This window comes from Staurois parvus, unplaced genomic scaffold (assembly GCF_062004578.1).
Source record: "Staurois parvus isolate SC_StPar_1 unplaced genomic scaffold, SC_StPar_1.0 ptg000096l, whole genome shotgun sequence".
Taxonomy (NCBI): Eukaryota; Metazoa; Chordata; class Amphibia; order Anura; family Ranidae; genus Staurois; species Staurois parvus.
In genome coordinates this window covers 6,039,219-6,111,307 of record NW_028317892.1, presented here as the reverse complement: position 1 = coordinate 6,111,307, position 72,089 = coordinate 6,039,219, and the positions used below count along the sequence as shown (strand labels likewise).

General features: G+C 42.2%; 1 protein-coding gene across 1 annotated transcript; it reads right to left on the bottom strand.

Annotated features, from left to right (window-relative positions):
- Positions 1-14,377: 14,377 nt before the first annotated feature.
- On the bottom strand, positions 14,378-26,483 carry TINCR (TINCR ubiquitin domain containing). The gene is made up of 2 exons (XM_089670868.1): positions 26,162-26,483; positions 14,378-20,104 (listed from the first exon to the last, which is right to left on the bottom strand). The coding sequence occupies exons 1-2, from the start codon at positions 26,422-26,424 to the stop codon at positions 20,101-20,103; spliced, it is 267 nt and encodes an 88-aa protein (XP_089526994.1). The 5' UTR covers positions 26,425-26,483; the 3' UTR covers positions 14,378-20,100.
- Between the last annotated feature and the right edge of the window lie 45,606 nt (positions 26,484-72,089).

The window sequence follows — 72,089 nt, the reverse complement described above, 5'->3', positions numbered from 1 at the left end:
TATAATACACTGTTGCCCCCCCTGGAGGTCAGTCATAGTTGGTAGTCGGGTGCAAATTAAAACCTCTGCCCCTCCTCCTCCCTCTTTTGGAACTTGTACTTCAGCCTTCTGGTATATGACTTATGAAGAGGAGGGCAGGCTCCGGGGCATTGGGCAGTGTTACTATTAACATACGCCTCTCCCATACTATTGGACCATCATGTCTTGCTCTCCACCCCCTCCAGTGCTCCCTTGCATCATGCTGGGCACTATGGAGTTCGATCGGCAGATAAATGCAGAGCTGAGTGGGGAGGCGGTGCGGGAGTTCCTGAGGCACAGGCACGGCAAGTTGGACATCACACATAGACCTGGCAGTAGGACCTGGATAGGAGAGGTGGTGGGACGACGGCATATAGAGGAACCAATGCCCTCTATTTTCCTCCTGCAGCTGCTGAAAGCCTGCAGTGGCTGCAGAAGGAAAATGAAGGGCATCGACTCCTCTATATGCCACTGCCCCCAACGCCGCACCTATCCAGGTTTACAGGGGGGGGGGGATCGCATGAGCGTCCTGTGGCATGGGGCCTGGGTCTCATTTGCGACCCCTGCAACCTCTATAGTTACATCCCTGGATATGAGACTAACATGCCAAAAAAAAAAACAAAAAGAACAGGTGATCATTCATCTGATATTCTGATCATGTGTACAAGGCTTAACAATGTAACTATAACAGAAAAAAAAATGGCATACCAAAATTTTAGAATCCTTTTTTAGAAAGTAAGTTATATTTGAATTAGTAAAATCAGTTCAATGTCATATGATAAGGTTTCAGGAGCAGTTCAATGAAATGTCATCACCATAAATATATATTGCATACATGACAATATTATTGCATGTTCTTAGTCCAATGTAATTCATAAGAAAAAACAACATCAATAATCTAAAATATCACAAAAAAAGAAATAGTAAACATATATAAAAACCTTGCAAACATATCTATAAAAAAAGCTTGAATATAATATACAGTATATAAAAATATATTACATATCAACTTCAACACTGATCAAGATTTAAACATAGGTAACCATTTATATGCAAGTGGTCACCATTCCTAATAACACATCCAAAAGGATTAAATTCTCCTTATTAAACTAAAACACCAACAACTTCATGGATAGTCGTAGGGGTTGTCTTACCTGGCCTGGGTTTGATCGTGGCTCGGTCAGTCAAACGGCGGCTGCCTGTCAACCCAGAAGGAAGACCGAGTAAAGAAGGAAGCCTCAGGGAGCCATGACAGCGCTCCGCTGTCCTCTCTTCCTGGCCTCACAGGAGACTGAGAGTATCGGTAGCCACTGCATCCTACTGATGTCAGTCAAATCCTGTAAGGAAGGAGCAAGGGGCTGTGTCTATGTCTATGGACACACACAGCCTGGCTTGGGAGTGCACATGCATGGGCACAGCAGTTGGCTTGCTATAGGGGCAGCCACAAGTAGATGGAGTGCTGGCGGGGGGGTTCCAGAAGAGGAGATAAGGGACCACTTGCTGCAAAATCATTGCATAGAGCAAGAAAGTATAAATTTTTTTTAAATTTTAAATAAAATTAAATTTTAAATTAAAAAAATCATATTTTAGAATCACTTTAAGGCTAGATGTAATACAGTTATAAACTGAGCACACTATTTGATGCTTTGATTGTTTTTTTTTTTTTGTATGCTACTTCTGGTTACCAGCACGATAGCTTTGTCTCCTACTTTAATTTAAATGTGGCATTCTTTCAGTAGATTTTCAGTTGATTTGTCCTAACACCTACTGCAATATACTGTATATGCTTCATAAGCATGACAGCAGTGGGTGTAAGCTTCTGTATCTGTATTCTATATTTGCCTACCCTTATAACTTAAAGTGGAACTTCACTCTCTCAATCAACATTGACTAGTTTTAATCTCTATGCTGCTAGATAGATAGCAGCATAAGGATTAAGATAGGAAGGTGTATTATATTTACTTGTTTTACATTTCTTCAGATACTTCCTGATTTCCATGCCTAGGCAAATGATGTAATATATCAAGAGTCTTCAGGAGAGGAAGAGGGGTTTTCTCAGCTAAGCACACCCTCCTATCTGCATGCCTGAGCTAAGGGCAGATGGATTCCAGGAAGTATATGCAACCTGAATCATCTTCTGTTACTCAAAATGGCCACAGCCAGAAATGCTAAAGGTGTGTTTTTCAAAGTGGTTTCTCAAAAAAATAAAGCATGAAAACATGGATTGATGGGGGAGTTTGCTTTTAATATTGAAAATTAATTCAGTAGCATTTTTGGTTTATGGTGCTCCGATGCAGTGTAGTTCTACTTTAACCTTTCCATTCAGTCATACTAAATAATGAAAAATGTAAAAAATGTCTTGCTTTTTTATATGAAATATTGTATTTTAATATATGTGGTTTTCTGTCCAGCCAGCAGGTTGAGCTTTTGTGTCCTTTATACATGCATGAATACAGGTGTGTTATTTGTGCCTTTTGTTGTGTTATTTGAACTAGAACAAGTAATCAAGCAGTGCTTTATTCCTTATCAAACCTCTGAGTCTTAGGTTTCCTTCAGACAAAGTAAGCTCCTCTGCAGTCTTTTAGCTAACCCAGAGTGCTTTGGGTATCATATATGCCTATTATTATTATTACCACCACCATGAACGCTTGCAGTCTTTGGTGACCCAAAATCTTGATTCCGTCATATCGCTTTCTGTTTTTCTTTGCAAGGTTAAAGGCTAACTCCACATTTTGCATCTGTATGTAGGGTATAACATGTAACATGGTACAAATGTGACCAGCCCCACTCCCAAACCACCCTTCCTGTGTTCCCCCCTGGTTCTTGTCCTCCACAGCTACTGTCACACTTGAATTCAGCATGGCTGTGCCGGCTACCACCCTCACAGCCTCGTTATTTGTTCACCAGGATATGTGATTGAATAAACTACAAGTCTTGTATGCCATTGTGCTAGGCATAACTGTAGTTCGTATGCAATGCTGTATGTCAGTGGCAGCGAAAGAGTTAAAGCATATCTAAAAGCAAGAACAAAAATGTAATATATTGCTACTAATTCTTAGATTTGGTAGCTGCATTTGTTTTCTTTTATTAAGTTTTTTTCTTTATTCTCCCAAGGTGATCCTGCAAATAACAAATTTTCTGTCTTAAGGTGACAACCGTTACAAATTGTGCGGCATCTATGGAGGAGAAGCTAGGTTCCCTAGGGCAAGACCACAAGACATCTCCCTCTCTTTTTTCATAATTAAAGCGGAATTCCAGTCAAACTGTAAAAAAATAAAAGTAAGCAGCTACAAAAACTGTAAAAAAACAGCCATTCACCTGTCTCTTGCTCCCACAGTGTCCTCCCCACACTGGACCCCGACTCCATGGACACCACCGCTGATCATACAGGACTAGACAGCACCAGACTTCTTAAGACAGGAGTGAACTGCTTTATTTTAACACAAACACAAGATATATACACAGGGCGGGGAAATACAACCAGGAACAGGAAACACATCAGCAGGCCGACCCATCAGAGGGAAGGGCTGCCGGAAACACCCCCCACCAAACCAAGACACGCAATAGAACAAAGGGATACACCATGTGGCAGGAACACATACATCCCATAATAGTTTGCTGGCAAGCAAGACACAATAGAACAATGGGATGCAGCACCTGGCAGTGAACAATGAACAACCCCCACACCAATACACAATATCGGGACAGACCACCCTGTACCCCTAATAGGCACAGGGTGGGTTACACAAATGAGGAACAATAGGGGTCCCCCCACCCCCAAAAGTCACTCCCATCACAATCTCCCTCTCTTTTTTCTTCATTATAGCGGATTTCCAGTCAAACTGTAAAAAAATAAAAGTAAGCAGCTACAAAAACCTGTAAAAAAAGAGCCATTCACCTGTCCCTTGCTCAAACAGTGTCCTCCCTGCAGCCTGTTTCACTGGCCATCCTGTGTTCCTAGTGCAGGCATCTTCAGTGTTAGCACCAGGCTATGACAGGTTGCAGCTTTGCAGCCAGGTGTCCCCTGCGCATGCGCAAGTAGCGCTGCACTTTCTGAATGGTCCCGTAGTATTCTGGGACCTGTCACGTGTCCCACAAGACTACAGGCAAAGAGGGGTCAGGACAACTTCCACTTCTGATCGCCTAGATGATTGCAGCGGAAGTGGGAGCGGGTACCTGTCAATTTAGGGTACCCGCTCCCTAAAGGTGCCAATCCTTAATGCGGAGCAGGGGACCAGTCCGTAAAGCAGAACTCCCCTTTTAACATAGGGGAGGTGGTTTGCAGTCAAGAAACATAGCTGGGAACAATGTAACAGGAAAGAGTGCAGCAGAGGCAGAAAGCACAGGAATCGATCGCTTACTTGATTTCTGGCAAGATCAACGGGGGCTCTTAGGGAAATTATAGGTATGTACTTATCAAACAGATATGCTTTCAACTGTATATTTAACAGACCAAATGGGAGCAAAAAAGAGATGTTAGGGTTAGAATTTACATACATTTTAAAGAGACATTGTCACCTTGGCTACATAGGACAAAGTTGTAATGCCTCGCCAAAGGAGTTCCCCAAATTCCATATTTTTACCTTACCAGCATTCCTTCTTGGCTGTTTGCTCTCCTGTAGCCAGCGAGACTTTCTGGCACTTGTGACCTGCTGCCCCGTAACTGTGCCCAGGCCTGACAGCCAATTGCTATGCCAAAGCAATATAACATGCTTGGGGGAATGACATCACTTAATTCTCAGGTAGCAGATAATGCCACTTTCGTCACTAATTGCGAAAGAGTAAGTTACTACAGGAGAACACAGGTAAGGTAAGTATATGGGTGATCAAAGGATGCCTTTTTCAGAGATATTATCCCTTTGTACAACATCGGCAAGGTGACAACATCTCATATAGAATAACACCCAGTCATTGCTACTGTATTGTACACTGGCAAAAAACTATCACTGACAGGTGAAAGGCAGGTCAGCCTGTATAAAATCTAAACAGCAAACTATTTATAATATATATTTGTATTATGTTTCATAAAAACAACCGTATAGATCCTGTATTTCCCATAAATGCTACACACAGTATATCTCAAATGTCAATAGCAAGTATTAAGAATAAAACAAATCTTGTATCTTCTCTACTTTTTCAATATTTTCTTTATTGTGAACATACTACTTGTATGCTAGAAGTCAAGAGGCATGATAGAATATCTCTACCAATAATGCCTGGCAGTTAAATGCATGTTATTGAGTAAACCTCCCACACCAACGCACACGTCTGTTCTCTTGCAAGAGGGAGTTATAAAGGCAGTGTTTAGAGTGCCATCTGTTTCAATGACAGGGAAATAAACTACCAAAGTCTTATGCAATATGTTGTTTTTTGACGGGGAAAGCAATTGTTTCTATTTTGCTGTCATGTTTTTTTTTCTTGAGTAATTAAAACTGTTTTTTTTTTTTGGCAAAACAAGTCATTTTTGTCAAGTGATATTAACCTCTATGTAAATGTGTGTTGCCAGTCTGGGGAAACGTTATCTTGTTAGTACTGTTACTCATTTAGCTAACATTTAAGCATGTTATCTTTACCAGCAACTTTACTATAATTAGTATCTTAAACTTGAAAAATATATGGAAATTGACTTAAAAGAATAGAAACTTTTTACACAATTTCAGGGCTCTTTTTCACAGATCAAAAGCCCTTCTGCAAAAACAAAATGTTCTTAAATGTTTTTTTACTTATTAATAGTCATCCTTTATAGTAAAACTATTTAATAAGTTTCTATTAAATAAGGAAATTGCGGTATACAGAATACAGTAATCTAAAGCACTTAATCATCCTTCATTGTTCTAATTGTACTAAAATGTAAAAAATAAAATTTGAGTGGCTGCTATAGTTACTGTAAAAGCTTGCTCATAGCATTTCTAGGCACAGGGAGCATTGTGCAAAGAACCAATAAAAGCCCTTGTGTTTTATACAGTATATTCAGACACAAAAGTGAACTGCCAGCATTGCAGCTTAAATATTGGGTTTCATGAGTGAAGAGTTGTTTCATAGAATGTATGTAATTTATCACTACGCCACATGTGTGTAATAGTCTACCTTGGCATCTTGTCACTGTATTGAAAGGCTGTGGATTAACACTTTCAGCTAAAGGTAGAGGGGCTCTTGCTGGTAGGATCTCCAGGTAAAAAAACTTTGCAACATATTCAGAAAAAATTTCTAAATCTGAAAATATGTCAAACTTACTGGAAAATGGATTTTGGGTTTCCATAGACTTTAGCACACTTTGTACAACCGTTTATGTATTGTTTTTAGTTTGAGCCTATAAGAGTAAAAGGATAGCTAAATATTTAGTCTGGTTGAAAGAAGACATAAGTCCATCCAGTATGATAATGTACTGGTACATTCAGGTATATGTAAGTACACAATTAGCTTTTTATAACTATAGGATATAGGATGCATAGGATATAAGTCATGAACATCATAACTGCTGCATAGTCATTTGTTCAGATAGCTAATGTTATATATGAATGACCCAGGAAGGTCCATGATGGGGGGAAAAGGCACTATTTTGAGAAAGGGTTTTTTTTACCATCATCATATGTACAGTGAAGGAAATAAGTATTTGATCCCCTGCTGATTATGAATGTTTGCCCACTCACAAAAAATGATCAGTCTAAAAATCGAATGGTAGGTGTATTGTAACACTGAGAGACAGAATAGCAACAAAAAATTCAAAAGAAATGCATGTCTAACAAATTATGCACTGATTTGCATGTTCATGAGGGAAATAAGTACCGTATTTTCCAGCGTATAAGACGACTGGGCGTATAAGATGACCCCCTACTTTTCCTGTTAAAATGTAGTGTTTGGGCTATACTCGCCGTATAAGACTACCCCTCTTCCAATGCACACCAGTGGTAAGAATCGTGCCCCATCATTGGTGTCAGTGGGAGGAATAGTGTCCCATCATTGGTGTCAGTGGGAGGAATAGTGTCCCATCATTGGTATTAGTGGGAGGAATAGTGCCCCATCATTGGTGTCAGAGCGACGAATCGTGCCCCATCATTGGTGTCAGTGGGAGGAATAGCACCCCATCATTGGTGTCAGTGGGAGGAATCGTGTCCCATCATTGGTGTCAGTGGGAGGAATCGTGTCCCATCATTGGTGTCAGTGGGAGGAATCGTGTCCCATCATTGGTGTCAGTGGGAGGAATCGTGTCCCATCATTGGTGTCAGTGGGAGGAATCGTGCCCCATCATTGGTGTCAGTGGGAGGAATAGCACCCCATCATTGGTGTCAGTGGGAGGAATAGCACCCCATCATTGGTGTCAGTGGGAGGAATAGCGCCCCATCATTGGTGTCAGTGGGAGGAATCGTGTCCCATCATTGGTGTCAGTGGGAGGAATCGTGCCCCATCATTGGTGTCAGTGGGAAGAATAGCACCCCATCATTGGTGTCAGTGGGAGGAATAGCGCCCCATCATTGGTGTCAGTGGGAGGAATCGTGTCCCATCATTGGTATCAGTCTGCAGGAATAGTGCCCCATCATTAGTATCAGTGGGGGGAATAGTGCCCCATCTTTGGTGTCAGTGGGAAGAATCGTGCCCCATCATTGGTGTCAGTGGGAGGAATAGTGTCCCAACATTGGTGTCAGTGGGAGGAATAGTGTCCCAACATTGGTGTCAGTGGGAGTAAAAGTATCCCATCATTGGTGTCAGTGGGGGGTGGAATAGTGCCCCATCATTGGTGTCAGTGGGGGGGGAAGGAATAGTGCCCCATCATTGGTGTCAGTGGGGGGGAGGAAAAGTGCCCCATCGTTGGTGTCAGTGGGGGGGAGGAAAAGTGCCCCATCGTTGGTGTCAGTGGGAGGAATAATGCCCCATCATTGGTATCAGTGACACCAATGATGGGGCACTATTCCTCCCCCTGACACCAATGACACTTGCTGACCCCTGTTGCAGTATGGTGCTGCTGCAGCCAGCATATGTGGTTGCAGCAGCACCTCTGTACGGCACACTTACCGGCCGCTCCTTTACTCAATTTTCGCGGGGCCGCTCGGCTCTGCCTCCTCACCGGTGATTGGCCACCTGTGTGCCTTTCCTGAGCTACAGTTCTGGTGGCCAATCACCAGTGAGGAGGCGGAGCTGAGCAGCCGCGCGAACGTCCAGTGAACTGAATGAAGGAGCAGCCGCCCACCCCTGTATTCAGTGTTCCTTCCGTTGGAAGAAGGGGGGGCTGACGTTTGGCAACTCGAACTTTCAGCTCCCTCCACAGATTTTCAATCGGATTAAGGTCCCTTTGATGCGGTGCAGTTGTCCTGACCCCTTAGCAGAAAAACACCCCATAACAGAATGTTTCTGCCACCATGTTTGACAGTTGGGATTATGTTCTTGGGTTCATAGGCCGCATTCCTCCTCCTCCATACACGGCGAGTTGAGTTGATGCCAAAGAGCTCAATTTTGGTCTCATCTGACCACAACACTTTCAAGCAGTCCTCCTCTGCATCATTCAGATGTTCAGTGGCAAACTTCAGACGGGCCTGGACATGTGCTTCCTTGAGCAGAGGGACCTTGCGGGCACTGCAGGATTTCAATCCTTGTCGGCGTAGTGTGATACCAATTGTTTTCTTGGTGACTGTGGTCCAAGCTGCCTGGAGATCATTGACAAGATCCTCACTGTTCTAATGATCATTGACACTCCACAAGGTGAGATCTTACATGGTGCACCAGACCTAGGGAGACTGACAGTTGTTTTGTGTTTCTTCCATTTGCGAATGATTGCACCGTTATCACCTTCTCCCCAAGCTGCTTGGCGATAGTTTGGTAGCCCAGTCCAGCCTCGTGTAGGTCTACAATCTTGTCCCTGACATCCTTGGACAGCTCTTTGGTCTTTTCCATGGTGGAGAGTTTGGAATCTGGTTGTTTGATTGCTCCTGTGGACAGGTGTCTTTTATACAGGTAACAAAATTAGATTAGCAGCACTCCCTTTAAGAGACTGCTTCTAATCTCAGCTTGTTACCTGTATGAAAGCCAGAAATCCTGCCAAATAATAGGGGATCAAATACTTATTTCCCTCATGAACATGCAAATCAGTGCATAATTTGTTAGACATGGATTTCTTTTGAATTTTTTGTTGCTATTCCATCTCTCAGTGTTACAATACACCTACCATTCAATTTTTAGACTGATCATTTCTTTGAGCGTGGACAAACATTCAAAATCAGCAGGGGATCAAATACTTATTTCCTTCACTGTAAGTGAAACTGTCAATAAACTGCTCCAGCTGTCAACAGATGCGATGCAACCGCAACATAATCACTGCCTCTGCCCCCAGCAGTCTCTTCCAGTTAATGACTTTCGTATCCTCACAGTAACATATTTCCAGCCACCTTAACCTTTATACCTTTTGTAAGGCTGTCCCAGATCAAGGCAAGGATACATGGGCAGGGATGGCAATACAGGCTGTGTATAAATATTGGCAGATGGGATGGATGTTGTAAAAGGAGGCCTCCATCCTCATTGGCCTTTTTTTCTGTGAGTCTTTCCCCACTAGCAGAGAGGAAGCATACAATCCATGGCCATAGGCTGCCCAACATTTTCCAGAGCAGAGCCTTGAAATTCAGAGCAGCACACACCATTGCCCACCCCACTGTCTCCAGTAACAACTTTTCTATCCCAACTTTTTGCTGGAGCATAAAAAACAAATGTCCCCAAATTCACCACATACCCAATGTCTGTATGCCAGCTTGGCACATCAATTGCTTCCATACCAGCTAGTGAAAACAGCCCCTTCCTCTAGTTCATGACCTGGGCATCCCCATTACCATTTTCCCACCAGCCAACCCTGGCCTGATCAAGCAAGCGAGGCAAGGACAACAAGTAAAATGATTACAAGTGATCACATTATGGACTACTGGGGGGCCAAGGATGAACCACTAGCTGGAGGTAGCCTAATATGCACTTGGGGTACTAGCAAAACTCCATGGAGCTTTGACTGGCTATACCCACAGTACATGCAGTGCACTATAAATGACCCCCTCACCTCAGACAGCTCAGCTTGGCTATACAGGTGTACCTCGGTTTACGAATTTAATGTGTTCTGTGGGACTTTTCATATTGCGAAAAATTTGTAAACCAAAACGCAGTTTCCCATAGGAATGTACTGCAAACCAATTGATCCATTCCGGAGGTCAGAAACAAGTTAAAAAAAAAAGTCTTTTATCTGTTCAAAACTCTTTATAAAGTGCACTTTAAAGGCATAAATATTGTACAGGGGCATGATTAAAAATAAATTTGTAAATGCATTGAAAACCAATTAATTCGTACCAGAGGTCAGAAAAAAGTTGTATATGTTCAAAACTCTCAGTGAAAACCAATTAATCCATTTTTATTGCGCAAAAATCCTTTTAAAGAGATGAACAGTCACAAGTAGGAGGCTAATCTGGTTTCCCACCAGACTGCTTCTACTCTTATGAACCCAGGGAGTGCAGCTGTCATGATGTGAGGTCAGGTTCAGAGACCAGTAGCTATAGCAGCGGACCAAACAACAGGATAGGTAAACAAGCAGGTCACCCTGGGAAATGACGCAGGCTCACCTGAGGTGCGGGGTCTAAGCACTAACCGGTATTCATCAGAGCTACTGATGGTGGAAATGGATTTTGCTGAGTGTTAGTACCAGGTCGCAGTTCTCATGATCGCTCCACCAGGAAGTGAGCAAGCCAGAATCCAGTAATTGATATGGCAGCTAGGGATCTAGCAGAAGCATAGTCAGTAAACAAGCCAGGGGTCGGTAACAAGCGGTAGCAGGTTGGGATGAGGCAGAATCGTAGTCAAGGAACAAGCAAAAGGTTGGTAGCGAAGGTATGGCGGGCAACAGGAGAGACAAGTGAGATACTGGCTGGAGAAGGCACAATAATCTGGCAAGCAGAAAGTGCAGAGACATGGCTTAAATCAGGAAGTTCGCGGGAGGAGCAAGGAGTTCAAGGTTCATCAGAAAACAAGGGGAAGGGATGGCCAGCAGCAGGAGAGACAAGCGAGATACTGGCTGGAGAAGGCACAATAATCTAGCAAGCAGGAAGTGCAGAGACATGGCTTAAATCAGGAAGTTCGCGGGAGGAGCAAAGAGTTCAAGGTTCATCAGAAAACAAGGCACAAGGCAGGATTGTCCAATAGATCAGGCAGAGTGTTGTCCAGCATCCCATGTAGCTCAGTGAGAAGGGTTACTGCCTGACACAGTAGAGGTCCTAGGTTCAAGTCCAGGCCCTGACAGCAGGTGTGCTTACTCAGATCCTCTCCTGTACCACTTGTGGGTTGGTGGCTGCAGCTGGGCTACTCCTTCCCTGTCCTACAGGTGTTTATCTCTCTGGGGGCTGGTGAGTTCCAAGCCTTCTCCCTTTTCAGCCCTAGCCCTGCAGGTGGGCTGCATCCCACTGGGCCTCCTAGCAGCCACCTTCCTCTCTCCTTCTTCCACCCGACTCTCACTGGAGAGGTTCACTCAAATTCAAGGGCTCTTCTGACCCCTTGCCAAGCCTCCTGTTGGGGATTGGTCAGAGTCCCTTGAATATGCAGATCAGTCACTTTTTACATCCGCCGACTGCTTCTTTCTCCAAAGTTCTAAGCAGGGGGAAGTCTCAGAAGGCTGAGTCTGCAGAGCCTTCCAGCTCCTGACTGAAATTTTACCCTTCTGACTGTTACACCTGGGCTGCTATTCAGCCCCTGTCTAATCATTAGGATCTAGCTCCCCCTAGATGTCTAGGAGGACGCTACAGTTTGAACCTACAATCATGTGCAAAAATTGTGCAATCTGTATCGAACAACAGCCTTGAGCCAACTGTGCAAACACTGCAAAATGTGAAAATAATGCAAATGTGTGCAAACAAAAAAGATGTGCAAATAAAAGATGTGAAAATACATTATATACTGTGCAAATTAATAATTGCTCTGTGCAAGTCCTAGATTTCTTGAATTGTATTAAATTTTTATCCATAGTTCCGGATGTCACCTTTACAACTGTGCTTCAAACTCCTCCACCAAGAAGCCAGAACACTCATCAGATTATTATTATTATACAGGATTTATAAAGCGCCAACATTTTGCACAGCGCTTTACAAAATGAAGGTAGACACTACAGTTACAATACAATTTGGTAGAAGAGGAAACAGAGGGCCCTGCTCATTAGAGCTTACAATCTAGGAGGAAGGGTTGAGTGATACAAAAGGTAATAGCTGTGGGAGAGATCAGCTGATGGAGGAAATAAATTGAAGTTTACTAGGTAGAATCAGGATAGGCTTCTTTAAAGAGAAAGGTTATCAGGGATCGTCTAAAAGTGGATAGATTAGGAGATAGCCGGACAGATTGGGGTAGGGATTTCCATAGGATGGGAGAAGCTCAGGAGAAGTCCTGGAGGCGAGCATGGGAGGAAGTGATAATATCCTTAGACCCCTTTAAAGTACGGGTCTTATAGCGCTTTTTCACCATCTACATTTCGTGGACACACTAATTGTTCTGCCTTCCGAGGACATTATGTTGTCCTCTCTGCAATATTGAATATGGCCACTAGATGGAGCCCAGAATAAATTTACTGGTTTGCAGAAGCTGGAGACTGTTTAACTTTAATAAGAGCTTCCATCATCCCTCATTCTGAGAAAAGATAACAGGTGCATCCTGAGAGTTCAGACTCCATCTTAAAACTGAGAAAGAGGAAACCAGTCATTATCCTTGCAGTACATGTCGATGGGCTAAATCTACATTCCCTACAGGCAGCATCTCTGGTGAGCATGGACTTATTGCCATCTACAGCCTAGTTATTTCATTATGTTTTTGTATGTTTCATACACTGATTGTATGTATTTCTCATCTGGTTTTCCAATAGTTTTACCAACCCTCTTTTGTTAATAAAACTGCAGAATAGGAGGGTTTAACTGTAAGTTGAGTCACACACGGGGAAATGTGTAGTGAGGACAGAACAATAATAAAATTGATTTAGCATGATATAACGTATTTGGAATATATGCGTGGAATACTGTTTTTCATGTTTTAATTCAAATTAGCTTCTTAGTGATCTGAAGGAATACTTGATGCAGTGAATGACATGATAATTTGCTTTCTTGGAGTGCTTGGCACATAATCACTTATGTGTACAAGCCGTTAATAAACACAATTCTCTGATCTTGGGTCTCATTTGTATAATATTTGTATTTTTTTTTATTTAAACAATTGACCTTGATTTACCATAATGTGTACTGTATACTGCAAGATCTCACCATGCCATGTAGTTGAAAATAAATTCTTGCACGTGTGCAATTATTAATTTATTCTTTTCAGGTGAGGGATGCTATTAACTATGTACAGTAAAATGCTTAAAATGCCACTAAATTACAGGCTTGTATGGCTGCTGATGATTTCCCCCACCTAGTTAATAATTTGCTTGACTGAAGAGAATAATTGATATCTATGTTATAATAACATGTTATGACGTGGAATAGGGTTTTAAAAAATCAAATGGTGGCTGGGTATACAAGCCCTTACCAGCATCAGCCTGGGTTCACACTGATGTGGTGCGGAATTCGCGGTTTCTGTGCGAACTCCGCACCGCATCACAATTGCACCCTCTTCATGTGAACCACTGCGGGTGTGTATGTTAAGTTAGCAACACCCCGAAATCGGTCCGCAAAACGCAGTGCGATGTGCAGAATCAGATTGCATAGATGTGAATACCCCTGCGTTCCGATTCTAGTACGGACCAAAAAAGGGCCCTGCACCTTTTTGGTGCTCATGCGGTGCGATTTGAGCCATACAAAATGTATGCCTCAAATCGCACCGCACAGAATTCGCATGTGATTTGCACAGGAATGTGGTGCTGTTCCTGTGTGAATCACATACGATATACCGCACCACATATATGTGAACCTACGCTCAAGATGTAATAGTGAAAGCCACCATATGTCATCATTGTTGATACTCCACAAGTAACAGTTTAATTTGTTTATTAATGTATAGTATATTACTCAATACACAATATACAGTGCAACTGTAAAAATAAAGGTTGCTTTGGGATATTTGCGCAACTCTGGCAACAACAGGCTGATAGTTCATCAACAAACTGATCTTAGTGCTCAGTTATAACCAGTTGTGTTCTGAAAGGTCCTTGAAAAACAGAAGATTGGAAAACTCAAGCCAATATTATTTCGTTATTGAATTTGTGGAGAACAGGAACCAGGCTCCTTGGCATTAAAACTAACATTTTATTCATGTGCAAAGTATCATGCTACATTGTTCAAGGTAAAACATTATCCTTTTCTTTGCAAAAAAATGAAGAGGGAGGGACCCCCTAGGACTTGGGACTTTGAAGGCTTAAATAGTACCAAAAATATGAAAAAAGTAAAAAATTTTATTTGTGAAAAATTGTTATGACACATAGACATACAATACAATACATCACACAGAGTCATTGTACAGCACTGAAACCAGAATATGAATTTACACAATAAGGATACCCAGTATGACTATGTTTGACTGGCCATAGAGGATATGAATTATGGTATCATCACGGTGGATGCTGAGACCAGAAACAAAGGACAGTCCTTTAAGGTGGATTCTTCCAACCAATACCTATGACTGGTCCCCAAATACTGGATGGGATTTATCCTGGAGCCTGGAGAGTAACAGTCTGCTGATCACCTGATTTGCTGACAATCCTCTGAGTTACCTTTCAGATCCAGATGACCAGGAGTGGTTTAATTTACTCAAATGCATGAATTATTGCACTTTCTGGTTAGTGCAATATACATTCGTTTACCAGCCACTGGAGTCACGGAATTCACTCTATGATGTTTATTGGACTTTGAATTTATTAATATATATATTATATTTGTGTCACTTCTACACTTTATACGTCAAATCAAGATGTTATTTTCACCATCAGATACAGTGCTCCACTGTGCATGTTTTTACATTTATTGCATCATATATATATATGTTGATATATTTATTTATTCATTATCTGTCTAGCGCTGCATTTTGCAATTATTGTGTATTATCCCGTTTTGCTCTTTTTTATGTATTATGTATATTTTCTTCAATTGTAGACATGAATGCTTCCTATTTTCATGCCGCCCAGACTGGGGGTTCGGCAGTTTTGAACTTGTATGGTGGTCCTCTCTTGGCCCGATCCCCGGCACGCTGGGGCTGCACCACCATTGCTCACTGGTGGTTGTGGCTCTGTTTTTGGCTGTCTGGGTTACAGCGGCTTGGACATGTCCTGCCTCTGTGCCTGGCGGCCTGTTTGGCATGTCAGCGGTCCGCTGATGCTTGATGTCTTTCCGCAACTGGGCGGGGCAATGCTGCGCACTGACGTTCTGGGGGGAGGTTCCTAGCGACGTCCATGCTGATGCAGCATGGGTCCAACGTCCTCTAACGCCATCCATGCTGGATATCATCACTGCTCTAATTAGGCTCCTATATTACAGGGAGCTTTCTCGTGTCCTCTAATAATCCTCCTTCTCTGTGAGCTGACATATACGGTTTTGACACGCTGCAGGTTCCTTCCTGCATATATTGGGGAGCAGTATTTTTATGGGTCTTGGTAAGCTACTCTGCAGTTATTTTTGGGTAGCCCTTTTTGTGCATTAAAGTGCTTTTCTGGTTTTGTCCAAGAGCTGTCAGTTGGACATTTGTATTTACATACTATTTATTAATCTCTTTAAGGACAGCACTATCGAGTGGTTTATATCTGTCCTTGTGAGCCAGTGTACACGGTTTCTTGCAATGCTGCAGCTTGGTCCTGCATATATGAGAGAGCACTATACCCAGGCCTCTTTGGTAAGCCTCTTTGCTTCCTCCTTTTGAGCACCCCTCTTTTTAGGCCCTACTGGGCTTGCTGTGAAATTATTATGTGGTCCTATATATTTATATAGTCCTCTCTTTTCCATTACAATAATATTGATGGGATGAATGACGGAATTGGACATATTTGTCTTTTAAGCCCTATACTATATTTACTGTGGTAATATAAAGAGGAAATGCAATAAGATTTTTTAAGTTATTTAGATTTTTTTAAATTATTTTTACACTTTCCCTTTCATTTTTTTTTTTTATCACTTTTAATGCTATCACAGGGAATGCAAATATCCCGTATAACTTCAATGGATGTTGTCATATATTCTTTTTTGAGAATTTTGGGGTCTGTCAGACTCTAGATATCTCCTCTGCCCTTACATTATCTAATCTCACCAAGATCAGTGTGATCATATGCTTTCCCAATTTACAAATGGCGCTGTTTATATCCTGCGAAACAGCTGTAGGTATCATCCTGGTATAACCATTCAAAGTCCAGTGATGTACCAGTACGTCGCTGGACCTTGTTGGGTGTATATGCTATTTTTTTTTTTTTTGTATGCAGCCTGTGGGCTGAATGAAAAAAAGAGAAGAAATCTCTGCCAGAATAAGTGTGTGGTATGCCCACCATTAGAATATACCACCCTGCATCCACCCACTTCTAATGGTGGGCACACATTAGGTCACACTTTACCACATGCGCCAGTTCCAAGATTGTACAAATGTCTAAATAGTGGCACGTTTTAATAAAAATTGTCCACGTACAAGTGGTACCCCATATGGAAAGAGGATGACACCAAGTCCCAATCTATCTTGCCACTGCTCCCCATGTAGTCTGGACATCCGGGGGGCTCCACGTGACTATCTTTTCCCTCAAAAATCCGAAACTTATAAGTATAGCCTGTTGCCCTCTCACAGGTCTTCTGCATCTTGATCCCATATCTGGCACGCTTGCTGGGGAGAAATTGTTTGAATGCAAGGTGGCCAAAAAATTAATGAGGGACTCATCAATGCAGATGTTTTGCTGGGAAGTAAAGACATCTGCAAATTTTTGGTTAAGGTGATTTATGAGGGGCTGAATTTTGTGGAGCCGGTCAAATTCAGGGTCACCTCAAGGACGACAGAGTGTATTGTTGTTGAAATGCATAAAACACATTATACGCTCATATCTATGCCTGGCCATGGCAGCAGAGAACACGGGTATATGATGAGTAGGGTCTGTGGACCAATACAACCACAATTAATTTTTTTTAGTAATGCCCGTGTTGAGGGTAAGGTCCAAAAAAATTTAAACTTGGAAACCGTAATGAGTTTCCATGTAAATGGTCTGGCAAGGTTTTAATTTGGGTTGGTGGTGACACATTGTTGTGCATATAAATTGCTTTGATCCACAATCGACGCATACAGATCTTCCATGAAAAACAGCTACAAAAAATCAAGGGGAGTAGTTAAATTTGCTGTTTCCACCTGAATTCCGGGTTGGGCAGTGAATGGGGGAAGTACGGGTGCTGCAGAATTTGTGGACTGCCAATCGTGATTTCCAACACATCTGGAAGAATACTAGGGGCTCTACAGGCCTGTGTGCGAATTTTTGGTGGTTGCGGGACAATGCTTGTGCTCGCCACCGCACCAGCTTGTACTACACTTATTATTATTATTATACAGGATTTATATAGTTTATACAGTTTGCTCAGCGCTTTACAATATAAACTTATGGGACTCGCCACATCACCAAGTGATACTGCAGTGCTGTTATGTGAAAGACCTGGATATACTAGGCCGTTGGTGCTTGCCAGTTCACCAAAAGGTAGAGCACTAGTACTGGCACTCTGCTACATATGAGAGTCATCAAAATTTACCGGCAAGTGCAAGCAGAGATCAGGCCTGATTCTGCGAACACTGCGGTTTTGTGTGCTATGTATCAAGTGACAGTGATCTACTGACACTGCACTTGCTGGGGGAGAAGGGGAGGGGTAAGCGTAGGGGCTAAACGCAGGTGCTGGCAGGTGACGGGGCTGATCTCGCTAACGCTGCGTTTTTGGGGACACTATACTAATGTGAACGCTGGTATAGTGCTGATCTGATCAAAGACATTGATCCGCTCAGACACTATACTAGCAATGGAGGTTTATTGTGTATGAGCATGTTCCTGGCAATCAAGGGGTTAAATGTGATGACTGGTGTACTGATGGGCAATCTGACGCTATCTGGGAGGGGCGTGAAAACCATGGGAGCGTGAATCACGTATATATACGTGATTTTGCTCACCCGTGCTGCCCTGTAGCAATATTTCTGCTATAGGGCAGTCAGGAAACGGTTACATAAGCAGTTTGTGTTATGGTGCTGCATTACTTTAACTGACAATTGTGCGATCATGCAATGCTGCACCAAAATGAAATTTATGTCCTTTTTTCCACACAAATTGAGCTTTCTTTTGGTGGTATTTGATCACCTGTGTGTTTTTATTTTTTGCACTATAAAAAAAGACCGACAATTTTGAGAAAAAAAACTATATTTTGGACTTTTTACTATAAGACATGTCCAGTAAAAAAATGTAAAAATCAAATTTTGTCATGAATTTTGGCCAAAATGTATTCTGTTCCATGTCTTTGGTAAACAAAAATCCCAATACGTGTAAATTAATTGGTTTACATGAAAGTTATAGCGTTTACAAATGGCGGTATAGATACCGGCTCATGGCGGCGATCAGCGACTTATAGCGGGACTGCGGCGGACATTCTGACACTGGGGGGGTCTGACTTGGGGTCACTGACATCCCCAGTGACACCAATACAGTGATCAGTGCAAAAAAAGAGCACTGACACTGTACTAATGACACTGGGGAGGAAGGGTTTAACTTTAGAAGGCAATCAAAGGGTTAACTATGTGAGGGGAGTGTATTACTAGGGGGCGGGGTGCTTCACTCTAAGCACACTGATCCGGAAGGCTAAGCTCAGCAATCCGGATCAGTGTGCTCAAACTGACAAGGAGGAGAGCTCCATTGAAAACAATGCAGCCGTCCTCTCTGTCAGTGTTTGTCAGTATTTGCCGGCAATCGCCAGGCTCCGGCTTAGGGGGTCCCTCCTTCTTCATTTAAGTGTTATTTTGGGGATGGCGGCTTACAATCAGGAATTTTCCCTCTTTTTCTTTCTATGCAAAAAGGCCATTAATGTTATGGACACTGAGCCCTCTTCCTGTTTCTACATTGACTAAATTATTACCAGGGAATTGCTTTGAGTGCCCTTTGATTCTCTTTTCAAGTAATTAGTTATTTCTAGCCATCTGATGTGTTCTGTGAGTTTTATACCGGGTTGTATAGAATGTTGGTTGAGATGAAACTGTCTAGTCAAGTTTCTAGACACAGTGGGGTTTATTTACTAAAGCTGGAGAGAGCAATATTAGATGTACTTCTGCATAGACGCCAATCAACCTCCCGGTTTTATTGCCAAAGTTTAACTGAACAAGCTGAGGTTAGATGCTGATTGGCTAACAAGCATAGGTGCACCAGATTCTGAGTGAACCAGTTTTAGTAAATCTACCCCAGTATGCCTAATCTGCAGAACATAGGGGGTCATGAATTCTGAAATATTCGAAAGATGGAAGGATTGTTTAATCATTCACTATCTTTAATATAATTTACTTTTTACAAATACAGTTGAGAGATGGACAGTACATTTAAATAAAATGCATCTATTTACAATAATAAAATGCAAATTTCCATACTGTTGGGATTTAAAGTACAGATCTATAGGAATATTGATGTATTCAATTACCATTGTAGACAGTAGCAGTTACTGCTTTGCTATGCATAAGACACAAGAGAATTCCATTGAGCACCTTTCAGCTTATGCGCAAGTCCCTTTCCAGCATCTTACTTGTTGGTGATCCTACAGCTGATACGATGAATAATGATTACACAGTAAGTGCTGGCTTCAGGAACTTGGTGATATCGGATTGCTGAAAAAAAGGCATGCTCATATACAGGATGAGCATGTTAACAATGAACTCTTTCTGTTTTGTATAAACACAGATCCAGATACAGTCACAGTTTTGTATAAAAGTTTCACTACACATAAGGTGGCCATATATTGTGGCCATAGCAATGTTCCTTTTTAATGCAGCTCTTAAATGTTCTGCAAAGCTTAAAAATTGGAATTAAGGACACCACCTTTATTGCTGCAATTCTGTGATTCTAAGATGCATTCTCTCCAGAGAAATGGCACGTGCAATCTTCTGTCAAATTCATCTGTATTACCTTTGCTACCTGTATATAGAATAAAATAAAAAAGGGAAAATAAGCACACTTTTTTTTTCTTTTACTGTAAATTCATATACCAGCAGAGCAAAATTGGTCTGGTAATTCATACAGCTGGCCATGTTGATAACCTGTACACCTTTCAAAACCCAGGAGTGTCCAGAATAAGGCTTGTTCTTCAACACCTCTGGAGCTACAGTAGCTGTGGGAATTTATGGTTTTTGATTAACTTAGTTAAATTGCAAGCAATTAAATTGCTACCTACATACCTGGTGAACTAGAGAAAAGAAACATTGGTGTCATTACATGTTTACCATGGGTAATAGGCTAGTAAAAAATTGAGTTGTAACTAAAAAAATATTTCACATAAACACTACTCCCAAAATGACAGGAAAGGCATACCAAAACACTGTCAAACAAGGTGAATGTATAGTGGGAAAGGGCATAAACACTTGGATAAAGATTTTAAAGTAAAGATGTGCTAGTAAAAGAGAAGTAGGGAAGCAACATATAGTTGGGACATGAGGACTCTGAAAAAACAGAGAAGTGGAGAAAAAAAAAAAACAGAGACAAGGAGGTAGAAGGAGTTTATTACCAGTAGATGGCATAGTGTTAGGAAATCTGCTATATGGATAAGGCAAGATACCCTAAGGTATGCCAAAGTACTTTTACTGGAATCTAGGGACCAGGGTGGTTTTTAATAGAACTCTATAAATAGTATAATATAATCTACACCTACAGCCTCATTCACATGGGCGCTGTGGCCTTTACAGTATGAATCGGCTTTTTGATCTGTAGGCCACATTCACATGGGGGCTGTGGCCTCTACAGCTGTTTGTTTAATTGGTTGGATCCACCAGGAGCTGTGTGGAAACAGCTTATGTAACTGTGTAGGGATGCAGTGGCTGTATGGACACAGTCATTCATCCTATTTTCACAGGCGTGAAGGAGCATGAAGCACACTGCCTGCATTCAGTACCTCTCACTCACCACTGTCAAATTCAGAAGAGCGGCTGTATCCATGCATTCACTGCATACCCATAGAGTTACATAGGAGGCCTACATGCAGCTCCTGGCAGCTCCAGCCGCATAAACAGATGGCCAAATGGCCAATTCACACTATATGCCCACAATGCCCTTGTGAATGAGAACTAAAGATTACCAAGTGATAGTAGAAGTATTTTGTTCCTTTTAATGCTGGAATATGGGCTTTAGCAGTGTTGACTCTGTGTATAAGCTTTCTTGATTCAGAAGTTTCAGATTCATAATAAACCTCAGCTCTAAAGGTTGGTTGTCTGACTGTGACAGGTTAAATGTTCAGTAGAATACCCCTATCCTGTTTATGATGCCTACAGTGGTTTGGTACTTCAAAAGTCTGTAATGTTCCAATGCCACAATAAAAGTCTGGTTACAATATGCTTGACAATATCTTGATATAGCTCACTTGGCTTTTCTGTGGCATTGAAGCAGTAAAGGATTCTTTCTAGCAACTTGACCAGCAGCTCATTTTTGTTCATGTATTATCATATTGTGCTCCTTCAAAAGAACTATACTGTCTTTTTTCAAAGCAGCTTGTATTTCTCCAGAGATTACTAGTGTGTTTTTCTTTGTATCCCGAACAATTCTTGTATCCTGAACAATTCTTCTGGGAGTTGTGGCTGCAATCTTTCTTGGTCTACCTGTACTTGGCTTGGTATCAAGAGATCCCAGAATTTTCCACTTCTTAATAAGTGATTAAACAGCACTGACTGGCGTATTCAAGGCTTTGAATATCTTTTTATACAATTTTAGATAATTAAAAAGTCCCATTACCTTGTTACGCAGGTCTTTTGACAGTTATTTTTGGATCCCCACGGCTTAGTATCTAGCCTGCTAAGTGCACCCACATGAAAGCTAACAAACTCATTGACTATTTATACACAGATACTAATTGCAATTTAAAAAGCCTCAGATGTGGGAAATGAACTTTTAATTGCCATTTTAACTTGTGCGTGTCGCCTTGTGTGTCTGCACCAAGACCAAATTTTCCAGGGTTTGTAAACTTTTGATCAGGGCCATTTGGGTGATTTCTATCATTATGTTTTATAAAGGAGCCAAAGAATGATATGATAATACATGGCAATATATGATCACTATCATTAAATAAAACACATTTTTTTTGGCATGATCAGTCATATTTTAAATATTAATGCCAAAAGTTCACAATTTCGGCCAGGGTATGCAAACTGTTGAGCACAACTGTATGTGGAGCCACCTGTAAAAACACGCACAATCAACCAATTAATCAGACAGAAGAGTTTTAAACTGAAGCTTACAAAAATAAATCAGAGTAGGCAGAGAAATGCAAAAAGGTGAGGTAATGCATATACACTGCTCAAAAAAAATAAAGGAACACTTTTTAATCAGAGTATAGTATCAAGTCAATTAAACTCCTGAGATATTCATCTGGTCAGTTAAGTAGCAAAGGGGTTGTTAATCAGTTTCAGCTGCTTTGGTGTTAATAAAATTAACAACAGGTGCACTAGATAGGCAACAATGAGACAACCCCCAAAACAGGAATGGTTTTACAGGTGGAGGCCACTGACATTTTTTTCCCTTCTCATCTTTTCTGACTTTTTATCATTAGTTTTGCATTTGGCTAGGGTCAGTGTCACTACTGGTAGCATGAAGCGATACCTGGAACCTACAGAGGTTGCACAGGCAGTCCAACTCCTCCAGATGGCACATCAATACGTGCCATTGCCAGAAGGTTTGAAGAGCATGGAGGAGATTCCAGGAGACAGGCAATCACTCTAGGAGAGCTGGACAGGGCCGTAGAAGGTCCTTAACTCATCAGCAGGACCGTTATCTGCTCCCTTGTGCAAGAACGAACAGGATGAGAACTGCCAGAGCCCTACAAAATGATGTCCAGCAGGCCACTGGTGTGAATGTCTCTGACCAAACAATCAGAAACAGACTTCATGAGGGTGGCCTGATGGCCCGACATCCTCTAGTGGGCCCTGTGCTCACTGCCTGGGACCATAGAGTATTTGCCATTGAACACCAGTATTGCCAGGTCCACCATTGGCGCCCTGTGCCCTGTGCTCTCAGCAGGTTCACCCTGAGCACATGTGACAGACGTGAAAGGGTCTGGAGAAGCCGTGGAGAACATTATGCTGCCTGTAACATCATTCAGCATGACCATTTTGGTAGTGGGTCAATGATGGTCTGGGGAGATATATCCATGGAGGGACACACAGACCTCTACAAGCTAAACAATGGCACCCTGACTGCCATTAAGTATAGGGATGAAATCCTTGGACCCATTGTCAGACCCTACACTGGTGCAGTGGGTCCTGGGTTCCTCCTGGTGCACTACAATGCCCGGCCTCATGTGGCAAAAGTATGCAGGCAGTTCCTGAAGGATGAAGGAATTGATTCTACTCCTAGATTGTAAGCTCTGAGGAGCAGGGCCCTTTTTTCCCTCTTGTATTGAACTGTATTGTTGCTGTATTGTCTCCCGTTATATTGTAAAGTGCTGAGCAAACTGTTGGCGCTATATAAATCCTGTATAATAATAATAATACCATTGAATGGCCCCCACGCTCGCCTGACCTAAATCCAATAGAACACCTCTGGGATATCATGTTTCGGTCCATCCGACACCTCCAGGTTGCACCTCAGACTGTCCAGAAGCTCAGTGATGCCCTGGTCCAGATCTGGGGGAAATATCCCAGGATACCAACCATCATCTCATTAGGAGCATGTCCCGATGTTGCCAGGCATGCATACAAGCATGTGGGGGCCATACAAACTACTGAGTACCATTTTGAGTTGCTGCAATTAAATTTCAGCAAAATGGACTAGCCTGCTGCATAATTTTTTCACTTTGATTTTCGGGATGTCTTTGAATTCAGTCCTCTGTAGGTTGATCAATTTCATTTCCATCAAATGATGGGGCATTCTTACGTTCCTAACACATTACTCAGTCCATAGTATAGATAGCCAGCATGATATTTTTCCCCATTAAGATCTGATGTGTTTCCAAAGTGCTCCTTAAATTTTTTTGAACAGTGTAGTATAAGAGGTGTGACAATATAATTCCTGGAATGCATGCAGCGTAGCACTATGGTGGTGAGTCACACAGCCATTTGCACTCAAACGTGTTCTGACATGTTCTAACTTGCACATGCCTGGGTCGAAGACCAGTTGACTCAGTCTTTACGAAGTAGAAAAAGAAATAACACGTGTTTGTGTGCAATTGCGCTGTTGGCAGAAAATTAGTTACAGGAATCTGGAGCAACGAATTAATATAACATTTTGTGTTAAAATTGGCAAAAGTGTGAGTGAAACTTTAGCCCTGTTACATCAGGCTTATGGTGAACATTCCATGAAGAAATCATGTGTTTTTGAATGGCATAGGCGCTTTGAGGAAGGGCAGGAAGATGTCCAAGATGACACAAGAACATGATACAGTGGTCAACTACCAATGTTATTTGGAAACTTTGAAAAGGTTATGGGAAACTGTTCAGAGTAAAAGATTGGAACTCTGGCCTGACAAGTGGATTCTTCACCACGACAATGCTTCTGCACATGGTAAGTGTTCGCGAGTTCCTGGTCTAGAAATCTATTCTGAAACTTTACCAACCACCTTATTTCTTGACTTAACACCCTACAACTTTTGTTTTTTTACAAAATTCAAAAATGCCTTAAAAGGACACAGATTTGATAACATTTTGAAAATCCAGTGCGCCGCGACAAAGATAAAGCATAGCAATTGGGAAAACGAATACATGAATGTTTCTGCTTCGCAGGTTGACTACTTTGAAGGTGACAACAGCTGCTAGTGTATAGGTAAGCAAGCATTTTTTTACAGTCCATTCCAGGAATTAGATTGTCACACCTTGTTTAACAATATGTAGCCATTACAAAACAGGAACCACTAGGAGCAATGCACAAATACAGCACTAGAAACCCAATAGTCAAAGATTACAGAGGGCTGACTAACGCAATAATTGAAGCAGTAAATAATCCAATTGCACACAGGCAAACAGCTCTAGGTACATGACCACCTCCCGTTTAGGCTCAGCACTCTAGACAAAGTTGGAACAGTGGTCTATTCAGTGACTGGGTCATCTCAGGAATCTGGGTGGTATTGTACTGCAACCCAGCTGCCTGCTTGTCAAGATTAACACTGGAGTACCTAGTTACAGATTATATAGTCATTTATGTCTCATCTGGTGTGGCCTCTCTGAGCTTCTGAGCCTGGGAGAGATAGCAATTTATACTCCCTGGGTGTGTCCAGAAGTCCAGGGGCTTGTGGGATTGTGGGAATCCAGAAGTGTTGTGTGAAAATAAGGTAAGTAGACCCTCACCTGCATCTGAGCTTGGAAATTAAAAGGGAACTCCACTATATTTCTTAAAAGTAGAAGATGAAGTGATGTGAGTCTCCTGAATTTTCAATATGTGCATCATTAAAAGGGCTGAGCAGAATCACAAATATTTCTACAGGTAAATGTATATGTATTTCAAATTTATTTAGTTGTTTGGATGCAGAAAACATATATTGTGACATCTGGCCTTTGTACCACAATAATTTCTAGTACATGATATAAATATGGTACTAATTTGAGCAATACCTGTACCTACTGTAATGCCTGTGAGCAAGCCCTTAGAATTAAACCCATCTGGGGTGTTGGATGGAGACAGAATGTATGCATTCACTTTGGGTTTCATGATAAAAAACAATACACAAGAATTTAAGATGGAATACAACTCTCACCTATTCCTACACTTTTGTGGAAGTGGAGATGGGCTGTAGGAGCCGGCACCCTAACAGAATTTTAATGACGAGCAGGGGTGGTTTGGAGCGTTGTTGCAGATTTGGGTATATGTCTATTGTTAAGCAATACCTTAATACAGATACATTTCTAAGACATACTGTATACCTTTCTCAAACCAGTATAACATACCGTAATTAAACATTCATATGTGTTTACCTAAATCACAAGGAAACTAAAATTTAGATAAAAAAAATCCATGATCTCATTCGATTGTAAACATTTCTTTCCAAATAAATCTACCTACCTTGCATTTTTGTGCACAAGCAAAAGAACTGCACCACTTTTGATGTTGAGGTCCTTAATAGTTTCATATTCTCCTAGTTCTCTCCCATTGTAGGAAAAACATTTCTTCCAAGAGGTAATTCCTTGTTTTACTAAATTAACCCTGATGTCTTTAATAGTGTCTCCTGGTCTGACCATCACAGGCAGCATCTGGAAGTCCTCCGGTACGTGAACTAGGATCTCAAATTTTACCCAGTGTAAGCTTAATCGCCTTAGTTTTTCCATAGCACCATGTTTTAAACATTTTGCAAGAGCGAAGAGGCGAAACCTTGGAAAGGAATCTGAATAAATTAAATTCTGGAGTTTCTTGTCTGACAGGTATTAGCTGCATTCTTTGTGAAGATACAAGTTGCACACCAGGCATGCACAGTCTTGTGCAGATGAAGGCTTACGTGATCATAGGTTATTGTACCAACTTGCATTTTCCTGTGTTAATGTTTGCAGATCAAGTAGATATATGACTTGCTTATATACTGTATTTGATAAAAATCAAATAACTAGTAATGTTTGGTTTTCTATTCCATTCTTGAACCAATTGCAGAGGATAAAATTTGGACTGCATGGTAATATTGTGTGTTTACCAAACAAACAAGAGTTAAATGGGTTGGTTTATATAATTTAATCCTTACAAATAACCAACAATTACTGGAAATATGCAAGCATTCTATTCAAAAGTGTGCCCTTACCTTTTAACTACAGAATAAAAAGGAGATCATCAGCACTCCAGAAAAATATACACAATTTATTGTGAATATACTATGTCACATACACTATATTGCCAAATGTATTGGGACACCCCTCCAAATCATTGTATTTAGGTGTTCTAATCACCTTCATGGCCACAGTTGCATAAAGTCAAGTAAATAGGCATGCAGGCTGCTTCTACAAAAATTTGTGAAAGAATGGGTCGCTCTCAGGAGCTCAGTGAATTCAAGCATGGTACCATGATAGGTTGCCTGTGCAATGAGTGTTGGATGCAGTGGTGTAAAGCATGCTGCCACTGGACTCTAGAGCAGTGGAAGGGTATTCTCTGGAGTGACAAATCACACTTATCTGTCTGGCAATCCAATGGACATGCCTGGGTTTGGCGGATGCCAGGAGATTGGTACTTGCCTGACTGCATTGTGCCAAATGTAAAGTTTGGTGGTGGGGGATTATGGTGTGGGGTTGTTTTTCAGGGGTTGGGCTTGGCCCAGTTTCAGTGAAGATAACTCTTAAGGTGTCAGCATGCCAGGACATTTTGGACAATTTCTTGTTCCTAACTTTGTGGGAACAGTTTGGGGATGGTCCCTTCTTGTTCCAACATGACTGCGCACCAGTGCACACATCAGGGTTCATAAAGACATGGATGAGCAAGTTTGGGGTAGAGAAACCTTACTGGCCTGCACGGATTCCAGACCTCAACCAGATAGAACCTTTTTGGGATAAATTAAAGCAGAGACTGTTAGCCAGGCCTTCTTGTCCGACATCAGTGCCTGACCTCACAAATGCACTTCTGGAAGAATGGTCAAACATTCCCATAGACACACTCTTAAACCTTGTGGACAGCCTTCCCAGAAGAGTTGAAGCTGTTATAGCTGCAAAGGGTGGGCCAACTCAATATTGAACCCTACGGACTAAGACTAAGATGCCATTAAAGTTCATGTGCGTGTAAAGGAAGGCGTCCCAATACTTTTGGCAATATAGTGTAGGTCAAAATGCCATGCTAACATTTCAAGGCCTTGCAGGGTCCCCTTCCTGAGGGAAATCCAGAGACAGGTCACTGAGTCGACCTGAGTATGGTGACCCCATTAAGGTCAAGGTTTACATTACTTTTCTCTATTGCATTTAAGCAATTCAGCTTGTACACTTCCCTGTTGTGATTGGACAATGAAGGAGCAGCAGCAGACTAATGAGATCCTAACACTGTTCTCTCCTTTTGCCAGCATGTTCTTTGCCTGCTCATGAGTATGGCGAAGAGTCTGAGTACCCAGTCTCCCTTTCTGAATCTGAGTTCTACTTTTCATGGGTTTACAAGGGGCTGATATCAACATGGATTTAATCATTTACATTAGTAGCATTTAAAAATCTGTTTCATTTTTTAAAAATACATAATTACATTCACCTCTGTTACTCCAAAAACCTATTGCTGTGTTCAGTTATTCACTGTAATAAGAGGAAATATGTTATGTTTAGGTTTTGTATTATATTTTTATCTTTTAAAGTAATTCATTTTCATTCACTTTCGCTGCCTTCATTATGTGCAATTTTCCAAGTGCCTTTTAGTAGTGTAATTTGTATCCTATTGTATGTAGAGGATTACATGTATTACGTGTCTATATAATTAGGTATATAATACCTGATAAATTCTATACAATTTTTCTTTTTCTTTTATTTTCAATATTGAAACATCTGAACAATCACAACATATCAGTGAACCTTACAGAGATGATCCTCCTGTGCTACCTCCCTACCCCAAGTGACCCCAAAAGACAAACAAAGTGGCCGCAGACACCTAACTATATTCCAAAATAGTAAAAAACTATTATAAGTGTGAAAGGGTGCTGCGCTACTTAATGAATGATCAGTGGAAAAATAAATTACATCAACTCAATGTAAATATGTCCCTCATCTAAGTGTGAACATAACACATAAAAACATATACAGTTGTGTTCAAAATAATAGCAGTCAGACATCACTAACCTGATCAATCACTGTTTTTGGTAGAAATGGTATTTCTACATGGCAAATAATTTAATAGCATGTGTAGTAGAGTAATAGAAATCCAACAGACCAAACAGTCATGACATGCATGCTGCTGATTCTGTGTAATTGAATTACTAATTGAAAGGGGCATGTTCAAAATAATAGCAGTGTGGAGTTCTATTAGTGAGGTCATTCATTCTTTGAAAAACAGGTGGCAATTATTGCTCTTTTTTAAGGAAGGAAGGCAGCAGATGTTGTACATGCTGGTTACAGTGCATTTCGCTCTGAAATTCTGAGGAAAATGGGTCGTTCCAGACATTGTTCAGAAGAACAGTGTACCTTGATTAAAAAGTTGATTGGAGAGGGGAAAACATATAAAGAAGTGCAGAAAATGATAGGCTGCTCAGCTAAAATGATCGCAAATGCTTTAAAATGGCAACCAAAACCTGAAAGATGTGGAAGAAAGTGAAAAACTACCATTCGAATGGATAGAATAGCCAAAATGGCAAGGACTCAGCCAACAATCAGCTCCAGGAAGATCAAAGAAGGTTTAAAGTTACCTGTGAGTACTGTTACAATTAGAAGACGCCTATGTGAAGCCAAGCTATCTGCAAGAAGCCCCCGCAAAGTCCCACTGTTGAAAAAAAGACGTGTGCTGAAGAGGTTACAATTTGCCAAAGAGAACATTGACTGGCCTAAAGAGAAATGGCGCAACATTTTGTGGACTGATGAAAGTAAGATTGTTCTTTTTGGGTCTAGTGGCCGGAGACAGTTTGTCAGACGACCCCCAAACACTGAATTCAAGCCACAGTACACTGTGAAGACAGTGAAGCATGGTTGCACAAGCATCATGATATGGGGATGTTTCTCATACTACGGTGTTGGGCCTATTTATCGCATACCAGGGATCATGGATCAGTTTGAATACATCAGAATACTTGAAGAGGTCATGCTGCCTTATGCTGAAGAGGAAATGCCCTTGAAATGGGTGTTCCAACAAGACAACGACCCCAAACACACCAGTAAACGCGCAACATCTTGGTTCCAGACCAACAAGATTGATGTTATGGAGTGGCCAGCCCAATGCCCGGATCTTAATCCAATAGAAAACTTGTGGGGTGACATCAAAAATGCAGTTTCTGAGGCAAAACCAAGAAATAGAGAAGAATTGTGGAATGTAGTCCAATCATCCTGGGCTGGAATACCTGTTCACAGGTGCCAGAAGTTGGTTGACTTCATGCAACACAGATGTACAGCAGTTCTCAGAAACAGTGCTTATACAACTAAATATTCATTAAGTGATTAAAAGGAAAGCAAAATCTTCAAACATTTTTCAGTTTATATAGTGAATGTTTGAGTTTGTAAAGAAGAATACAAACACTGCTATTTTTTTGAACAGTCTAATATTCACTCTTCTTCAATTTTTTTAGAGGAACAACACAAATTTGATACATTTTTCTTCATGTTTTGATTTGGAATAGAATGTGTAGTGTTCCCAATGTATTTGTGTGTATGGAAATAAAAGCTATTAGAAGGATTTTGAGCTTTATTCACTTTTTTCAACACACTGCTATTATTTTGAACACAACTGTAAATGGTGCAAACAATGCCAAGTGACAGTACTGGCCACAAAAAAAACGGCTAAATAGTGCTGGTGACACAAGTGAATAAAGTAATATTGCTGATGTATAAAAAAGTGACTCAGTCCCAAATGATCAATCAAAAATAATTGATGAGTGATTCAATCCAAAAAAATCAAAAAGTGACTCAGACCCAAAAATAAATATAAATATGACAGTCCCAAATATTCAGAAAAAAAACACAGTAAATCTTCAGTGCGTGCCGTGACACATCCAATGCTGCAAACATATATGAAAAAATCCTCCACTGGCTAGCGTGTGTGCTCACCTTCAAAATGCGACCCACAAGGAGTTACAAAGCATAGAAAGCCTCAAACGATGATATCCAAGAAATTGGTCCTCAATGCAATCAGAGCGCAAAAGGTCATCTCCAATGGTGCCGACAAACACTCAGAAGCATGCGCCAGAAATGGCCGCAGACCTCTGTCATCCCCAATGCCTCACATAGAAAATGCAAGCAAGAAGACTCCTATAGTGTAATATGTCACAAACTTTATTTTGAATAACATCTAAAATTCTCTACTCACATTTAAAATAGGTCTGAAGACCAAAACAGGCAAAATTCTTGCAGTAAAAAAACTGCAGGGAAGGTGTATGGGATTGGGAGTACCAAAATGGCGGCTGCCATCCATACCGGATATGATGCGTGGTGACGCTTCCGTTCTCTGAGAAAGTCACGTAACCTGTGACGTAACGCGCATGATGGAAGCGTGGTAACATCATATCTGGTATGGACGGCAGCCGCCATTTTGGTATTCCCAATCCCATACACCTTCCCTGCAGTTATTTTACTGCAAGAATTTTGCTTGTTTTGGTCTGCGGACCTATTTTAAATGTATTTATATTTATTTTTGGGACTGAGTCACATTTTAATTTTTTTTAAGTGAGTCACTCCTAAATTATTTTTGATTGATCATTTGGGACTGAGTCACTTTTTTATACATCAGCAATATTGATTTATTCACTTGTGTCACCAGCACTATTTAGCTGGGTTTTGTTTTGTGGCTGGTACTGTCACTTGGCATTGTTTGCACCAATTATATGTTTTTATATGTTATGTTTACACTTGGATGAGGGACATATTTACATTGAGATTATGTCATTTATTTTTCCACTGATCATTTTATAAGTAGCGCAGTACCCTGTCACGATTATATCAGTGAACCTATTTTTGTTAGAATATGTATCTTTATAAACTTTCTATTTGTCTTTACTTAAAATAAAATAAAATATATTTACTATACAAACTATATTTCCCAAGGACAACTATATTTTCCAAGGACAACATTGACCAAATCACAAATGAACTGTTAACTGAGGGGTTATAACTGTGTTTCTACATCTTGATCAGGTAAGAATACAATGCCAAACTACTATGCCAAATCTACAAACATGTTTATTTTAATACCACTTCTGTGAAATATTATATACTTATTCCACACATTTTTTAAAGAGTAGTGAAGGATTAGAACCTCTGTCGAATGTCTTTTTTTTGCATGTGTGTCTTTACTGGGGATACAGTATATTTCTTTACTTATTCTAAGGGTGTTACTGGGAAAAAAAATTAGTGGGTGCAATAAACAATAAAAACATGAGAGTCTGTAACTCTTAACCAGTCTATGTAAAACTTAAAAAAAAGGTTTGCTGGAGTTTGTAATTTTCATTGTTGTTTTACATGAAGGATTAGAGGCTAAAAATTACTAAAGGTCCAGAATTTTCTTCTAATGTTGGAGGGGAATGACTTTCTAAATTTTCTTTTGGAACTGAATCAGCTAAACAATAGTATATGTATACCTAAGGAGATGTTAACCATATTTGTATGATCTAAATTACAGCGTTGATGGCTTTAGCTTATTTTATTGGTGTAAATTGAGAGTAAATATTTGATGTCCATCAGTTAGAAACTGAGAAAAAAGGACAATACATACCTTTGCATTACATTACACAAAAGTGTGTTCTGTTTTCTCTCCTTCTAATTTTGGTATAATGAAGGGTATTTTTGCTAATACTGTATATTTAGAGTGCTCAGGAGTGCCAGTTTTCCATAGTTTCGATCTTTTTATTGCTGAATGATGCATTTTCATTTGGAGAACAAACTGCATCTTTTTGCTTACAATGTCATTTTTATTGAAAAATTTGAAATCCTTTGTACAGAATTCTACACAGTAAGGCACATTTTGTAACAAACAGCATCATCAAAATTGAAAGAGGACAACAGTCAACATAGACAGCTCAAAGAAAAAATAAAGGTATCAAACTGTCAATGAGATAGCACAACAGGAAAGACCTGAACAAACTGCATTTTCAGTGCAGAACCCGATGGAATATTTGTAAGCTAGGTGTGACGGCAGTCATTTTGTCATTATTGTTTTGGCAAATCATTTGGTATACTTATGCCATACTTAATAGGGTAAGCTATTAGGGTTATTTGCAAGAGAGCTGTGAATTATGATGGCTTGGGCAGCTGAATCAATGAGTGGAGAAGTAGCTTGCCTACACCTAGGGGTAAAACTGATCAACTGTGGAGGTAGGCAATTTCCTAAAATTTAAAGCTTCTTCTATGAGGTTCCCCTTGCTCTAGGGCCATTGTGAAGACCAAAAGTACAAGAAACATAGCCACACTACCAAGACTGCACTGAAATTATTATTTTTTTAAAGACCAAATACAGTACTGAGCTTTACTAGATGTTAGGCGATATCTGTTCTCCAATAAATTACATTGCAGCAGGATTCCTGATAACTCAGACTTTTTCTTTCTACTTCTTTTACTATGTTGTCATGGGTGTAATGAGCCCAAAAAACATCAAGGCCATTTACAGTGGTACATGCTTGAGTGGTGCAAATTGAACCAGCAGATTAATTGAACTACTTCCATACACAATCATTCCTATTTTTATGTACTTTTATGCCTGTGATAGCAACATTAAATTATACACTTCTCCCGAGACAGGGGACAATGTAAATGTAAATGGCATAGTGTTTCTTATAAATGTTTTCAGAATATATAAAATAGAGATTTAAAGGTTTGAGAAAATAATGCCTGCATGAAAGCTTCATATCACTGCTGGACCACAATATGAGCCTTTAAGATTTCGCTAGTTCTGAGGCTTTGGTTTATGCACATGCACAAGACAGAATTCATTCTAGTAGTCTAAGTGTTGGAGAAAGGTACCTAACATTTGGAGAATTGAGATCTGTTTAGTGGCCAAATCTACTACCAACAAAATGCTAATGGAGCACCTCCATCCAATATTTTTGTATAAGAAAAGCTAGGAAATCAATATTTCCTTAATTTCACATATTAAGGGTCACAAAAAAGTCCATGATGGACATCAAGATGAACAAATAGTAGTGACAAGAGGTGACTAGGTCCAATGTGGCTGCCTCTTTAAATGTATTCTGTACACTTTGGCATTGCTGTAAGCTATGCAAAGGGTTGGTTCAATCAATTTTAAAATGCTTCTGTTTGCACATACTTGTTCAATTCTTTATGTATTCTTGATGCTTTTTTAAAAAATGAAAGCATTATCCATGCAATCATAGCTCTGCAAGTCCTACACAGTGGAGTAAGAATTAAACTGCTGCAGAGAAAATGCTGCAGTCACACACAGTACTGTAGCAGTCCTTTCCTGTAGCAAACTGCAAGGCAGCAACTTTTCTGCTGGGGCTAATGGGTGGGTAAAACACAAATGGGACACATAATACTTAAAATTTTACTGCACTCTGATTTTGTCTTATTTGCTTGCCCTGAAACATAATTAGTGCTTTCATCCTCACTCTCAAATTACTCACAGGGAAATAATCCCATTCAAATTGGGATCAATAAATAGACAAAGCACACACAGATGTGCAGTAAGAGTCAGCCACAGCCCAGACTGCTTTCCTGAAAAAGTTATGCATCACTGGCCAAAGTTGCACAGTGAGGAACTAAACAGTAAGTATTTCATTTGGTGTCTGCCATATGCTTTGTGAGGGGAACATTTAAAGAACAACTTTTCTAAAAGTGATGTTGTCCTTTTATCATTACCAGTTTCCTGATAGTTTCACTTTTGTAGAATAAAAGCAATTATTCTGACAGTGTAGGTCAGTTATGATTTTTGTGTTATTCCCAGATAATAATCAGATTTATACACTTTATTGTCCTGTACACCCTTTATGTACTTTATACACTTTATGTATGGTGGAGGTAATGTACTGGTTAATAGTCGGTGATTGGTTTATTATAGTTATGTTAGGTATGTTAATTGTCATAAATGACAATAGAGCTGTGATGATGGAAAAAGAGAGATACACGTACCTTTGTACATTTTATTGCTGTCTGTTTTCCCACTGGGGAGTTTTGCCCTAACTATTAGTCCTTTCCTGTTCAGAAAGTGTGAGTTGTTATTGGAGATCTCCTCACTGGGACACATATGAATAAAAAAAAACCTGTGAGGAGTCTCAGCCATTTCCTACTCCATCCAAGACAGAAAAAAAAACTTTCATAGTATAGCGTTTGATCGTCTTTTGACTTAATATGTTTTAAAAAAATCAACATTAAGTGCATAAAAGACTTCAAAACTAGACAAGGCAGTTTTTACAGTGTATCATTTAATAGCCAAATGTCAATAGGATCACAATTTAAAAGAGAGAAAAAAAGGCAGTTTTTATCACAAAATTATAATTGTTAGTATAATATTACAAATACTATAGGCAGAATTTTGTACAGTTAATGCACACTATGTAAGCAGCTTTAGTAGGCCACAATTTAAAAGGGAGAGACCAGGCAGGTGTTATTGAGAAAAAAACAGAGTGTATTATTGCAGAGACAACAGCTAGAAAAAATGTACAGACTCACTGACAGTATGTAAGCAGTTTTACTAAGCTGCAATTTAAGAGGGTGAGACTAGCCAAGTTTTGTCATGAAATTAAAATTAGAGTGTAGTATTTCAGAGAAAACAGCCAGACAACAGTATGGCCACAAATATTGTACTGAGTTGATGCACACTATGTAAGCAGTTTTAGAACATACAAACCAGGCCTTATTTCAGTGACAGTAGCCAGAAATATGGAACAAACACACACCTTTTCAGTAGGTTTACTAGGATGCAATGTAAGAGGGTGAGACGAAGCAAGTTTTACCATGAAATAAAAATTACATGTAGTATTTCAGAGACAGCAACCAGAAATATTGTACAAACTCACTACACCATACGCAAGCAGTTTAAAAGGGATAGTCATGGAAGGTTTTGTTATGAAATAGAAATTAGAGTGTATTACTTTAGATACAATAGCCAGAAATATTTTACAGACTCAAAGTACACTATGGGGCTATTCAACAGGCTATTCACTTTGCAAGGGAATTCTATCATCCGTTCATGTGCAAGGCAAAAATCCTTTTTTTTAATTTCCCTTGCATGTGATTAGGTATTCTTTGCAATGTGAATTTTCACAACACTCATTAAGCTACAGGAAAATTCCCTTGAGAAGTGAACAACCTTTTTGCCTTTAGTAGATTAACTTGTATGTAAGGAGCTTTAGTAGACCTCAATTTAAAAGAAAGAGACTGGGCAGGTTTTATCGTGAAAAATTGTACTGTATTATTTTCTTTTCTTTTCAAATCGTTTTTATTAGAGTTTTAATAAACCAATATAACAATGCGGGTTCAGAGTAGAAAATAAATACCACAGTTGCATATCACATTGACATGCATACATTTGTAAAATTGCAGGGAAAGACCAAAGTGACACATCGATGATGACCTATGTATTCATAAATTAGCGAATAAAGCACGTAGAGTCGGTTATGCCATCAATCCAAATGATCACAGATAACAAATCATACCGTGTTTGCATAACACTCTACTTAGTATATTCGCATTAGGCCCGAATAAACGGGTCCACCTAAACCAGACTACCAAAGTATATACCTAATGGTAATATAAAAAAAAGGAAGAAGTAAACAAAACCAAGATAAAGCAGAAAATAAAGGAGGAGAAAGAGAATTGAAGAAAAATTAATGAAGAAAACAGAGCTTTCATATTGTTAGTTATGATTAACTCGTATTCCATTCTATATAGTAATATTAAATGGCATAGACATTTCTTTCCAATGAGACCACTTCGCGTCAAACCTCTCCATAGATTGGTGACTAAATGCCAGAGCCCTCTCACACATATAGTGTGTCTGCACTCTTTGAATCACTTCCGATATGGAAGGAGAATTTGTCGATTTCCATTTACTAGTTATAGCCAATCTAGCAGCAATAAGTATGTGGCCAATTTTTTGTTCTATATTTACCAGGGAAAAGGTTTAAAGTAAGGTTAAGAAGGGCCAAAGAGGGTTCCGGAGTGGAAACTGTACCTGACACTTTTGAAATCAGTGCGAAGATGTCCCGCCAGAATACTTGCAAACGAGGACACTTCCACAGAATATGAAGTATATTCCCTTTACCACCACAATTCCTCCAGCATAATGTTGATGTATTGGGGTACATTTTATATAATTTGTATGGGGTAAAGTATCTACGGTGCAATATCTTCAAGGAACAATCCCAATGATTAGTACACTTGGTAACACTCAAACTGCTACTTAGAGCGTTCTCCCACTCATCTCTTGTAAAGGATTTTTGTAGATCCCTTTCCCACCTACTCACGCTATTTAACATAGAGAGATTGAGATCATAATGTAAAAGTTTGTAAAACTTGGAAATTCCTTTATTCTTTTGAGCATGGTTCATTATAGTATGCCATAGTTTGGAGTCTACTTCTATCCATATATTTAATCCAGCTCCATGAAATCCCCTGATCTGCAAAAAAAGGTGCAATCCTTTGCTCGGAACAGGTTGTTCAATGTCAACATACTGTATGTATTGTACCTTAGATCCCTTAATGGTTTAGTATTAAGGTTTGGGATGAGGTGTTCATATGCAGAGAGTGGGATGTTAAATTGAAGTTTGGGAGAGGAGTCGGGCAATCAATTAGAGCCTGCTATCCAAGCTTCCAAAGTTGCGGTAATAGATGGTAAAAGTGTAGTTAAAATTTTGTAAGAAACTGATCTAGCTAGAAGTAGGGCCCAAAGGTCTTTATTAGGGATCACATTCTGTTCTATTTGCCCCCATAATTTGTCTGTAGGGACAAACCATTCCGGTAGTTGGTCTAAGATTGATGTATAATAATACATCGATAAAACAGGCAGACCCAGTCCACCTTTCAATTTGTGTTTGGTGAGAGCCCGGAAGGGGATCCGCTGTTTCTTCCCTTTCCAGATAAATCTTTTTATGGCCACCTCTAATTTATGGAAATAGGCTCGGGGAATAAGAATTGAGATCATTCTGAAATAATACAGTATCTTAGCAAAAATTTGCATCTTGAATGCTGCTATTCTACCTATCCACAATGTTTTGAATTTGTCTAGCCTCTGCAGCTCCATCAAGATGGAATGATATAGTTTTTCAAAGTTATTTTTGAAGGTATGGGTGGACGGGGCAGATATGCAAATACCCAGATAATCTAATTTTTTATTGGACCATTGATAAGGAAATTTTTCTTTAAGTGAACGCAGGGGACCTTTTATTATTCCAAATGGGAGGGCGCAGGATTTGGTGATGTTAAGTTTATAATAAGATATTTCGCTAAGGACTGCAAGGAAGCTGAAATTTCTGTGAGGGATTGCATCGGGTCAGTCACAGTAAGGATTACATCGTCCACAAACAGTCCAATTTTATGCGAGGTGGATGCTACTTGGATATCTGATATCCGTGGGTTGGTTCTGATCTCAGTCGCTAGGGGTTCCATCACTAGCGAAAAGATGATAGGAGATAAAGGGCAGCCCTGTCTCGTGCCATTGGTGATATTAAAAGGAGCGGATAGAGCATTAGATGTGAATACCTGCATGGAGGGGACAGTATATAATGCCATAAAGGCTGACCTTATAAAGCCAGTGATCCCAAATTTGGTTAGGGTAGCCTCCAAATATTGCCAATGGACCCTGTCAAATGCCTTCTCGGCATCCAGCACCAAGAACACAGCTTGAAGTCCCCTTGACTCAACTAAGTGCAACAGGTTGAGTATTCTACGAGTACCATCTGCGGCTTGTCTGCCTTTTACAAACCCCACCTGGTCAGCCTGAATGAGAAGGGGAGTTATATTTAACAAACGGTTAGCTAGGATTTTAGCATATATTTTAAGGTCTGTGTTTAAAAGCGAGATTGGCCTAAAATTTGGGGGGCAATCCAGAGCTTTCCCTGGTTTAGGTAAAGTAATTATAATAGCTTTTAACATTTCAGACGGGAATGAGGATTTGAGCACTGCTTCATCGTAAGTTCTTTTAAGGTGGGGCACTAGGATGGATTGGAATTCCTGCTAGTATTCCGCTGAGAAGCCATGCGCCCCCAGGTATTTCCCTTTGAGCAAGGCCTTAATAGCCGTAAGTATCTCGCCTTCCAGTATGGGTTGATTGAGCTCATCCGATTTCTGACTCGATAATTTAGGCAATGACAGTTTGTCTAAAAATGTATGGATAAGTTCTGCGGTAGGTTGAGGAGTTGTAGGGTCCTCACTAAGGTTATATAGTTAGGAGTAATAAGAGCGGAATGCCGCCGCTATTTTATTGGGATGGTATGTAGGTTTATTCGAAATAGGATCCACAATTGAAGTTAATTTAGATTTAGACTGATAGCGAGATATCTCACGAGCATCTTACCCGCTTTATTCCCTTGTGTATAAAAAGTAGTTTTAGCTTTTTTTCAAGTTTTTAGCATGACACCATGACATGAGGGTCCTAAGATCAAGTCTCGCTTTTTGGAGGTCCTGCAAAACATTGGGAGCTAAGGATTGTTTGTGAAGACGTTCTAATCTAGCTATCCTGTCAAGCGTTTCTGAAAGGGTTTTGTCGCTATCCCACCTTGCCAGTACGTGGTGCGTCCATAAGGCATATTGTAGAGGAGGCCTCTACAATATGCCTTATGGACGCACCACGTACTGAATAGTAGAAGAAGTATTGATATCAAAGAATTCCTGTAAAGCTACAGTGAGAGTGGAGCAAAAAGCAGGGTTATAATACATAGATACATTATTACGCCACAGGAACACAGGAGAAAATTTTAACGACTCCTCAATACTCAAAGAGATAGGTGCATGATCCGACCATGTCATTGGATGAATTTCTGCACCAGAGACATTTTGTAATAGTTGAATATCAGTCAAGAAAAAGTCTATTCTTGAGTAGGAGTTATGGGGTGCAGAATAGTGTGTATAGTCCCTTTCAGAAGCGTGTAGACATCTCCATGGGTCATAAAGGTTAGCCTCAGAAAGCACATTAGCAAGGGAATGCCTCAGGCCTCTAGATGAATGTGAAACATCCAGAGAATTATTTATGATAGCGTTAAAGTTGCCACAGAAAAGCAGGAAGCCCTTCTGGATTTTTGCCACTTTTTTCCTCAGGGAGTTTAGAAAATGGATCTGATGCACATTGGGAGCGTATAAATTGACAATGGTATAAGTAATATTATTAATTTCACAGACAATAATTAGGTATCTGCCTTTTCTATAAGATTCTTGGGATAGCAACGAAAATGCGACAAAATTACGGATGGCTATAAGGACGCCACATTTCGTATCTGGGCCATTGGACATATATATATGTGGAAATAGACGGTGTGAACAATGTGGAGCTTTAGTAGAGGCAAAATGTGTTTCCTGGACGCAAATCATATCACCAGCTAGCCTTTGTGCCTCCCTCCACATAGAGTGGCGTTTGAACGGGCTATTAAGGCCATGAGCATTCATAGAAACTATTTTCAGAACCATGGTGGATGTAGAATAAATGACTAAGGGTCGCCCTCAAGTGGTGTAAGGAAAAATTGCATGGTGAAAGAAGTGATTCAGATGGATGGGCTTACTGTATCCGCAGGGGTCCAGCGAGGAATAAAAAAATGATTCTTCATAAGGCGGGAGAAGGACGATATGGTATGTTCCCATTTTTCGCCAGTACCGGTGCTCCGTGAGAGAGAGGTTGAAAAGGAGGAGGAAAAAAAAAAGAAAAAGAACAAAGAGAACATTCAACAAATAACTTTGGGTGAACTTAATCACTTTAACGGTTGGGGGTTCAATGTCGAAGTTCGCAGCTTAGTAGATAGCTGTCCCAGTGTACAGCGGGTAGGCAACAGAGCACCAAGAGGCATGGGAAAGTGGTTAGCGCGGTATATCATCCCGCTGCTTGTTCACAATCAGGGGTTATTTTCCTGGGAGAAGCTTGGCGGGCGCTGGGTCATCATCTGCTGGCAGAAGGCCCCACTTTCTGGCAAGTTGGAACCCCTCTGCTTTAGATCTTACTGTTATCCCACGGTTGTTTTTTGTGATTAGCAGCTTGGTAGGAAACTGATACCCACTGGTATCTGATCTCATTGTTCCGTAGCAATTACGTAAATGAGAGCAATTTTTTGCGGGCTAGTATGGTATGTTGGGAAAAATCAGTGAACAAGGAGATCCTGGAATAGGGGCCTGGGAGCGGGTTATTCTTCCGGGCTAAGATCATGAGCTCCTCTTTCACATGGTAAAAATGGATTCTCAATATAACATCCCTTGGAATATGATCAGGGAGAAATGAGGGTTTTGGCAGTCTGTGGGCCCTGTCCATTACTATTTGTGAGGTAGCAGTGCAGAGATCATTTGTTGTATATATTTGGGAAGATCCGCTGCAAGGACCTTTTTGCCAATACCCCTGAATTTGACATTATTCCTACGGGAACGGTCCTCCAGATCAGCCAATTTTGCTTTTAATGCTGTTAGGTCATCTTCTGCCTCATTATGTGCATCAACCAATTCGTTATGAGCTTTAGCGACTTCGCCCATTTTAGTTTCCACATGTGTTACCCGTTCTCCCAGACAATCAATATCCTTATGCACTTGCGTTACAAAGCCCATCATATCTTTATGCAGGGAGCCTTTAAGTGTAATTAACATATCTTTCATTACCACCTCAGTAAGGGGTAGGGACTCTGCAGAGTAGTCTTCCAGGTGTTCCACAAATTCAGTAGTGGAGTTGTTTAATAAATAATCATAAAAAATAATAATATAATAATACATTTAATTCAATAATATAATCAAACCAAAAACACTGAAATTTGAAATAGAGCGCCAAGTTCGCACATCACTGAGCAAAGTCGCAAAATCGTTTTCAGTGTCTGATGACGAATTTCCCCACGAATCATTATCACTCAATTCTGCAAGTAGTTCTAATTTACTATCGCTGTTCTCTAGCTGGTCTAAAACTGATTTTGACCTAAAGGGATGCTTTTTGGATGCTATGGACATTTTTGTAGTTTCTAGGCAGAAAGAACAGTAAAAATGAAGGCAGGGCACAGGACAAAGCACTAGGGACAAAATGTATGTGAAATGGTTTGATAAAGTAATGTATTACTATGTGATTTTAGTGTATTGAGTGAATGTCATTTTTAAAAAATTTTAAATTTCCCGCCGGTTACGTCCCCCGTACATCCCGACGTCGCAGGGAATGGAACCCAGAAGAAGGATGCCGGAATCGGCTGGAGGAGATGGCCGGGGACACTGCAGGGGGGACATCGCGGGAGCAAAGGACAATGTAAGTGATCGAGGGATCACGGAGCAACACTGCAGGGTATTCCTGAGTGTAGCTCGGGGTTACCGCTTGTGATGCTGAAACTTTACCCCAAGCTACACTTGGGAATACCTCCAGGGAGGTTAAAGAAGAATTATCTCAACATTAACCACTTGCCCTTCGCCCCATAGTAGATGTACTGCTACAGGGTGGCTGCGCTGTGCAAAATCATGTAAATACATGTGATTTTGCATTTCTGGGTGGGGTTGCATGCACCACCCTGCCTGCTCTGCTATTGGCTCCTGAGAATGTCAATCACCAGGTACCGTGCAGCGATTCCCAGTTGGGACTCGGTGATCGTCGGCAAAGGTGAGAGGAGAGAGATCTGTGTGGAAACAACACATGTGGACTGTGTATAAACAACACAGCATGGACATGTTGCTTTTTAACTCTCTTCACAGCAGAGAGATAGAAAGCAGCAGGTCTCCTTAGTAAAACAATACATAGTACACAATAAAAACACTTTCTTACACACAGTAAACCCTTTGATCACCACAGATGTTAACCCCTTTCTGCCCAGTGTCATTATACAGTGTTAGTGATTTTTATTAGCACTGATCACTGTATTAATGTCACTGGAGATGTCATTGGCAGTTAGTCAGTTTCCACCCAATTTCAGAATGCCCACCGCAGTCCCCCTATAAGTCACTAATCACTGCCATTACTAGTATAAAAAAAATACCAAAATTCTAGTATATATAACGCCATTTGTAGATGCTATAAATTTCATGTAAACCAATTAATATACACTTATTGGGATTTTTTTTTAGCAAAGACATGTAGCTGAATACATTTTGGCCAAAATTTATGAAGAAATTTTATTTTTTTCATTGCATATGTTTTATAGCAAAAAATCAAAAATCTTTTTTTTTTCAAAATTGTCAGTCTTTTTGCTTTTATATAGTGTAGAAAATATAAATGGAAAAATACAATATTATAAAAAATCCTCCCTCTGGAATAGATCGGTTGTAGATATGTAGGTTAGGTAGTATGTTCTTTCTCGCCCTCTTTTGGTACAGTGTTAAATAACAGAATATTCCCTTTTGATCTTGTATAGATCATTTTAAATATCTTTTTAAAGGTTTCTAGTAGCTTCAGACTTTAGATATTTTTTTGCTCTGTCAGTGAGATATAATTAAGTATTTAAGCACTTTTGGGATATTTTCTGGATTTTGTATTAGGATTGTGGTTTTTTAAATTACCTGTATGACGTCAATATATTTTTAAAATACACAGCATGAGAAATAAAGGCAATGTAGTTATAGTTTTTTATCAAAACAGTAATAGAGATTGCTTTCTGCATTTTTTTACTTTCATCGCTGAGAGAGATTCATGGATATTGAGTGATCATCAAAGGAAATCTTTGGAACTCATCATCAAGATGCCTTTATATGTATCTGATATGAAGACCATTAAAATGTGCTTATATTCTGAGGCCCATCACCTTTGGTTAGTGTGCCTTTATGAGAATGGTGGTGTGTGAGCACATTTGGAGCACATACCTTAAAGTGGAACTTCACTCTCTCAAGCAGCATTGGCCATCTTAAGCCTTGTGCTGCTAGCATTAGTGAATAGATAGGATGGTGTATTATACTTAAAATCCATAGTTAAATAATTGGCTGATTATACCTATACTCTCCGGGAGAGGATACACGACCATTTGAACTCTAGTTTGCCTACCCCTTTTCTTTCTTTCTCTCTCTGGTCTCCTCCTCCTTATTCTGCTTCCCTCTTCATATGTTAATTATTTTTATTATTATACAGGATTTATATAGTGCCAACGGTTTCCGCAGTGTTTTACAAAATGAAGGCAGACATTACAGTTACAATACAATTTGGTTCAAGATGAATCAGTGGGCCCTGCTCGTTAGAGCTACAATCTAGTAGGAAGAGCTGAATGATACAAAAGGTAATAGCTGTGGGGGATGAGCTGATGGAGGAAATAAAAGTCAGTTTACTAGTTAGGAGCAGGATAGGCTTCTATAAAGAGAAAGGTTTTCAGGGATCGTCTAAAGGTGGATAGATTAGGTGATAGCCGGACAGATTGGGGTAGGGAGTTCCATAGGATGGGAGAAGCTCTGGAGGTGAGCATGTGAAGAGGTGACATGGGAACTAGAGACCAGAAGGTCTTGGGAGGATTGAAGAGAGTGGTTTAGTTGATATTTTGAGACAAGGTTGGTGATGTAGCTGGGGCAGAGTTGTGGATGGCTTTGTAAATTGTTGTTAGTATTTCAAATTTTATTTGTTCGGTGAGTGGAAACCAGTGGAGGGATTGGCAGAGAGGGGTAGCAGACACTGTACAGTTGGTAAGCTGGATGAGCCTGGCAGCAGTATTCATGATAAACTGGAGGGGGGATAGGATATGCAAAGGTAAGCCAATGAGGAGGGAGTTGCAGTAGTCGAGGAGAGAGATAACCAGGGAGTGAATTAGGAGCTTTGTGGTATCATTGGTTAAAAAGAGGCGTATTCTGGAGATGTTGTGGAGGTTGAGGTGGCATGATTTGGACAGGGATTGAATGTGGGCCTGAAAGGATAGTTCAGAATCCAGGGTTACCCCTGGCACCCTGGCATGCAGGGATGGGTTGATAGTGGTGCTATTGATCCTGACCGAGAAATCAGGGAAAGAGGCACATGGGGGAGGAAATATTATGAGCCCAGTTTTGGATAGATTGAGTTTTAGAAAGTGATGTGACATCCAGTCTGATATGTATGTTAGCAAATCGGTGATACGTGAGGAAACTGATGGGGTGAGCTGAAGAGTAGAGAGATAGATTTGTGTGTCATCAGCATAGAAATGGTATTCAGAAACCATTGTAAGCTATCAGCTAACCCAAGTAAGAAGTGTAGATTGAGAATAGGAGAGATCCTAAGACAGAACCTTGGGGGACCCCGACAGTAAGAGGAATAGGAGAGGATGAGATAGGTAAGTTTTGAACCAACTGAGAGTACAGTCATGGAGACCAAGTAAATAGAGTTTTTTGAGGAGGAGGGGGTGGTCAACTGTGTCAGAGGTAGCAGAGAGGTGTAGGAGTATGGAATAGTAACCATTAGTTTTAGAGGTTAGTAAGTCGTTTGTGAGTTTTAGGAGAGCAGTTTCTGTGAAGTGTTGTGGGCGAAATCCAGACTGAAGGGGATCAAGAAGGTTATTCTCAATAAGGTGGCAGCTCAGCTGGTTGTAGACTAGATGTTCAAGGAGTTTGGAGGCAAAAGGGAGTAAGGAGATGGATCTTAGGATGCTAAGATTGGTGGGGTCCAGTGAGGCCTTTTTAGGTATGGGGGTAACTAGCGCATGTTTTAGAGAGTTGGGGAAGAAGCCAGTAGAAAGGGAAAGATTGAAGATATGTGGTAAAGAATGAAGGCTAGAGCCAGAGGGTGACCGTAGTATTTGTGAGGGAACAGGGTCCAGGGGACAGGTGGTTAGGTGGGCTTTAGAAATAAGTTTACTAACCTCCTCTATAGTAGCTGGGTTAAACAAGGGAAGTATAGATTGTGTAGGTGGACAAGGAGTGTAGGCTGAGGGAGATATCTGTACAGTGGAGATCTCATCACAAATTGTATCAATCTTATTTTTGAAGTGATTTGCAATCTCCTGGGCAGTGAGTGAGTTAGTGAGTGGAGGTAAAGAAGGACGAAGTAGAGAGTTCAAGGTAGAAAATAGTTGATGGGGAAATAGGTGTGTTTGGCAGTGTGGAGACAAGAATTGCATTTTTGAAGGGCAGATTTATATTGGTCGAAGTCTTGCTGGGTCTTAGTCTTACGCCATAAATGCTCAAGAGCACGGCTATGTTTTTGAGGCATCTGGTATAGTCTGTATGCCAGGGCTCTAGCGGTCGGGGCCTAATTCTGTGTGTAGTGAGGGGGGCCAATGTGTCCACGGTGGATGACAGTGAACTGTTGTATACAGAAGTGGCCAGGTTTGGGCAGGACAGGGTGAGATTTTGTCATAGAGACAATCTGTTGCCGAAAAAAGAAGAGAAAGGTTAAGATAGCAAAGGTTTCTATGGGTAACTGTTTGGTGGTTGGAAGCCAAGGAGAGAGTGAAGCTAATAAGGGAGTGATCAGAAAGAGAAAAAGGAAAGTTGGTGAGGTTGCAAGGAGTGCATAGATAGGAGAATACAAGGTTGAGGCAGTTACCATTAGAGTGAGTAGAAGCATGTGTCCATTGTTTTAGGTAAAAAGAAGTGGTTAGGCTCAGAAGTTTAGAGGTAGCAGGAGTGTTAAGATTAACAGGGATGTTGAAGCCACGAAGAATGATTGCAGGAATTTCAGAAGAGAGAAAGTAAGGCAGCCAGGCTGAGAAGTCATCAAGGAAGCTTGATACTGGTCCAGGAGGCAATTCTTAAAGAAATTGGACAGAATAGACGAATACAGTGAACTTTAAATGAGGAGAGAGAGAGGGAGGTGAATGAAGGACTTGAAAAGTGCTTTGAGGGGATAGCAGGATTCCAGCTCCACCTCCTTTCCATCCACTAGGTCTGGGAGAGTGAGTCCACCATGGGAGAGGGCAGAAGGAGAAGGAAAGTCAGATTCATGAAGCCAGGTTTCCGTAATTGCAAGCAAATTAAAGACGTTTGTGATAAAAAGGTCATGGACAGAGGTGAGTTTGTTAGACAGAGCGGGCATTCCAGAGGGCACAGGAAAAGGGGAGGCTGGTTCTAGGAAGAAGAGGAATAGTAACTAGATTGTGTGGATTGCAGCTGCTGTTAGAGGATAAGGTGCCAGGTGTGTTGATCAAAGTAAAAAGATGGTGGCCCAGGATTTGGGGAAGTGTCTCCAGATATTAGGAGAAGCAGAAGGGTGAGATAGGTAATATGGGAGTATGACTTATATGGAGGGACAGGTCCCAGTGTCCTGAAGGTTTTATTAGTATGTGGGTTCAGAATTAGCAGGAGTTGATGAGTACAGTAATAAGGTGAAGACAGGAGTAAGGCTGATATACTGTATATAAGCTGTGGAGTGGAGAAGAGGGGTGAAGGAGAGAGAGTTTGAAGAGAGAGGATACAACTGTGAGAAGGAGGAGTAGGGAGTGTATGTTACAGAGTGGTGAGATGAAGAAGCAGACTGGGTAAGAGATGAAAGAGCTGGATGGGGAAACAGGTCACTTGTAGTCTGTTTAGTATTTGAAGTTGTCGGCTTCTCACCTTGTGCATTCGCTGGAGTGCAGAGCCGAAGTGCAATGCTCAATACTTTATTCAAGATCAATACTTTGGCCAAGATGATAGTTGTCAATGCTACCCCTGCACGTGCCTCCCCTAAGGAAGGCCTACATTTATACTGAGTTGGGTGGGGGTATTGCCAATTAATCAATTAGGAATGCATAGCAGAGACACGTCGCTAGCAGGGCAAACTTCTCACACCAAAGGAGGACTACAAGAGACAACAGGAGAGCAGGAGGGCAGATTTGTAAAGATTAGGATCAGCTCATAAATTTGGGTTAGACAATAAGAGCAAAATAAACACCACAGTAATATGGACAGAGTTAAAGATTTTTGAAGCAGGAAGAATCACCAATAAGAACATTGGTAGTTATGAGTCAGCTTCAGTTAGAGGTGGATTTTAAAAGCAGTATAGATTATCACATAGCAGTCAGGTGGAATTAGCAGTCATACACGGCATGGGCTATAGTACAGATGGATAGTGCTCGCAGACATTTACCACATAGCATTGCAGAGTGAATTAGCATTCATACATGGCATGAGCGATAGTACAGATGGATATTGCTTGCAGACATTTACCATATAGCAGTGCAGGGTGAATTAGCATTCATACATGGCATGGGCGATAGTACAGATGGATATTGCTCACAGACATTTACCATATAGCAGTGCAGGGTGAATTAGCATTCATACTCTTAGATTGTAAGCTCCAAGGAGCAGGGCTCTCCTAACCATCTTGCATTGAACTGTACCGTTGCTGTATTGTCTCTCTTTATATTGTAAAGCACTGATCAAACTGTTGGCCTATATAAATACTGTATAATAATAATAATACATGGCATGGGTAATAGTACAGATGGATATTGCTTGCAGACATTTACCACATAGCAGTGCAGGGCAAATTAGCATTCACACATGGCATGGGCGATAGTACAGATGGATATTGCTTGCAGACATTTACCTGTGATGGGATAGAGAAGAGTTATTCAGATGGTTGTAAGCTCTAACAAGCAGGGCCCTCTGTTTTCTCTTGTACCAAATTGTATTGTAACTGTAATGTCTACCTTCATTTTGTAAAACGCTGCGCAAACTGTTGGCACTATATAAATCCTGTATAATAATAGTAATAGTGATGCAGAGCCGAAGTGCAATGCTCAATACTTAATCCAAGATCAATATTTTATCTAAGATGATAGTTGCCAATGCTACCCCTGGTTGTGCTGCCATTGGCTCCACTTTCCCTCCAATTTCTCCCCATCCCCCCTGGCTCCTGCTGTACCTCCCTGCAGGGTCTCCTCCTAATTGCCCCTACTCTCCCCCTTTTTCTGTTGTTACCAGTCTGTTTTATGTGTCGAGGGTTTACGACCTCCTCCATGCTGTTTTATAATCTTATAGTTAATTAGTAAGCCTCAAATTATCTCAGGCTTGCCATAACCCTTTATACCTCTGGGTGAATTTCAATACCATTATAATATGATTTTTTCATGTTTTGCTTTATGATCAGCTCAACCTGGCACATTATGTTTTTTTTGTCAACTGAGCCTTTCTCCATGGCTATGACAACTCCTATTTTTTGTGTACATGGTGACATTTTGACAATTGCACTGTTACTCTGTCTACCTAAGTTGGCATTCTGTTTGCCTTCTTAATGTATGTCATTTGTACAAATAAAATAATAAAAAAAAATAGCTTGTAGCAAATATTATTGACTCCAAGTCTCAACGGCATAAAGGTATATGGTGTAAAAGAGCATCCACTTGAAGAATTAGAAGAAGATGACAATATTACATTAGATTATTGAAAAATAAAAAAAAGAATTACAGAGCATGAGCTATAAAAAACTCCAATATTTCATGAGTCTCAACAACATAATACCAATACAAAAAAAAATATTGCCTAAAGTCAAGATGTTTCTGGTACAAAAAGCAGTGTACTGTATATGATGTAAAAGAGTTTCCCCTTGAAGAATTTGAAGACGACAATATTGTATTCGTACCTTGAAACAGAAAAAAGGAGTTCAAAGAGCATGAGCTAGGAATTCTATTAAAAGAGGTAAATTGTAAGAGGTAAAGATGGTAATATTAAAAAAAAATCACCATATCTGTTCAGTACAAACAGATATCAATTTGGTACAAGAGGAATATTCAAATGACATAAATATGTAATTTGAAGCAATTGCTGTTTAGGCAATTTAGAAAAGATATGTAATTAGCTTTGATTGGTACATTAAATTAAACATATTCATCATATAAAATCAGAATATGATGTATAGTTGTAATACATATGGTAAAAACTTTGTTTCCAGAAAAGAAAAGCATCAGTAATGTAGTATTAAATGTTAGTTATGGCACTAGAAATTGCTATAGTTACAGGTGAAACTCGAAAAATTAGAATATCGTGCAAAAGTTCATATATTTCAGTAATGCAACTTAAAAGGTGAAACTAATATATGAGATAGACTCATTACATGCAAAGCAAGATAGTTCAAGCCGTGATTTGTCATAATTGTGATGATTATGGCTTACAGCTCATGAAAACCCCAAATCCACAATCTCAGAAAATTAGAATATTACATGCAATCAATAAAACAAGGATTGTACATAGAACAATATCGGACCTCTGAAAAGTATAAGCATGCATATGTACTCAGTACTTGGTTTGGGCCCCTTTTGCAGCAATTATTGCCTCAATGCGGCGTGGCATGGAAGCTATCAGCCTGTGGCACTGCTGAGGTGTTATGGAAGACCAGGATACTTCAATAGAGGCCTTCAGCTCTTCTGCATTGTTCGGTCTCATGTCTCTCATCTTTCTCTTGGCAATGCCCATAGATTCTCTATGGGGTTCAGGTCAGGCGAGTTTGGTGGCCAATCAAGCACAGTAATCCCACGGTCATTGAACCAGGTTTTGGTGCTTTTGGCAGTGTGGGCAGGTGCCAAGTCCTGCTGGAAAATGAAGTCAGCATCCCCATAAAGCTCGTCTGCGGAAGTAAGCATGAAGTGCTCCAAAATCTCCTGGTAGACAGCTGCATTGACCCTGGACTTAGGCACAGTGGACCAACACCAGCAGATGACAAGGCTCCCCAAATCAACACAGACTGTGGAAAATTCACACTGGACTTCAAGCATCTTGCAGTGTGTGCCTCTCCATTCTTCCTCCATACTCTGGGTCCATGGTTTCCAAATGAGATGCAAAAGTTGCTCTCATCAGAAAGGAGGACTTTGGACCACTGAGCAACAGACCAGGTCTGTTTTTCTTTAGCCCAGGTAAGATGCTTCTGATGTTGTTTGTTGTTCAGGAGCGGCTTGACAAGAGCAATACAACATTTGAAGCCCATGTCCAGGATCCATCTATGTGTGGTGGCTCTTGATGCACTGACTCCAGCCTCAGTCCACTCCTTGTGAAAGTCCCCAACACTTTTGAATGGCCTTTTCCTCTCCAGGCTGCAGTCATCCCTGCTGCTTGTGCACCTTTTTCTTCCACACTTTTCCTTTCCACATAACTTTCTATTAATGTGCTTTGATACAGCACTTTGAGAACATCCAACTTCTTTTGCAATTACCTTTTGAGGCTTTCCCTCCTTATGGAGGGTGTCAATGATGGTTTTCTGCACAACTGTCAGGTCAGCAGTCTTTCCCATGATTGTGATTCCTACTGAACCAGACTGAGAGACCATTTAAAGGCTCAGGAACCCTTTGCAGGTGTTATGGCTTATTTAGCTGATTATAGTGGGACACTTTGAACCGAGAATATTGCACCTTTTCACAATATTCTAATTTTCTGAGATTGTGGATTTGGGGTTTTCATGAGCTGTAAGCCATAATCATCACAATTATGACAAATCACGGCTTGAACTATCTTGCTTTGCATGCAATGAGTCTATCTCATATATTAGTTTCACCTTTTAAGTTGCATTACTGAAATAAATGAACTTTTGCACGATATTCTAATTTTTCGACTTTCACCTGTATGTGTAAAGCACTGCATAAATGGACGGCACTATATAAGTACCATAAATAAATAATCAAATTACTATTTTTTAGAATTGTAAAGGTTATTATTATAATATTACAAACTATTTACTTTGTATATTTATCTTAGTAGTTGACATTAAAGTATTGAGTTAATGATATTTTGAGAATAATGAATATATGGCTCTTTTTTTAATTGCAGGTTACCGCTAAGTATGAAATGTTGTTCAGAGAAATTAAGACAGCGTTCCTCTTTCTGCTAAAATAGATGTGTGGAAATCAATTCAACATGCTAATGGAGTCACCAAAAAATGCTAATGGAGTCACCAAAAAATAAATGACCTAAAAATGTGGTATGATTGTTGATTGCAGAAAGATTCCCTTTGCACCTACAGCAATAGAGTGGAGAAGGGAAATAGGTACTCAACGATACCTGAACAAATTACTTGGACAAGATAGTTGAAACCACCTTTCATAAAGAACAGGTATATGATGTCTCCATTGTAGATGTAATGACCATGAAAAAAGTCTACTTAATTAAATTTTATAAATTATTAATATGTTTAGTTCAATTAATTAAACATGGATAAATTACATGTGTACATGCAATCAATATGGGGAGGAGACCAGGATGGGGTGAGGGGGAAGGGGTGAGGGTAACAACCTCATGCCTATAACCCTTGCCAGATGACTAGAAAGGATGGAGATTAATAGTCATATTATGGAACCCACCTTTCTGACGCTCATGTGAATGAGTAAGTGATATACAATACTCAGGTTAGTCATTTATGCATAAAATGTTTATTGCAAATAAACACACACACACACCGGGGTTTAGTTACTAAATGTGGTTCACTCAGAATCTTGTGCACTTCTGCATAGAAACCAATAAACATTCAGATTTTATTGCTAAAGCTTAACTGAACAAGTTGAGGTTAGAAGCTGCATACCATACACAGCTACATGAGATTCTGAGTGAACCAGGTTTAGTAAATAAACCCCACCATGTCAACATACTTAATTAAATCAAAATTTACAATAGCAAAAAATCATCATTTAACCTCTCTTGAACCATATAATGTATATATGCAGTGACAGAAAAAGTGGGCCTTATTGCCCAGCCACTGCACATATGCATTCACAGTGGTCTGAGATTGTATACTGAGAACGCACTCCAAACACATTGACCAAGCTGTCTACAGCAATTTGTGTTTGCGCCCTCTAATGGGAGCCAGAAAGATGGGCGCATACTACCCTTGCGACAGTCAGTCTTAGCAAACATGTAATCAGAAAAATGCTTTGCTTCCCCGCATTAAAGACCACTAAAAAGGGCCACCGGGAAGTGTCATAAAGGGTTCAAATCCATCATCAACCATGCTGTCCAGTGATGCAGGTGAATGTCATTCACAATGAATGCACACAATGACAGAAATTGACCTTTGAAAACAAAACACGATGACTTGCATTGACCAGCTCCACTGACTCGCACTGCTAATTATTATTATATTATTCTACAGGACATATATAGCAATTACAGTTTGCGAGAGCTTTACAATATAAAGGGAGACAGTACAGATGCAATATAATCAAAACAAGAGGATTAAGAGGGCCCTACGCATAAGTGCTTACACTCTAATAGGGTGGGGCAAGTGGTACTAAAGGTTATAACGGGATAAGCTGATGGAAGTGATAAATGTCTATTCAGAGGCATAATAGACTTCTCTGAAGGCAGCCAGAGTAAGGGATAGCTGGGCAGATTGAGGTAGAAAGTTCCAGAAGATGGGAGAGGCTCTGGCAAAGTCCTGAAGACGGGCATGGTATGAGGAGAAAAGGGAGCTTGAGAGCAGGAGATCATGAGAGGAGCAGAGAGGGAGGTTTGGGTGATACCTTGCTAGCATTTTGAATTGAATTCGCTGGGCAATTGGAACCCAGTAGAGGGATTGGCAAAGAGGGGTGGTAGACACTGAGCTGTTGATAAGGTAAATGATCCTGACAGCAGCAGCTATAATAAACTGAAGAGGGGATAGCCTACAGAGAGGAAGGTCTATGAGAAGGGAGTTGCAGTAGTTAAGGTGAGAGATAACAAGGGAGGGAATGAGTAGCTTGGCGGTTTCATTGGTAAAAAAGGGGTGAGTTTTAGAGATGTTACGGAGGTGAAATCTACAAGCTTTTGACAGCAATTAGATTTGGGGCAAAAGGATAGGTCAGAGTCTAGGATTACAAAAAGTACCCAGGCTTGATGGGAGGGATTGACAGCTGTATTATTGATTTTGATGGAAAAGTCATGTAGGCCAGCACAAGGGGGAGGGAATATTATCAGCTCGGTTTTACAGAGATTTAGAAGTGGTGCGACATCCATGCTGATATGTCAATTAGTAAGTTAGTAATGTGAGAGGAGACTAAAGGAGTAAGGTGAGGAGGTGGTATTTGAAGCCATGGGAGGTTATCAGGTGACCAAGAGAGGAGATGTGGATAGAGAAGAGAAGGGGTCCAAGAACAGAGCCTTGGGGGACCCCTACAGAAAGAGGAAGTGGAGAGGAGGAGACATAGGTAACACTTAATGAGTGCTGCGACAGATAGTAGCAGAACTAGTATGGAGCTGAATCTCAGAGACCAAGGCAGTGGAGTTTATTGAGAAGGAGCGGGTGGTCAACAGTATCAAAGGCTGCAGAGAGGTCTAGTAGTAAGAATATGGAGTAGTGGCTATTGGTTTTAGCAGTTAGTAAATCGTAGGTGAGTTTTAGGGCTGTTTCTGTGGAGTGCTGCGATCCAAAGCCAGACTGTAGGGGGTCAAGAAGGTTGTTTTCAGTGAGGTAGGAGCTAAGACTGTTGTAGACAGTAGAGGTGAATGGGAGCAAGGAGATGGGTTTAAGTTGTTGAGCAGTAAGTTAGTGGGTAAAGGAGGTGGGGGACAAAGCAGAGAGTTAAAGGTAGCGAATAGCCGGTAAGGAATGGATGACAAGGTATTAATAAGAGAGACAAAGTAAGTTTACTTGGCAGCATGAAGGGAGGAATGGTATTATGGGAGGGCAGATTTATATCGGGTGAAGTCCTGCGGGAATATGGTTTAGGCCACAGTCGTTCAAGAGCATGACAACGTCTCTTGAGAATTCTAGTGCTGTCAGTTTGCCAGGGTTGTAACGGTCGGGGCCTGATTCATGTAGTTGGAGGAGCAAGTACATCCAGTGCAGATGAGAGTGAACTGTTGTAGACAGACGTGGCTAGGTTACAACAGGAAAGGGTGGAGATTTTGTCATAGAGTTTGTCAGTAGCAGAATAGAGAAGTGAAGGGTTAAAGTGGTGATGGTTTTCACAAGTAATCATTTACTGTTTGGTGGGATAGGTGATTGAAGACAAGGATACTGTGAAAGAGATGAGATTGTGATCACAGAGAGGAAAGGGGTGTTGGTAAGGATGCCAAGAGTGCACAGATGGGAGAAGACAAGGTCAAGGGTAGTACCGTTGGAGTGAGTGGAAATATGTGTCCATTAAGTCAAAAAATGAGGTTAAGTTGAGAAGTTGAGCAGTAGCCAGGCTGTTAACATTAACAGGGATGTTAAAGTCACCAAGAATAATAGTGGGTATTTCAGAGGAAAGAACGAAGGGTAGCCAGGCAGAGAAGTCATCAAAAAAGCTTGATACTGGTCCAGGAAGATTTATCAAATCACTGCAATCCTCAGAGAAACTGGCAAAAACAGATGAATACAGTGCGTCTCAAAAGAAGGAAGGGACTGAGAGGGTGGGGAGCAAGGACTTGAAAGGTGCTCTGTGGGGATAGAAGGAATCCAACTCCAGCTCCTTTCCATCTACTCGGTATGGATGAGTGAGTCTTGTGGAGGCCACCATGGGAGAGGGCAGTAGGAGCCTAGTCAGAATCCTGAAGCCAAGTTTCAATTATAGCAAGTATGTTAAAGCAATGAGAGAAAAGGGTCATGCACAGATGTGAGCTTGTTACAGACTGACCTGGCAATCCAGAGGGCAGTGAGATTGGGGGGCTGGTTTTTAAAAGCAGGGGGGTAGAAATTTAACCAAGTAGATTGCGGCCAGAGGAGGAAGGGGGCCGGGTGTGGGGTTTGCAGTTAGAAAATGTCGGGCCAGGATTGGGGGAAATGTCCCCAGAGATTAGAAGGAGAGTTGTGTTTGTGTCAGCATGTGGGTTCAGCATTTGAAAGAGGTGATGAGTGTAGTAAAAGGGAGAGGGTAGGAGAGAGGGTGATATGCATAAGCTGTGGGGTGGAGATGTGGAGTAAAGTAAGGACAATTTGAGGACAGAGAACACTAATGTGAGAAGGAAGAGTAGAGGGAGCATATTAGTGGGAATCAGATGTCATAGGAAAGGAAAAATCAAATGTTGATTTGTTTGCTGTTCTTCCAGAGTGGAACAGAGTTCTTGTTGTATCTTCATACAGCTTTCGTTATCCTGCTTGCGTTAAACTGTGACAACACTCATGAAAGAGAAACTAAGAAAAGAGACATGTTGTCCTTGACTAACCCCTGTCTGTGACTTCCCCATAAGCTGAATTAAATTTGTAGGGAGATGAGGAAGGCAAACAGTTGTCAACTGCTGAAATTAGGATCTGATTACAGACACTTGAATGGGAGGGGGAGGGAAAAGAGATAAAAAAAAAAACAGACCAGTCACAGACACGGGCCATAGTCATAAAAGGTAATTGATTCTTTGATTACCAAGGCAAAAAGGAGGTAAGATTCAAATTACCAAGATTTCTCTAGTCAGATGTATTTCAACAAGTCACCAAAAGCAGGCTGGCTGATATCAGCGACAAAATGTGGTCATGGCCATAATTCATCAACAATGTTAAATGTAATCTCTGCCAATCTGTTTACAATTTAGGAAACACTTGGAGGATTGTGGTAGATAAGACTTTTTTGTCCACCTATGTCTTAGTAATCAATGATGCCATCAGGTGGCTGTGTCCTAGCAAACAAATATTTCCTGCTCACATATCCAAGAGTTTATATGTTGTGGTGGTAATGACTCCCTGCTGCAGCAGCATCATATCTATTCAACAGGTCATTGCAATTGACTGGTCCTTGAACAGTAAGACCTCTTTCACATGAAGGCTTCAATCAGGTCCACCTGTCATTTTTTCAGGTGGACCTGATCAGACCCTCCATTCACCCCTATGGATCGGTTAGTGTAAATGGACTTTTGACCATTTACACCCGCCAACCTCCAATCTTATCCAGTCCACAAAAAAAAAAAAACTTAAGGGGATCCGTCCCCCTCAGTCTAGGTGGATCGGATTGGAGGACAGTTGGTTGTAAATGGACAACAGAGTCCGTTTACGCCTGCTGGTCCATAAAGCAGAGCAGGATTTGTCTGTGCCTGCTCTGCATAAATTGAGCAAACATGGACTTGTCATCAGCGGATCTCCTGCTGATCATAACAGAGTTCACCCCATGTGAAAGGGGCATAATCAACCAAAGCATATTGCCAAGCATACCTGGTGTTTAACTTAAGCCTTATCCCTACTGTTGGACATCAATTATTGAATAATTAAAATGAGTATGCAACACTGTTACTTGTTACTTGATGACAATCCATTGAGAATATGGTACACACATACACTATATTGCCAAAAGTATTGGGACACCCCTCTAAATCATTGGATTCAGGTATTCCAATCACCTCTATGACCACAGGTATATAAAATCAAGCATCTAGGCATGCAGACTGCTTCTACAAACATTTGTGAAAGAATGGGTCTCTCTCAGGAGCTCAGTGAATTCAAGCATGGTACCGTAATAAGTTGCCACCTGTGTAATAAGTCCATCCATGAAATTTCTTTGCTACTAAATATTCCACAGTCAACTGTTAGTGGTATTATAACAAAGTGAACTCTAAATAAAATTTCAGCGCTATAAGGTAACATTAATAGTCCAAAAAAGACAGTCCCATCAACCTGATATATCAAAAATTTGTTTGTAGTTCCTCTGTGCAATATATGTGTTGTTGTACTCGATTTCCTCCAATAAAAATCGGACTATCCACCCCCAGAAATCAGAATTGCCAACTGGACATAACTCTAAAATTTCTATAGCACCTTACTGCTAAGGCTGGTTATAGGTTAGGACAGTTGCCATTGTTTATGTAGTTGGCTAATTTGGTTGCAGGGACACACTGGATGCCTGTGCTGTCATTTAGGTATAGATGGGTGTCACACGCATCCCTGTACCTTTAAGGAGAGATGGGCTCCTTAAGGCACACCTGCCCTTAACCTATCCATTGATATATGTGCTTCTACTATGGAGCCTTTGGAAATTTTAGAGTTAGGTCCACAGTATACAGAGGACCCTTGACATGGGACTGTGACTTACGTATGTATTTGCAAATGTGTGGAAACAAAACCCTTTGTTAGACAGGGTCAAATTGGTTGTTTTGCAGGCTGGCTCGTGAGTGTTGATGGGAAATCTTTTGTTTAATTGCAAGGTCCATAAAGACATGGATGAGCAAGAGTAAGGTGGAGGAACTTGACTGGCCTACACAGAGTCCTGACTTCAACCTAGAACACCTTTGGGATGAATTAGAGACTGTGAGCCAGGCCTTCTCGTCCGACATCAGTGCCTGACCTCACAAATGCGGTTCTGGAAGAATGGTCAAACATTCCCATAGACATATTCCTAAACCTTGTGGCCAGCCTTCCCAGAAGAGTTGAAGCTGTTATAGCTGCAAAGGGTGGGCTAACTCAATATTGAACCCTACGGACTAAGATTGGGATGCCATTACAGTTCATGTGCGTGTAAAGGCAGGCTTCCCAATACTTTTGGCAATATAGTGTATATTGTTATTTATGTATATCAATTTCCTTTATCATAAAAAAAAATCTAGCTTTCTTATGTGAAATAACAACAAAGATAAAGCAAAAAAGTGGGAATTTTTAGGTTATAATAATCCAGACTGAATGGTCAATAAAAATATGATGTATTCATAAAAGGTTCATATGATCACACATATGCTATTCCAAAAATATATACATATGCCAAAATCCAAGAATAATATCTTATATTAATTTTCACAGCAGTCAATCAATTATGTATCCCTATATCAATCTATGCTTTGCGAGCTGCTATGAACGTGAATAGCTATATGCTTAAATCAAACAACAACACAAATATAAAGCAGTTTTTCCTCTCACACTCTTATATACTGCACATGTGTTAGTGCATCAACATACCAAATGGTGTAGCCTGGGCTATTTTATTTAGAGAATAGGTGCAGGAACTCCCCCCTTCCGAGTCACCCCTTGTCTCCGCCCCCTACCCACCTATGAGCAGCATCTTTTAGTTCCACGGCCTACCCACCTACCAGTACCACCCCTTTTAGTGAATACAAAACCAAGTATCATTTTGTGGTGTCAAGTAGTTTGTATGTAATTTACTAAAAAGTCTCTCAGCAGCCAGCAATAACAGAACCCTCCATCCACAGTAGATCCCTCCCAGCAACAATTGACCCTTCAGCAACAATAGACCCTTTCCTCATCAAGAGACCCCCAGCAGTCAGCATCAATAGATTCTCCAGCACACGCCAGCAATCCTTGCCATTACATACTTTCGGTGCTGGAGGTGCCGGAACTGCGTTTCCCTGCGTTTCCCCGCATTCCCGCTGAAAAAAAGCCCTGGGTGTAGGGCTTTTTACATACTTTATATGATCAAAACTACACACCAAATATCACACAATAGTTAGTGCTATGTGTATGATAATTAATCTACAAAAATTCTGATTTTAAATAAAAATTTAATCATCATTCAGCATGACCGTTTTGTTTATTTAATAAGTCTCTCAAAATTCCTTGTGTGGTGCTTTTCTAATCTCAGCAAAAAATTGAGCACATACGTCCTCAACAATCTTGTGTGACCACCACCGGTTGAGCTCTGTGGTATCCCTTGTGGCTCTCCTTGGTCATGGTCTTTTCCTCTGGTCTCTGCTTAACACCACAAATAAAAGAGATACTGTGATAGCACTTTAGCCTTTTAAAATTGTATTCACTCATTCCTAAAGTGCAGAATAACACTCACACTATAAAGGTGCTGCATTGCACCAGGTATAGTCAGCATAAATATAAATAATCCTCCTTATATACAATAGCAGTTTTCTGTGCCTTTTTACTGATCCTCCGCACTATCCTGAACGTTGTGACATCATTCAACAAGTCCAAACTCAATTTCTCCTGATGAAGTTACATATAGCATGCAATCTACTGGGTGCGTCTCCCCACCACATTCAATGGAAGAGAGGATCTTAAATAGCCATATACACTGCTTAAAAAAATTCAAAACATCAGATCTCAATGGGGGAAAATATCATGCTGGATATCTATACAGATGGACTGGGTTAGGAACGTAAGGATGCCCCATTGTTTGATGGACATGAAAATTATCAACCTACAGAGGACTGAATTCAAAGACACCCCAAAAAACAAAACATTATGCAGCAGGCTAGTCCATTTTACTGAAATTTCATTACAGCAACTTAGAATGGTAGTAGTAGTTTGTATGGCCCCTACTTGCTTGTATACATGCCTGACAATGTCAAGGCATGCTCCTAATGAGACGACGGATGGTGTCCTGGGGTATTTCCCCCAGATCTGGACCAGGGCAACACTGAGCTCCTGGTTAGTCTGAGGTGCAACCTGGTGGAGTCGGATGGACCAAAACGTGATATCCGAGAGGTGTTCTACTGGATTTAGGTCAGGCGAGCACAGGGGCCATTCAATGGCATCAATTCCTTCATCCTCCAGGAACTTCCTGCATACTTTCATCACATGAGCCTGGCCATTGTCGTGCATCAGGAGGAACCCAGGACCCACTGCACCAGCACAGGGTCTGACAGTGGGTCCAAGGATTTCATCCCCATGCCTAATGGCAGTCAGAGTGCCATTGTCTAGCCTGTAGAGGTCTGTGCTTCCCTCCATGGATATGCCTACTAAGACCATTACTGACCCACCTCCAAAACGGTCATGCTGAATGATGTTACAGGCAGCATAACATTCTCCACAGCTTCTCCAGATCCTTTCATGTCTATCACATGTACTCAGGGTGAACCTGCTCTCATCTGTGAAAAGCACAGGGTGCCAGTGGCAGACCTGCCAATTCTGGTGTTCAATGGCAAATGCCAATCAAGCTCTATGGTGCTGGGCAGTGGTCACAGGGCCCACTAGAGGATGGCAGGCCCTCAGGCCACCCTCATGAAGTCTGTTGCTGATTGTTAGTTCAGAGACATTCACACCAGTGGACTCTGGCAGTGTTCATCCTTTCCTTCTTGCACAAAGGAGCAGATACCGGTCCTGCTGATGGGTTAAGGACCTTCTATGGTCCTGTCCAGCTCTCCTAGAGTAATTGCCTTTGTCCTGGAATCTCCTCTATGCTCTTGAAACTGTGCTGGGAGACACAGCAAACCTTCTGGCAATGGCACGTATTGATGTGCCATCCTGCAGGAGTTGGACTGCCTGTGCAACCTCTGTAGGGTCCAGGTATTGCCTCAGTAGTAACACTGATTAACAACCCCCTCTGCTACTTAACTGACCAGACCAATATCCTAGGAGTTTAAATGACTTGATGCTATACTCTAATTAAAAAGCGTTCCTTTAATTTTTTGAGCAGTATATAAGAATATGTTAAAAACAAAGTAAGTCGAATCTAAATGCCAAATGTATACATATTAAGTTTCCTATGTATAAATAGATTTACTTACTGCTTTCTTGCCTTGTTGGATATGGATAAGTTCACCATGAAGTCGATACAGAAAGTCTCGCAAACAAGAGGAGTGCCTCTAGTGCCTCTATCTTCTATAGCTCCTACCTGTGGATCCCATGTCTACCTGCTGCAATGCTCATCCTCCCAGGATGACGCGCTAATGCAGCAATGGGCAAACTACAGCCCGGCGGACCTTTTAATCCGGCCCGCGCAGCTAGGCTCCCGCTAGGTTCCTCTCACAGTCCGCCCTGAAGACCGGTACAGCATGAAAATCTGTCTCCTGTGAGGATCTGTCCCCCTCGACGTATGTGCGTATGTGCCGGAGATCGCCGATCGGCTGCTAATGCCTGAAACTGGCACATGCGCAGATACGTCGAGGGGGACAGATCCTCATAGGAGACAGATTTTCATGCTACACCGGAACAAAGCGGGAACACGGCGAGAGGAACGCGCGGAGCAAAGGTAAGTGAATTGACACAGGGGGGACTTGGGGACTTAATATTGGGGATGAATTAATAGGGGGGATGAATTACTATAGGGGGGATGAATTACTATATGGGGGATGAATTACTATGGGGGATGAATTACTATATGGGGGATGAATTACTATAGGGGGATGAATTACTATGGGGGATGAATTACTATGGGGGATGAATTACTATATGGGGGATGAATTACTATGGGGGATGAATTACTATGGGGGATGAATTACTATATGGGGGATTAATTACTATGCGGGATGAATTACTATGGGGGATGAATTACTATATGAGGGATGAATTACTATATGGGGGATGAATTACTATGGGGGATGAATTACTATATGGGGGATGAATTACTATGGGGGATGAATTACTATGGGGGATGAATTACTATATGGGGGTTGAATTACTATATGGGGGATGAATTACTATGGGGGACGAATTACTATATGGGGGACGAATTACTATGGGGGACGAATTACTATGGGGGACGAATTACTATGGGGGATGAATTACTATATGGGGGATTAATTACTATATGGGGGATGAATTACTATAGGGGGGATGAATTACTATATGGGGGATTAATTACTATGCTTACTATGGGGGAATATTACTATACTTACTATGGATGACACATACACATCATTCATCTACTCTTGGTCCGGTCCCCGGGTCCAATATATGAACCCATTGCGGCCCTCAAGTCAAAAAGTTTGCCCACCCCTGCGCTAATGTAAGGTGTCAGGCGTGCCCACGTGTAGTGATATCATGCTGTCAAAGTGTGCTCATCACACCGTGATCATTGCGGCCCAGCAGCACCATCAGGGGAATGTCCAAAAGTGAACCAAGAGGCAAAGGAGCAACAAGATGTCCCCTGCTGACCACATCAAGAGTCAGGCAAATGCTCCAAGAATTTGCCCGGTCACCCCAGAATAGGCAGAATAATCATCTGCTCTTCCCCAAAGTTCCCAAATAGGCCCTCAAATGAAAAAAGGGGCGGGGAATCAGGGAATCACATAGGCACCTGATCCTCTCTAGGGAAACAGGAGCCACACACCCACAGATGCCATCAATGATAAACAATAAAGGTTACATATAAATCAAAGCAGTATTATAACCAGTCCTTTAACATTAATCATTCTAAAAAAAGATATTTTTATACATAGATAACATAACCCCATTATTGAAAAGCGTACATTACAGATGTATAAATATAAGATAAGATTCTCACTATGCTCAGAGTCAGTGGTCTATAGGAAAGATTTCTGGATTAATTTAATCCTAGGGCTATAATTGCCTGGAGATTATAAATGCATCTCATTTCACATTTTAGCAATTGTTGATCCCAATTACTTCCCTAAGTATTCTCATGTACTCTATTTAAAACAAATAGTATAATAATAGAGGGGACATAATTATGGTGCAATGCTACATGTTTACCTATTGGTGAATATAAATCTCTATTTTCTGTTGCATAAAAACGATTGTACGATTCTGCATTGGAGTTTACTTTTTGTCTTTCCTATATAAACAAATCCACATTACACACAAGCTTAAATTCCCTTCACTGGACAGGGATCAGAGCATTTACTGCCTGTATAATGGCTATGAACCAATTTGTCCCTAATAAAGACTGGTCTCCGAAAAACTAATTCCAGGGATGCTCAATAAATGTCTTTACTTTTGGATCATCCAACAAAAGACTTCAGTGTTTATTACTGATGTGCCTAATCTGTCTATGTTGACGAGTGCACCATAGAGTAAGCTTAGAGGTTTCTCCCTCAATTGGTTGCTTTGATTTAAATAATAGATTTTAATGTGGTTATATTTTTCCTTTGTTAAAGACTTTCTTTAATAGTTTTTTTCTTACTGTAGTGTCTAATTTCCAATCTTCTTTTGAATGCATCTGCCTCTCTTTTAACCTCCTCGGCGGTATGATTATTTCCGATTTTTTGTGCTGAAAGCGGTACCATTTTTTTGCATGGAAATATGTAGTTTTTTATTGTAGGCTGTAATTTTTAGGAATAACTCACTGAAATCTGTACGAACAAGAGTCTAGTAAACATCCCGGGTAGGATAAAATTTGAAACACGAAATCATAAACTATAAATTAATAAATAATCATAAAAAATAATAATATAATAATAATAAATTTAATTCAATAATATAATCAAACCAAAAACACTGAAATTTGAAATACAGAGGCAAATTCGCACATTGCTGAGCAAAGTCGCAAAATTGTTTTCAGTGTCTGATGACGAATTTCCCCACAAATCATTATCACTCAATTCTGCAAGTGGTTCTGATTTACTATCGCTGTTCTCTAGCTGATCTAAACCCGCTTTTGACCTAAAGGGACGCTTTTTGGACGCCATGGACTTTTCTATGTTTCCAGGTAGAAAGAACAGTCACAATGCAGGCAGGGCACAGGACAAAGCAGTAGGGACAAAATGTATGTGAAATGCATTGAAACAGCAATGTTTTACTATGTAATAATCATTTTAAAAAAAATGACATGACGACGTCACAGGGACCGGAACACAGAAGCCGGATGCCGGCATCAGCCGGAGGAGATGGCCGGGGACGCTGCAGGGGACACATCGCGGGAGCGAAGGACAAGGTAAGCTCTGCAGGGACTCCCTGAGCAACGACGCATGGTAAGCCCGAGTGTAGCTCGGGGTTACCGCTCTTGGTACTGACATTTTACCCTGAGCTACACTTGGGAATACCGCTAAGGAGGTTAAAATCATCCTCATTTGAACAATTGTGCCTTGTGTGCAAATATTGTCTGTATAGTATCAATCTAATTTAAAGTGTTACTAAACCCACAACAGTAAAATCAGTCTGTATATGCAGTAAAGCATGCTTGTTATACTCACTGTGGAACCTAAATGGTTAATACTCTGCATTGTGTAAAAATGCTGCTTGATCATGTCTTCTCTGATCCTCCCCTTCTTCCAGTGTCCCCCTCTTATCTCCTGATAAGACATATCATGTGGAGATACTCTGCACATGCTCAGTTTGGTGTGTATTGCTAGAGAGGTTTTTTTTCTTTTTCTTGAGAGAGTGCATGTGATCAGCACAGGGCAAATCAGCACTGTCCAGACAGAGATCAGGGGTTCTACATCCTCCTAGAGCAGAAAGAAAACTCCTACAAGCTTTAACCAGTGCTCGGCTGGACACCGATAGAAGTCACAAGACTGCTGATGAGAAAAAGTATTTAACAGTTTGAATTTACTAAAGTAATCGCATTTCCATGATCTGTGTACTGTAGAAGTCCAGATAGAGTGAATGCAGGGTCCTGGGTTTAGTAACACTTTAAGGGGCAGGGTGTGCACTATTTGCCACTATTTGCCTATTGTTGAACGATTGTTCTTTTATTGCAAGGTACATTTGTCTTATTCAGATCTAGGCATCATACAATTACATCTGGTGGCTTGTGAAAGTGTCATTGCCTAACATTCCCAAGGAACAGTTGTGTGATATTTTCTCTCAGAAAGCAATATTTCTCAAAACTGTGTAAACAACACAGATAAAGTCTGCTACATATGTGATGAGGTTACATTTGCATCTCAAAAGTGCAGTATGACGGCAGTGGTAAAAAAGGCATACCACCTATATTGGGTGCCTCTTTATTGTTGCATTTAGAGATGAGCGAAGTATTCAAAAATTCGATTCGACTGATTCGGCGAATTCGTAGAAAAATTTCGATTCGAGTCGAATATATTCGCTGTGAATTTAACTTAAAAAAGGGTGTTTCTAGGCTTCAGAGAGACTTAATATTAGTGCTGAACACTGTACCTTTAATTTAAATGCCCTTGGAGTCTGCTGGGGAAGAGAAATAATACTGTCAGGCAGTATGACATGCAGATGAGTGCCGTCGATCTTAGAATCACCGCACACTTCACTCATTTGGCCAGTCACGGGGCCAAAACCAGAGTGTGGAGCCACAGTGTGGCGGTGGAGGCAGCAGCAATGGGAGGCCATACAGCACCCTATGACAAAAATGGAAACCACCAGCAGTGTGAGGAGACCTGAAAGTGGCACATGGCAGAGTGTGGCGATAGAGACAGCAGCAATGGGAGGCCGTACAGGGACCCATGACACACTCTGGACCTGGCAGCAGCATGAGGAGGCGGTACAGGGGCCCATGGCAGATTACGGGCCTGGCAGCAGCATGAGGAGTCGGTACGGGGGCCCATGGCAGATTACAGGCCTGGCAGCAGCAATGGGAGGCCGTACAGGGACCCATGACACAATCTGGACGTGGCAGCAGCATGGGGAGGCGGTACAGGGGCCCATGACAGATTACGGGCCTGGCAGCAGCATTTGGAGTCGGTACGGGGGCCCATGACACACTCTGGACCTGGCAGCAGCATGAGGAGGCGGTACAGGGGCGCATGACAGATTACGAGCCTGGCAGCAGCAACTTGGACAGGAGGACGTTCAGTTTCTGCACCGTCTGGTGCGTGCTCGCAAACTGTTGTCTCTTGGAAACGGATTCCAAGAAAGACTGCTGACGGAATCCGTGAAGAGGAGTAGCAGGAGAAGGAGCATCTGAACGAGCGGAATATGCCAACAAGCGACAACAGGGGCCCATGGCAGATTAGGGGCCTGGCAGCAGCTATGGGAGGCCCATAATCTGCCAGCACCCTATGTCAAAAAATTCTACACACCAGCAGTGTGTGAGGAGACCTGAAAGTGGCACATGGCAGAGTGTGGCGATGGAGACAGCAGCAATGGGAGGCCGTACAGGGACCCATGAGAGACTCTGGACCTGGCAGCAGCATGAGGAGGCGGTATATAGGGGCCTATGGCAGATTAGGGGCCTGGCAGCAGCTATGGGAGGCCCGTAATCTGCCAGCACCCTATGTCAAAAAATTCTACACACCAGCAGTGTGTGAGGAGACCTGAAAGTGGCACATGGCAGAGTGTGGCGATGGAGACAGCAGCAATGGGAGGCCGTACAGGGACCCATGACACACTCTGGACCTGGCAGCAGCATGAGGAGGCGGTACAGGGGCCCATGGCAGATTACGGGCCTGGCAGCAGCATGAGGAGTCGGTACGGGGGCCCATGGCAGATTACAGGCCTGGCAGCAGCAATGGGAGGCCGTACAGGGACCCATGACACAATCTGGACGTGGCAGCAGCATGGGGAGGCGGTACAGGGGCCCATGACAGATTACGGGCCTGGCAGCAGCATTTGGAGTCGGTACGGGGGCCCATGACACACTCTGGACCTGGCAGCAGCATGAGGAGGCGGTACAGGGGCGCATGACAGATTACGAGCCTGGCAGCAGCAACTTGGACAGGAGGACGTTCAGTTTCTGCACCGTCTGGTGCGTGCTCGCAAACTGTTGTCTCTTGGAAACGGATTCCAAGAAAGACTGCTGACGGAATCCGTGAAGAGGAGTAGCAGGAGAAGGAGCATCTGAACGAGCGGAATATGCCAACAAGCGACAACAGGGGCCCATGGCAGATTAGGGGCCTGGCAGCAGCTATGGGAGGCCCATAATCTGCCAGCACCCTATGTCAAAAAATTCTACACACCAGCAGTGTGTGAGGAGACCTGAAAGTGGCACATGGCAGAGTGTGGCGATGGAGACAGCAGCAATGGGAGGCCGTACAGGGACCCATGAGAGACTCTGGACCTGGCAGCAGCATGAGGAGGCGGTATATAGGGGCCTATGGCAGATTAGGGGCCTGGCAGCAGCTATGGGAGGCCCGTAATCTGCCAGCACCCTATGTCAAAAAATTCTACACACCAGCAGTGTGTGAGGAGACCTGAAAGTGGCACATGGCAGAGTGTGGCGATGGAGACAGCAGCAATGGGAGGCCGTACAGGGACCCATGACAGACTCTGGACCTGGCAGCAGCATGAGGAGGCGGTATATAGGGGCCTATGGCAGATTAGGGGCCTGGCAGCAGCTATGGGAGGCCCGTAATCTGCCAGCACCCTATGTCAAAAAATTCTACACACCAGCAGTGTGTGAGGAGACCTGAAAGTGGCACATGGCAGAGTGTGGCGATGGAGACAGCAGCAATGGGAGGCCGTACAGGGACCCATGAGAGACTCTGGACCTGGCAGCAGCATGAGGAGGCGGTATATAGGGGCCTATGGCAGATTAGGGGCCTGGCAGCAGCTATGGGAGGCCCGTAATCTGCCAGCACCCTATGTCAAAAAATTCTACACACCAGCAGTGTGTGAGGAGACCTGAAAGTGGCACATGGCAGAGTGTGGCGATGGAGACAGCAGCAATGGGAGGCCGTACAGGGACCCATGACAGACTCTGGACCTGGCAGCAGCATGAGGAGGCGGTATATAGGGGCCTATGGCAGATTAGGGGCCTGGCAGCAGCTATGGGAGGCCCGTAATCTGCCAGCACCCTATGTCAAAAAATTCTACACACCAGCAGTGTGTGAGACCTGAAAGTGGCACATGGCAGAGTGTGGCGATGGAGACAGCAGCAATAGGAGGCCGTACAGGGACCCATGAGAGACTCTGGACCTGGCAGCAGCATGAGGAAGCGGTATATAGGGGCCTATGGCAGATTAGGGGCCTGGCAGCAGCTATAGGAGGCCCATAATCTGCCAGCACCCTATGTCAAAAAATTCAACACACCAGCAGTGTGAGGAGACCTGAAAGTGGCACATGGCATGAGACACTGTGGACCTGGCAGCAGCATGAGGAGGCGGTATATAGGGGCCCATGGCAGATTAGGGGCCTGGCAGCAGCTATGGGAGGCCCATAATCTGCCAGCACCCTATGTCAAAAAATTCTACACACCAGCAGTGTGTGAGGAGACCTGAAAGTGGCACATGGCAGAGTGTGGCGATGGAGACAGCAGCAATGGGAGGCCGTACAGGGACCCATGAGAGACTCTGGACCTGGCAGCAGCATGAGGAAGCGGTATATAGGGGCCTATGGCAGATTAGGGGCCTGGCAGCAGCAATGGGAGGCCCGTAATCTGCCAGCACCCTATGTCAAAAAATTCTACACACCAGCAGTGTGTGAGGAGACCTGAAAGTGGCACATGGCAGAGTGTGGCGATGGAGACAGCAGCAATGGGAGGCCGTACAGGGACCCATGACAGACTCTGGACCTGGCAGCAGCATGAGGAGGCGGTATATAGGGGCCTATGGCAGATTAGGGGCCTGGCAGCAGCTATGGGAGGCCCATAATCTGCCAGCACCCTATGTCAAAAAATTCTACACACCAGCAGTGTGTGAGGAGACCTGAAAGTGGCACATGGCAGAGTGTGGCGATGGAGACAGCAGCAATGGGAGGCCGTACAGGGACCCATGACAGACTCTGGACCTGGCAGCAGCATGAGGAGGCGGTATATAGGGGCCTATGGCAGATTAGGGGCCTGGCAGCAGCTATGGGAGGCCCATAATCTGCCAGCACCCTATGTCAAAAAATTCTACACACCAGCAGTGTGTGAGGAGACCTGAAAGTGGCACATGGCAGAGTGTGGCGATGGAGACAGCAGCAATGGGAGGCCGTACAGGGACCCATGACAGACTCTGGACCTGGCAGCAGCATGAGGAGGCGGTATATAGGGGCCCATGGCAGATTAGGGGCCTGGCAGCAGCAATGGGAGGCCCGTAATCTGCCAACACCCTATGTCAAAAAATTCTACACACCAGCAGTGTGTGAGGAGACCTGAAAGTGGCACATGGCAGAGTGTGGCGATGGAGACAGCAGCAATGGGAGGCCGTACAGGGACCCATGACAGACTCTGGACCTGGCAGCAGCATGAGGAGGCGGTATATAGGGGCCCATGGCAGATTAGGGGCCTGGCAGCAGCAATGGGAGGCCCGTAATCTGCCAACACCCTATGTCAAAAAATTCAACACACCAGCAGTGTGAGGAGACCTGAAAGTGGCACATGGCATGAGACACTGTGGACCTGGCAGCAGCATGAGGAGGCGGTATATAGGGGCCCATGGCAGATTAGGGGCCTGGCAGCAGCTATGGGAGGCCCATAATCTGCCAGCACCCTATGTCAAAAAATTCTACACACCAGCAGTGTGTGAGGAGACCTGAAAGTGGCACATGGCAGAGTGTGGCGATGGAGACAGCAGCAATGGGAGGCCGTACAGGGACCCATGACAGACTCTGGACCTGGCAGCAGCATGAGGAGGCGGTATATAGGGGCCTATGGCAGATTAGGGGCCTGGCAGCAGCTATGGGAGGCCCGTAATCTGCCAGCACCCTATGTCAAAAAATTCTACACACCAGCAGTGTGTGAGACCTGAAAGTGGCACATGGCAGAGTGTGGCGATGGAGACAGCAGCAATAGGAGGCCGTACAGGGACCCATGAGAGACTCTGGACCTGGCAGCAGCATGAGGAAGCGGTATATAGGGGCCTATGGCAGATTAGGGGCCTGGCAGCAGCTATAGGAGGCCCATAATCTGCCAGCACCCTATGTCAAAAAATTCAACACACCAGCAGTGTGAGGAGACCTGAAAGTGGCACATGGCATGAGACACTGTGGACCTGGCAGCAGCATGAGGAGGCGGTATATAGGGGCCCATGGCAGATTAGGGGCCTGGCAGCAGCTATGGGAGGCCCATAATCTGCCAGCACCCTATGTCAAAAAATTCTACACACCAGCAGTGTGTGAGGAGACCTGAAAGTGGCACATGGCAGAGTGTGGCGATGGAGACAGCAGCAATGGGAGGCCGTACAGGGACCCATGAGAGACTCTGGACCTGGCAGCAGCATGAGGAAGCGGTATATAGGGGCCTATGGCAGATTAGGGGCCTGGCAGCAGCAATGGGAGGCCCGTAATCTGCCAGCACCCTATGTCAAAAAATTCTACACACCAGCAGTGTGTGAGGAGACCTGAAAGTGGCACATGGCAGAGTGTGGCGATGGAGACAGCAGCAATGGGAGGCCGTACAGGGACCCATGACAGACTCTGGACCTGGCAGCAGCATGAGGAGGCGGTATATAGGGGCCTATGGCAGATTAGGGGCCTGGCAGCAGCTATGGGAGGCCCATAATCTGCCAGCACCCTATGTCAAAAAATTCTACACACCAGCAGTGTGTGAGGAGACCTGAAAGTGGCACATGGCAGAGTGTGGCGATGGAGACAGCAGCAATGGGAGGCCGTACAGGGACCCATGACAGACTCTGGACCTGGCAGCAGCATGAGGAGGCGGTATATAGGGGCCTATGGCAGATTAGGGGCCTGGCAGCAGCTATGGGAGGCCCATAATCTGCCAGCACCCTATGTCAAAAAATTCTACACACCAGCAGTGTGTGAGGAGACCTGAAAGTGGCACATGGCAGAGTGTGGCGATGGAGACAGCAGCAATGGGAGGCCGTACAGGGACCCATGACAGACTCTGGACCTGGCAGCAGCATGAGGAGGCGGTATATAGGGGCCCATGGCAGATTAGGGGCCTGGCAGCAGCAATGGGAGGCCCGTAATCTGCCAACACCCTATGTCAAAAAATTCTACACACCAGCAGTGTGTGAGGAGACCTGAAAGTGGCACATGGCAGAGTGTGGCGATGGAGACAGCAGCAATGGGAGGCCGTACAGGGACCCATGACAGACTCTGGACCTGGCAGCAGCATGAGGAGGCGGTATATAGGGGCCCATGGCAGATTAGGGGCCTGGCAGCAGCAATGGGAGGCCCGTAATCTGCCAACACCCTATGTCAAAAAATTCAACACACCAGCAGTGTGAGGAGACCTGAAAGTGGCACATGGCATGAGACACTGTGGACCTGGCAGCAGCATGAGGAGGCGGTATATAGGGGCCCATGGCAGATTAGGGGCCTGGCAGCAGCTATGGGAGGCCCATAATCTGCCAGCACCCTATGTCAAAAAATTCTACACACCAGCAGTGTGTGAGGAGACCTGAAAGTGGCACATGGCAGAGTGTGGCGATGGAGACAGCAGCAATGGGAGGCCGTACAGGGACCCATGACAGACTCTGGACCTGGCAGCAGCATGAGGAGGCGGTATATAGGGGCCTATGGCAGATTAGGGGCCTGGCAGCAGCTATGGGAGGCCCGTAATCTGCCAGCACCCTATGTCAAAAAATTCTACACACCAGCAGTGTGTGAGGAGACCTGAAAGTGGCACATGGCAGAGTGTGGCGATGGAGACAGCAGCAATGGGAGGCCGTACAGGGACCCATGAGAGACTCTGGACCTGGCAGCAGCATGAGGAGGCGGTATATAGGGGCCTATGGCAGATTAGGGGCCTGGCAGCAGCTATGGGAGGCCCGTAATCTGCCAGCACCCTATGTCAAAAAATTCTACACACCAGCAGTGTGTGAGGAGACCTGAAAGTGGCACATGGCAGAGTGTGGCGATGGAGACAGCAGCAATGGGAGGCCGTACAGGGACCCATGACAGACTCTGGACCTGGCAGCAGCATGAGGAGGCGGTATATAGGGGCCTATGGCAGATTAGGGGCCTGGCAGCAGCTTTGGGAGGCCCGTAATCTGCCAGCACCCTATGTCAAAAAATTCTACACACCAGCAGTGTGTGAGACCTGAAAGTGGCACATGGCAGAGTGTGGCGATGGAGACAGCAGCAATGGGAGGCCGTACAGGGACCCATGAGAGACTCTGGACCTGGCAGCAGCATGAGGAAGCGG

What these genes read in the sequence shown, in the direction of transcription:
- TINCR (XM_089670868.1), bottom strand. Translation starts at nt 26,424, where the DNA reads ATGGAAAAACTAAGGCGATTAAGCTTACACTGGGTAAAATTTGAGATC.